We start from the raw sequence: 64,297 nt of genomic DNA, 5'->3' as shown, positions 1-64,297 counted from the left end.
AAATATCCTGTTTTTTGTTGTTTTTTGAAGCACACTGTGTCACTTATAGTCATGCATACATTTCCTAGCAGGGCAAGGGGGTGTGTTTTGCATTTTAACGACCCAACCTTTGCTTACAGATGTCTTCAATGGCCCTTTTTTCCTCCTTTTCTATTCACTTATTCCCACATTCTCATTCCCAGCAATGCAAAGCATAAAAGCTCTATCATAAAATATCACACAACAAAAACATTTCAGTGGATGCCAGCTCTGTATGGTGTCTAAAAATACATTTTTCCCACGTGCACTGTGCCATATCAAATATTTATAGTGGGCTTTAGTTGGCTAAGAATGGCATGGATGCTGAAGCTCAAAAGGCGGGGAGGGGATGGCGGGGGGTGGCCTGCCAAAGCTGACTGAAGCCTCCATCCCAGTGCCAGCGCTTACATAAGCGCTAAGTGCAGCTTGACACACTGCAACTGCAGTAAACACACACTCAACCCAATAGCAGCCAGGCCTCAGTGTTGTGTTCTCAGTATGTATTTTGTTTTACCAAAACTGCAGAGGTGGACCCCCCCAGAACGCTGCCCGTTTGCGTCCCACGGCCTCTCCGACCACCACCAAACATTAATTTGCATTCAAACACCAATGTGGGCAGCACTGGAGGCAAGGTGGATGAAGTGTCTTGCTCAGGGACACGACTACAGTGACTGGGTGGAGGGAGCAAGGAACGAACCCCCAACCTTCCGGTTTCTGGATGCCTTCACCGTAAAGCACAGTGGAGTGGACTAGGGCTGGACTACTGTAATCTCACCTGGGCACACTAAATGAGCATCCAGAATGCTGCTGCTCGAGTCCTGACTAGAACCAGGAAGAATGAGCAAGTTAGTCCAGTACTCAGGTCTCTGCACTGGCTTCCTGTCGCTCATAGAATAGACTTTAAAACAGCTCTGCTTGTGCACACATCTTTTCATGGTCTTGCGTCAAAGTGCATCTCTGACATGTTCGAGCCGCATGAACCATCTCGGGCTCCGAGAACCTCGGCTAGTGGTCTCCTGCGGCTGCCCAGAGTTAAGACTAAACACGGCAAGGCTGCGTTTCAGTTTTACGCTGCCAAAATCTGGAACAGTCTTCCAGGAGATGTGCGACAATCCTCAACTTTGGCAATGTTCAAATCCATGCTGAAAACACTTCTATTCAACTGCGCATTTCACAGCTGAATCTATTTTATCTGTACTTGTCTTTTTTTTTGGGGGGGGGGGGGGGGGGGGGGGGGGGTTTACGGAATGACTTATGGAATTTTATGGAATGATTTTATGAAGTGATGTGACCCTTCTTTTCCCTAAAGCACTTTCAATTATCTTGTGTATGAATTGTGCTCTATAAATAAACTTGCCTCGGCTTGCCTACGGACCTTTAATGGACGCATTTTGTCTCCACGGATCAGGAAGTGTTTGTGCGTGAGATTTTGATGCATGTGTGTGTGTCAGTGTGACAAATCTCCTGTGTGTGTGTGTGTGTGTGTGTGTGTGTGTGTGTGTGTGTGTGTGTGTTAGAAAGAGGAAATATTACAGGAACAAATCCTATCTTATCTAATAATATTAATATTATTCAGACAAAGATGAGCTAATCCTGCCAGTTTTGCGGCCTTATGTCAAAGTCTCTTCCTGTTTTGATTTATTGAATGCTCCCTATTATCCGTTTGAGTTTTGCCACAATAATCTGATGACAAACGTTGCCAAATGATGAATAAGTCAAATGCAATACAAGGTATTATATGACAAAGTCGAATTGGGAAAGGAAAGTTAAATGTATTTAATTGAAAACGTGCAATTTCACTGTGGAATGGCCAGGGTGTCCCAATACTTTAGGCCATATACAGTAGCTCATATAGTAATAGTAGTGTCAATATATACATGCATATAACAATATATTAAAAACAAACAACATATCATTTAATATAAAATAATGCAAAAGACAACAAAATAATGAAACTACAATTTAACAAAATAAAATAAAATATGTCAAAATAATAAATAAATGAAGAAAATGGAAAACTGCAGTAGCCAAGGAAATGATTTTGTTGTAAAATGAAAACAAATGGAATAACAATACATCTGTACCCTAAGCTGAGGCCCCCTTTAGAGAACAGGACTAATTAAAAAGTGAATGCTTTTGGTCATTCATGAAGTGAACTCTTATCTGCACGACTATTTTTTTTTCTTACTGTATTGACTTGTATTTTGCTGCGTTTCACCTCCAGGCGTCCATGCAGTGTTGCAACGTGTTCTCATCAATATTTCGCTCACTAACTCACTGATCCATACGCTGCTTGGGCTGTCCTGCACTAATGAGCAGTGAGGAACATCATCAGCAACACAAAAACAAGGAGTGCTTGGGGGATCCATTAATTGGGATGCAAGCATGTGTGTGTGTGTGTGTGTGTGTGTTTATAAAGGTGGCAGCGTGTCATTTGGTACTTGCAAATTTGTGCACCGCAGCAGAATTGTGTTAGAACCTGCTGATCATGTGCTGACTGAGGATAGAATTGTATTTATTTTGGTGATGGTGGTGGTAGGGGGTGTACTTTGTAAACCTTTGCACACACTGTGAAATGTGACGTGTACACCAACTTGTAAGCACCCTTATAGACAAATGATGAGTATGCTGCTATTGTCACAAATCTTGAATCAGGTGATATGAATCCACTCTCCTATCACTTTATCACACAAACCAGGGTGTAACACGATGTCATATCATATTGCTTATATTTTATTTGTATTTAAATCATTTTAATAATGACCAGATGCCTAAGCCACCTCATCTGGCTCCTCTCAATGCGGAGGAGCAGCGGTTCTACTCTGATTTTCTCCCGGATGATGGTGCTTCTCACCTTATCTCTCAGGGAGAGAATCCAGCCACCCTACGGAGAAAAGTAATGTCGGCCGCTTGTACCCGCCATCTTGTCCTTCGGTCACTACCCAAAGCTCATGACAACAGGTGAGGGCTGAAACGTAGACTGACTGATAAATTGAAGCTCAGCTCCCTCTTCACCACAGCGGACCAATCGCGTTCCATCCTTCCCTCACTCGTGAACAAGACCCCGAGGTCTATAAATAAAGGTCTAAAAAAAATGTATAAATTATATTTTATATGAATCAAATTTAAAGACATTTTACGCTTGAATCCCGGAGTTGACGATCGACTCAAGACCCATTTTCACCAAGTACAGTTCCACTATTAAAAATGCAAAAGTTACCAGGTAAAAAATAGTAACAAATAATTAAAATGACTTTAGTTTACGTTCGTTACTTTAGTAATTTTTGGGTGCCAACTAGGGTGGAATGGTACCTTCAGGGCATGGTGATTGACAGCTGAGTTCAGCACGCATGTTTTGTCACCATTGTCAAAAACGGTGAAGGGTACCAAAGTAACGTAGTGGGGTATTTTTTTTTCGGTACCCCCTCCATTACCCTCCAATCAAATAACAGATCGGAGATAAGCATCAAAAACTGTGAAGGTGAGTCAAATGAAACAAATCGAAACTGCAGCACTTCTTGGCACCTGCCATTGTTGGTACATCTCAAAAGACACAATGCAGTCTAACAAAAGAATAATACAAAAAGTGGCTTTCATCAAAGAAACAAAACTAAACTAAAAAAAAATCATAAATTAGTCCATACATTCCATAATAAACATGAAATAAACATGCAAAACTACCTCAGTGTTTTATGGTCTATTCTTTTGTACTCACGTGAATCCAGGTGGTCGACTGGGGGGAAGCGTAGGCAGATAAAAGCACCCCGGTAGATGAGGAACATTCGAGAAGTCTTGATTGAAAGTGGGACAACACAGGGGCCAGACAGCGGACACTGTTGCCTGAAACGAGTTTTAAATGTGCGCTGGCTGGTGCACATTACCAACAAGCAAGCAAAAAAGCCACAATCCAATCACTTTGAATATGCTGTAACTTTTATTGCACATTCTTGTTTGGTCTTGCAACGGACCCCTCTTACCTCCACTTCTTTTTTTTTTTGTGGACCAAACACTCAAGTCAGGAGGAGGAGGGTAGAGTGGAATTGCCCGCAGTAACTGATCTCAGGTCAGATGTGCACATGCCCATTATGATGAATGAGATGTGAAGCACTGCAGGGAGGTCAGACTGATCCTACAGGGAAAACTATCCATATTGTCGTGTTAATTGCACAAATCCTAATCACTGCAGAACCACTGGGGGAAGGTGTGACTTCATGAAGGGTGTTCAAGGGAAAACTCCCTTTAAAGTGTTGAGGCTTTGCAACTTCTCTCGTCCTCCAAATAAAGATCATTCTTAGTAGCTTTTTTTTTTTCTTCCTTTCTTGTGGCAATACCTGCGTCATGCTTCAAATCTTCATTTTGGCAAAACACAAATAAATTAAAACACATTCATAGACAATATGACTTTTGAGAACGTGTAAAAAGAAAAGCACATACAGTACAGAAGACCCCCACATGCCCTCTTGCCCCCCCCAAAAAAAGCAAACAAAAAAACATGAGAAGCGTTTGCATTTTTGTTTTTCCTCCATGTTTTTCTTGCTTTTCTTGAAAAAAAAAAAGATATACAGTAGCTAGCTACCAATCACAGTTGACATGCAAATATAATACAACCTAACCAGCTCAGTTAGTGTCTGCAAACTACCAGTCTAAAACTATACATCACAAAATGATCGGCTTGAACCCAGCAAACACTCAGCTTGGAGATATTTTGTGGTATAATATGAATTTACAGTATTTCTGCACTGGAGAGGACTATACAATCAACCCTGAAATGACTTTTTGTTACATGTTGTCTTTTGTGGTCACGATGTGCCAAACACACATTTTTCCACGCACACACACACACACACACATCCTCCCAGCCTTGTCTTCTGCCCTTCACTCCTAAAACAACACAGCAGGCAACATGGACCAAATGTCAGCGCTTTGACATCCTCCATCCTTCTGCTCTCACCGCTATCACGGCGCTTGGCGGAAATGTCAGAGCAATTAGCAGCTTTGCTTCTGACATTTAACTGGCACATAGAAGTTACACGCACGCAGACGGGCTGGACATGTCTGACGTAAGACTGTGGACTAAAGTATTGGGACGCACCTCTGAATTGAGACAACTTGCGGGACACATCTCTTAATTCAGACAAGTTCACAATTTCTCTTGATTTTTCTCAAGCTGCCGCATGCCCCACGAGTCTTAGTTGTGCATCGACTTACGGAGGTGTTCTGGGACAGTTCTGCGCTTCAAATTTTGTGGGAGCCGTCGAGGGAAGGCTCATAAAGGTAAGGTCCATGACAGCATCCTTGGATGAGTTTGGTGTGGAAACGGGATGAACTTGAACAAAGACCTCACAAATCTGGAGAAATGGACTCAAAAACCTGTAGTCACATTCGAAAGTCCTCCCAACGGCTGTTAAGAGCAGCAAAAAGGGGCGGGACTTGCGTGCTTTCACACCATGAAACACTTATCATACTTATCAAAATAACTTCAGAGGTCTACAGATTTAAATACAGACTTCTCACAAAGGGAATCAGAGCTTTTCATCTTGTCACTCACACACACCAATGACCCAGGGACACAAGAGACCCGTCGAGGAAAAAAAAAAAACATCTCCAATTTTCTAATTTTACGACAATGTTGGTCAGTGAAGCCGCCAGCAGTTGTTTCACTGTCGTTGAAAACAGTTGCTTTTGGAAATACTTCTCCAAAAAGTGGTCTTGAGGATGAGGGGTTGTCGTTACTCAGGGCCAACACTGACTTCATACAGCGACAATCGCTTCCAACACAACAGGGGTGGGAGAAGTGTGACATTCACAACCACTGCCTCAGTTTTCCAAGCGTTCCTTTTCACACAGGCACCATTCCGCCTCTGATACTTCAGAAGGTGGAATATTCTGCATCGTTTACTTTTACGCAAAATGGGTCGTGCAAAATGAACTTTGTAGCGACCTGGTGTCCCAATACTTTTGTCTAAACAGTGCTTTTTAGTCTAAGAGTGTAAACTGTCCTCGCTACAAAGAAATCCACCATTTCTTGCCCTTGTGTGTTTTGTCCCGTGCATCCATTCAGAAGCCAATGTGGGTTCCTGCCATTTCACGCCGATAGCTGACATTTCCAAGAACCCCCCCGCCCGCTGTGTCTCTCTTCCTGGGCAATCATGTGGTGCTCTGGAGCGTACATTCATTTGAAAATGGCGTGCTCCCGTCAAGCCATGCAGGTACAGAAGGTGTGCGCACGAGCACAGCGGAATTTTTCTGCTGGACTTTGGTTCTTTTACACACGCTTTCCCTTTAAGAACACACACTGGTGTTTACAGTAACTCCTTTAGGCCTTTGTGTCATTCACAGTTAATCATATTTTTCTGTTTTAAAGGGTTGTGGCCCTTTTCGCGAATACAAACACACACACACACACTCACACACAGACTTGGCCTTCATCTAAATCTACAGTCTTCCTCTCACACACACACACACAAAAAGATGATTCTACATATGATACAAAGTCTCTGCATAATGCAACACGTGACGGCTTTTTTCATCATTAGAAATCATACCCATCTACGCTCTAAATATAGCCACGGGAGACGAAAGAGAGACAGCGTGAGCGAGCGAGCTCCATGTACAATACAATCTTCATGTTGCATCCAAGTGTGAGCACAGGAAAAAAAAAGAAAAGGGGAAAATGGCGGCGTGAAGAAGTCGTTGCGTTGCCCATCTATTAAACATTAACAGCTTCATTTATATGCAAATGACCCCACAGCCACACAGACGATGAAGGCAGGAAAGCATGGAGATGGTGGGGAAACAGGAGTGAGTCTTTCACATGGCTGCACACTGTGTCCAACTGCTTTGGGAGGGGGACGAAAAAAAAGCAACAAATGCATTCCCAAATGCACACACTTCTCCCTCTCAGGCATGTCCCAAAACGGGGCAAAGAACTTCCCTGGGTGAGAGCGAGGACAACAAAAAGTCTCTTCCTGGCAGAGGAGCCATGATGATGATGACTTGTCTGCGTATTTAAAAAAAAAACAACTAAATAACACTCACACACGTACAAAAGAAAGCTACAGCAAAAAAAAAGGTGAGCGTGACAAGATTGTTGAGTTAGCGTGGTGTGTCATTTTGCGTGCCGAGGCTAGCCCCGGATGGCCAGCACTAGGGGTGAAGGGTCGTCGAGTCAGAGCTCAGCCGTCCGACACGGGCGGAGACACCCAGCCGTACTTCTCGTGGGTCTTCACCAAAGACTTGAAGGTGGCCTCGGCTTCTTTACGGCTGAAGGCCTTCTTGGACTTGCCGGCTTTCCGGCATATACGCCCCTGCACGAAGGACACAAGGACAAGGTCGTCATTGCCAGATAAAACACGAATGATAGGAAGTGAAATTAGAATTGGAAGAAGTCATTTAGATTCAGGCGTCATCTTATTAATGCATTTCCCTTCCTTTAGATTGAAAACCACAGTCACGTATCACATTTTTGCGACTTATCTGTTCCCGAAAAATGCTTGTCAACTTCACTTTAAGAATGGGTAAGATGGTACAGCACAGGAAGTCAACAAACTATTTGTAACTGCTGTGACACGGAGAAGGGTTAGGGTCAAATCAGCTCTGCTTCTTCCTACGTGTTGAATTGTAAACACGTGATGTACTTGAATGCAACCCATTACCGATACCGATACCACAGTGAAATGAAATTAAAAGTACAAAAGGCATTAAAACAGCAGGCAGTGACGATATTTACAATAACTAAATACAAATTGCGTGAAATCAGTTGAAAATGCTAATTAAACCTTGGAATATTTTAGAAATGTGTTTTTTTTGTTCTTCTTTTGTTATGTTATTATGCTATGCTATGCTATGTTATGTTATGCCAACTGGCGTGTCACGAGACACTCGATATGATACACCAGATTGGGTCTACGAGAAGAAGCTGAGACGGGACTTAGTATTACCTTTTTTAGAAAAGCACAATGAAAAAATATTAAAACTGTACAACAAAATATTGCAATCTTCTAATTTAATTTCAACTACGTTACCTTGCATTACCCCTCACGAGGCTACACTCGTATGCAGTGTGTGTACGCTATCGGCTCCTGTATGACTGACGAAAGGGCTCACTCCGTTCATGCCGTTGTTCTATGGAACAAACGCGACAAGGTCCCGAAACCAACACGCAGAGTGAAGTCTCTTCCTGCCTGTTTGGGGGCGGGACATGAGGAAAACAGACACGCATGCACATGGCAATATATCGAGGCCGGCAAAATAATCCAGTTCATTTTTGTATCTTGCGTGATTAATTGATTTATTTATTATCGTCCCAGGCCTAGTGTCCACGAGACAGTTTTTTTCTTTGTGAACAAGAAGTCTTGTCACGCTTTAACCTTGCGGGATCTTGTCACACAATATCTTGTGAGATACAGTATATCCACATTGCTGTTATTTTGTTTGGTTATGTTCTGTTATGGGTCGGGCCCCACGGTGGTCTAGTGGTTAGCCTGTTGGCCACACAGTCACAGTCAGGAGATCGGGGAGACCTGGGTTCAAATGTCCGTTGGGCATTTCTGTGTGGAGTTTGCATGTTCTCCCCGTGCGTGCGTGGGTGGGGTTTCTCCTCCCACATTCCAAAAAGTGTTAGGTTAACTGGCGACTCTAAATTGTCTAAGCATTGTCCATTGTTTGTGAATGTTTGTTTGTCTATATGTGCCCTGCAATTGGCTGGCGACCAGTCCAGGGTGTACCCCGCCTGTGGCCCGAAGTCAGCTGGGGTAGGCTCCAGCATACCCGCAACCCTTGTGAGGATAAGCGGCATAGAAGATGGATGTTATGGGTCATTATGTAACTAGCGGACATTGTATATCAGCAGGCTACAATATTACTCATTTTTTTCAAGTGTTAATTACCACAGCAGAGCTATGCAAGCAGAAAATAAGACAATAATTCAATGCAACAGAGTTTTGTTGTCCGACCTTGTCAAGAATTGTTAATATGCTGTTGAGTCGTAGCAGAAGAAAAACATTTTACGTGACACTATATTCTTGTAAATGTGCCAATGATGCGTGCTGCTCCCGTAGAAGGGAGGGTTAGAGGACGGACTGAAATGGACTGTCGCAGATCATCACACAGCGTTGGCTAGGCTGTGCCTGCTTGCGGCTAATAAGATCTACTACGTGTTTAACAGTCACAGTGAAATGTTTGTTTTTTTTAACACTGCACCAATTTCACTCAGCATATTATTTCCGCTGCAAGTAATAAAACTCTTTTTCCACGGGCACATGGCTCACATAAATACTCCAGTGTTATTACTATGCAACGTTCGTCTGCTCCTTCATCCTGCACTTGTGCGTCCTGATTTCCACTAAGAACACACAGCATCAATGAGCCATTATGGCCAGAGGGGATGACATTTGTTATCTGATTATTGAGGTATATTTGCTTAGCCTGTTTGGTAGCAGAGTAGAGGAGCATGTTTGCTGAGCGAACAGACCAGCTTTTGTCACTGAATGTATGGAAATACGGTGCAAATACTAATTATTATCCAGCAAATGATTATTACAATAATAATGTGTAGTTGTGGGTTTAGTACATTTTGGGCATTTTACAACAGTTCCTGAGGTTCTATTTGTCTTTAGAATTGCATGACAGACCAGATCAAATGCTGTTGCGGGCCATATTTGGCCGATGTGCCGCAGGTTGCCAACCCCTGCACAAAAACATCAAAGAAAATAACAGAACAGGGAAGGTAAAACTGATTATCCAACATTTTTTAGCCAAACAGTCTCCAGATAGGTACCGGAACCAGAGATGTTCCTGATCCAAAATGACGATATATAAATACAAGATCTGGAAAGATTAAAATGTGACAAGATTTCTCGTTCAGAAAAAAATGTCTGGTGGGCAGACGGCCTGGGACAATAATAAATGAATTAACCACACGATAAATGAAAATGAACGAGATCATTTTGCCGGCCTTAATATATTGCCATGTGCATGCGTGTCCGTTTTCTCCATCTCCCGCCTCCAAACAGGCAGGAAGAGGGTTCACTCTGTGCATTGGTTTCAGTACCTTGGCGTGTTTGTTCCATAGAACAACGGCATGAACAGAGTATGTCAGTCTCTTTGTCTCGGTGGGTGGAGGTGGGGCTGGTAGCATACACACAGAGTGCAGAAGAGTAACGTTGTAGAAATTGAATTAGTAGATTGCAATATATTGTCAGATTTTTTCATTGAACTTCACTTAAAGTAACGTTAAGGTCTTGTCTCGTATATCGCCTCGTCTCGTGAACGGAGTGTCTCGTGACATGTAGAGATTCAATATAAATACGCACCAAACCAAAAGCTCCGTGCTGATTTCCCACTTGGTACACGTTTCAAGTGAGAGACAGGAAGTGTACATCTGGTGTTGCACAAGCCCAGGTAGTGTGACTATAAGTGGACTACATTTTGGACTATATTTCTATTTGTAATAATTAAAACACAAATGCTAAGCAGTTTTATGTTTTGTTCTCTTACTGTGGAGGTACGGAACAAACCGGGAGGATGCTGTACGGTTCCACGCCTACTAAATACTACTATTAGATGAACAAAAATAACATCACATCTGTAAGGATTGCAACTTTTCTACAAGATTTCGGGGTGTTATCTTTGTCTAGAATGAGCAGCTGTGAGGTCAGAAGTCATTGATGTTGTTCCATAGTTCAGCTCTTACACACTAAAGTCATACAAGCATGCCTCTATGAACCTTGTTTTTGTGCACTGTAGCTAGAGCTGAAACAATTCATCAATTGTTGATTAATGGATTATCCAATTAATCAGTGTTTTGGCATTTGATTAATCATTTTTGGATTTTAAAATGTAAAAATCCTCTTATTTCAGCCTCTCAGATGTACATTTTATTAGTTTCCTAAGACAGCAGACCTATTATCTCTGTGTTTTAGGCAAAACAAGATATTCACACACATCAGCTTTGACTCTGGAAAACAGCGGCGGACATTTTTGCCTCTTTACTGATATGTTGATATGTTGTATGACCAAAGCACTAACTGTGTTTGGCTCATGTTGATTTGGTTCGTCTAGGCCAGGGGTGTCCAAAGTTTGGCCCGGAGGCCATTTGTGGCCCACGACTTGTTTATTATTGGCCCTCAGCATGTCATAGAAATAAAATTAAACACTAAAAAACAGAGAAAAATGCAAAAAAGAGCAAAGAGGCACAATGTAAAAATAGAAGATGAAATTTGATAATAATAACACAAAACATTGGCTTTAAATATATGCAAACAAGTTTTTTTTAAGCCTTTTTATAAAATTAAAAAAATATATACAGTAAATGGCCCTCGCATCCTTTGATTTTTCTGTATGCAGCACTTGGTGGAAAAGGTCTGGACACCTCTGGTCTAGGACCTAAGCAATGACTTGATTAATCGAAACAAGCTTCAGATTAATCGACGATTAATCGAAAGAATAATCATTAGTTGCAGCCCTAACTGCGGCCTTCCCTCAATTTTTCCCACAAAGTTCTACACATAGAATCTTGTCTTGAATTGATAATCAGGTGGGAATCAAGGGGTTTAGTCCAACAGTCTTTCAATACTGAGGTCCATATGGATACATGTTATACTACAGGGTTCCGCTTTCCATGCAGGCTACTCTATTTGAACCATTTCCAGGAGGTTTTGTCCTCCTCTTTCCAGTTAATGTGAAATCAATCGCTCACAACCACTGTCCACCGTGCCCGCCATTCAAACTCGTATTGAGTTTTTGCACCAGTCGCTCGTAAGAGGACAATGATCCAATTGGCCTGTTATGTCACCGTGTTGCCGAATGGCTCGCTAGCTCGGCTCCCCGTCACATTGCCTCTTATTAGCCATGCATATCTTCCACACCACATACGGTTGCTCTCGACGCCTCAAAATGGCGCCTGCTTGCCAGGCAGCCTGCTGCCTTGTTATTATCAGCTATTGTTAAAGACTTTGCTGCCATGGCGATCACCATGGTCAAGGAACATACCTCTTTCGTGGCCCCTCACTTTTTTGCGTATCAGTGGTTATGTGTGTGTGCAAAACACTACAGAGAATAAACAGCTTGACAACCCTGAACTTATCAAAGCCAGCCTGAAAAGCGTAAATTAAGCATGAATTTGTCTTGCCCCAATGTTGATAGATGGATGCAAAGCAAAAGAAATAAAATGTGAAAGAGTAGTCTTCCTCAGTAAGCGCCACAGGCTTATTCAGTCCCATGTCTGCCTTTAACTGTTTTACTTGCACAGAGTGGCTGCTGGTTAATTGCATGAATGGGAATCTGTCAATGGACAGAACAGGACAAGGAAGTGAAGGCAGGGCTGTGGTGCATGCTGGGAATCTGCTCTAGGGACCAAAGTGTGTGTGTGTGTGTGTGTGTGTGTGTGTTGCATAACACATGTGCTTCAGGAGTTTGGGATAAACAAACATGAGATCGATGGCAGCAGATCACCGAGCCCCTCTGGGACTGACAGCAGGGTCATCAAAGGGTAAAACATGATTTTTGGTAAGTTAGCAATCATGATCACAATTGCAATCACCGCAAAAATTTGCCTCCACGCCACAGTAAGCATAAAAAGGGACAATTCATCACTCAAACACAAAATGAATATCAGCAGCCTGGTCTGGAATCTGTCTGCCATTAAAAAAAAGGGACTTGATGCATTATGGGAAATAAATGGCACAGATTCTGACATAGTAAGAAGCAAAAAGCTTGACGTATATCTAAAAAGGTCAGACTGAACGAGACTTATGAACTGAATCGAACTGCATCATATCAGCATGTTGGTTTAAAGAAACAATGTGGGATAGTGGTCATGTGTGGAGCTATTTGGGAGCTATTTGTTTAGTTTTGCTGATGGCCAGACAATATTTGAAAAGAACCCTAAACCGATGGCGCATCTAGAATAAGATGGCAGAGGGTTCTAAACAAAGAACTGTACCATCTAACATTTTTTTTGCTTGTGTTCATGTCAACGCAATTTGAGACAATCAATTTTGCAAGAGTGGCGAGTGGAATACTGCTTGTTTTCCTTAATACCCAGGCACATTACTTAGGGTACATCATTTCCACAGCAAATAACGGACAGGGAGAGCTGGCAGGAATGGAAAGTCGGACTCATGGAAACACATTTAATTACTCTCCAAGAAATTTTGCCTAGCAACAAGTGACGGTGGAACCGTGTGACACACACAAGTGATTGATTCTGCTGATCGACTGTTAGCTGACTATGACGTTTATTTCAAAGTGGGAGCTTAAAGTACAAACTGCAAAGTTAACTTCAGTTCCAGGCAAAATAAAATGATTTTTAGTCACAATGTTGCGAGAGTAAACGGATTCTGGGGAGTACGGGAGGAACAACGCTTATTTTCTTAGGTTTTACATGCAACATAGCAGCGATCCAAGTGCAAAACGGATGCATATAAATAGACTTAGTGTTTCTGTGTCTGCCTTGCCTGTCTTTTCTATGCCATGTGATGCAAGGAAACAACAGAGTGAGCATTCGTCGTGCAAATAATTGTACTCAACCAATCCTGCCTAGCAACAGGATGTGCGTACGCGTAACGAGACCAGGAAAACGAACACAAGCCAGTCTGTTGATCGATGCTGCTGCGCCTGCTAGGTGACAGTAACATGCGTTTGTCTTTAGGTTTAAGAATGGACCATATAAGCGGCCATTTGCCGATTACTCGATTAATCACAACAAGCTTCAGATTAATCGACTAAGAAAATAATCGTTAGTTGCAGCCCTAACCTTAATCTTCATTGAATTGATTTGACTTGTGATTTATAACAATGCTATTAGAGGAGAGATTGTTGTAGTTTTCCCTGTTTCTGTAGTTTTACACTATTTATTTTCACTTTAAACCATCACATGTGACGATCAAACCTGTGACCTACATACTGTATACGCCCGTCTCTGCAGGTAACGTCTGCTGACTTTCATCTCAGCACATGTATCCCACCTCACACTAAAAATAGAGCTTCTAAACAAGGCACATCACTACACGGCTGTCACAGAACGCCATCCAACCAAGGATGCGTGAATACATTGTGTGTGTCTGGGATTTGGGACGCAAACACACACACACACGCACTGTACATCCACTCTAATCAATACTGTTTCCATTAGAAAAAATGAGAAAACACTGCACCATAATTAGCAGTGCAGTTGTCAATCTGCAGAACGCATCTCCTGTAGTAACATCACTGCAATTTGGGGTTATATGTGGGTCACATTTTGATCAAATCTATCATCCTGCTGACGTCAGAGGGTATTTTTAACCTGAAGCATCCCCCCCTCTTCCTCTCTCTCCAGATTATATCCTGGAGTGCATTTGAGGATGCATCCATTTCCATCGGAGGCTGGGATTTGACAGGATTACATAATCCAGTCGATCTAAATCACAGAGGTCTGCAATAGTGGCTCCCCGCTGCTGATTTTTCACCCCCTGATGGTCTAATTATGATGACTTTCCAAATCTGTGAGGGGGGGAAAACTACACACAGCATACTGTGAAGCCTGCATGACTTTCCACTGTTGGCTAAGGATGCTGAGTGATGACAGGCAATAAAAGGAGACAAACTGCAGAGTGGCATTAAGGAGGGAAGGAGTGTTGCGTCAAATGGCTGCCGTAAAGAAACAAAGATTAATAAAATTGCCAGAGGGGGTGGGGTTGGAGATGTATACCTCACAGCACGACAGATGCATGCAGATTAATGCGTAAATGAGCGTGCGTAATGGATGTGGGTGATGACGTTCCCATCTGGAAAATCCCCGCCTCCGCCTCACCTGTCCTTTTACGAGGCTTGCCGCAAACTGCCTCATGACCGCCTCCACCGTGTAGGCGCTGGACCATCCGCGGGGGGTCAGCAGCTCCATGCAAATGGCGCCGCCGTCCAGCACGTAGCCGTTCTCCAAGCGGGGGGTCAGAACCCGCATGAAAGGTGGTGAGAAGGGGAAATTGTCGGGGAAGGTAACGTTGAGCAGTATGAACTCGGTGCTCGTCTCCTTCATGTCCTGCCACAGCGCCGAGTCCTTGTCCACTTGGTGCAGCTTGACGTTCCAGTCGTACAGGTTGTCCTCCACCAGCTCCACCGTGATGAAGTTGTCCCCTAACCTCCGGATCTCCTGCAGCTCCTTCATCAGCCTCCGCGTCCGCACTTGGGTGCAGTGTTGCCGGTGGGGCGCCAGTGGGGGTATGGAGGAGGCTCCGGTGCTTTTATTTCCTCCTCCCCCGGTCTGCTGCTGCTGCTTCTCCTTGCTCGCATCCTTGCTCGGCTTCTCCTTCCCGGGCGTTTTGTCCTTGGCGTTCTGGTCCAGCTTCTTCGCTTTAATCTCCGGGGTGCTGAGGATGTTGGTTTCGTTGGCCGTCTGACAGTGTTTGTTGTTTTTCTGGTTCCCTTTGGTGCCCTTTAAAGAGCCTTGATGGTGTTTGGGGTCCTCGGTGTCTCGGTCGTGCAGACGGATTAGACCGATCTTCCGCAGTAAAGTGGCCATAATTTAGTTTGCAGCTCTATTTTTTTCTCTCTCTCCACCGATCCCCCCACGTAGAGGGTCGAGATTTTTCGCCCTTTCAAAATGGGTTTCCCTGATGATGCTGATTCGTGTTGCTGCACCACAATCTCTCCCTTCACTGCAGTTTTGCGGGATGATCACAGCCCACGATGCTGTGCGCCTTTTTCCTCACTGCATCGTCCCAGAACGCTGTCACTACGCGAGAAAACAGCAAATTAAACAACATTTCAGACAAACCATTTCAATGTTGTCACACACAAGGTAATAGTTGTTGGAAAAACGTGCACTGTACGCCATTACATCGAAATGCCTTGCAAATTCGTGAAGAATGTCACGAAATTTTTATAATGACATCATCAACGTTCATGTCATAAAATCTGAAGAGGTCACATTTTCCACCTGCATTATTTTCTCTTGCAAAGAACACAAGTGATACGAAAAACAAAAGCAACACTTACCAAATGCGCAAAATCCAGCGTGTTATCTTCTAATAGCGATCCCGAATGCGTAAAAATAAGGACACAATCCAGCAGATCCAGGAGAGCCACCACCGACCTGAGCTGCAGGAGCGCTTTAATGTGTGTGCGTGTCTTTGTGTGTGTGTGTGTGTACGTGTGTGTGCAGCTGCAGCAGCTCTAGTATTAATGCAGGGGAGGACCAGCAAGCAGCCCCAGTTAAAGGCTCAGCCAGTCCTACACCAACCAGACGAACGCTGCAGGTATTTCAAAGTAAAGGTCTTGGCATTGAGCGATAGTTTTTTTTTTTTTTTTGCAGCGTAGCAAAAGCAGGCCATGCCATTTCAAGGAGACAATGACTTAAAGAAAAAAAATGCATTAAATGGCCGAGCAAGCGTGCCAATAAATAACACACATGGGATATAAAAAATAGAGATCGCACAAACGAGTAAAGTAGCTTAAAATTAAAACCGCAAACATTGTAGTGGCACGTTAGTGTTGCATGTCAAATGCAACTCATCGTTGTGACGTACAATGTGTAGTACAACGATGCTTTTATTGCGAAATGAAAGTGGTGTCATGTCCTGTTCGTTCACAAAATGACTGACAATGGGGAATTACTTTCACTTCCTTACATATCTAGGAAAAGTGTTTTTGTCCTTACAGAAAGGTGTTTAGTGAAAATAGTGTCTAAATTGCCAAGTAGGCGACGTTGTGATGCTTACCGGTTTAGAGAGTGTATTTATGGCGATTATGACACTGAAATAATTTCTTATTCTTACAGGCATTTGTTTTAGAATTAATTTGAATGACACATTTGACCTTATTGACTTAACTATTTGTATTATTCACAGTAAAAATGCGTAAACAGTGTCATAAGTGGTATTTTGGTGACATTGTGATACATTTTGGAACTTGTATAATGATGATGATGATACTTAAATACATATACCGATTATTAGGGACCTTTTGTAAATTCTGGCAAATGACTAATAATCAAAAGAGCTATTATGCAATTGTACGCCTTTGGCTTTAAATTGGCCGCTTGCAAAGAAACAATTTTCTTTTCGACAGAACGACATTTTATGGCATTATACGACCGGAAACGGCACCCTCCGGTTGGGCATCACCATGGTAACAGCCCTAAAACAGCAGCGATTGGCTGGTTCGTTGCCGTAAAGCACCACTACACTTTAGCTGTCGTAGCATCGGTGGCTAAAGCCGACCCGGCGACTATTGTGACATTCTGGATCACTTGAAGTCATTCAGCACTTCGGGATAACATTAAACTGAAATGGCGGAGAAAAATGAAAACCTAGAGGAACATTTGGAGAAGTTTGTGGAAAATATACGACAGCTCGGGATTATTGTCAGCGACTTCCAGTCGAGTAGCCAGGCGGGACTTAACCAAAAGCTGTGAGTCATGTTTGATTTTACACTTCGAAGACACACTCGCTGACCAACAATGAATGTTAAAACAATATGGCTTGTTGGTTTGCAGAAATTTAATGATAACCGGTCTGCAAGACATCGAGAAGTGCCGTCAACAGCTGCATGAGATCAACGTGCCTCTGGAGGTCTTCGAGTGAGTCTGGACAACGATCAACGTCTTGTGACACGTCTTGTGTCTTTTATAGCCCCATATTTACATCTGTTTACCTTGTTATGTTTATTCTTATTATATTTTAAGCACAGCTATACATATATCAGACCTCATTGTGAAGTACATGTAATCAAACCGGATCATACTTTAGTTTGTGGTAATATACTGTACTTTTCTAGCATTAGCAAAACAGTGTTTACCGTTTGTATACAAAGCACAACAAAGGATGCAATACTAGGCATGCTTTTTGCTTACATTATTTGCGTCAAGTCTATTTGCGTCATATTTGTGCTGCAGCTGATACTATTTATGCATTGCATATTTTTTGCAGATATATCGACCAGGGCAAAAACCCTCAGCTGTACACGAAGGAATGTTTGGAGAGAGCCTTGGCAAGGAACGAGCAGGTTAAAGGAAAGATCGACACCCTGACGGTAAGAAATGATGCTGTGGGTCTTTCATAAAGACGCGATGATGCCAAGTATTTATACGTTTGTCAATCCATGACAGAAATTCAAGAGTCTTCTCATCTCTGAGCTCGGTAAAGTCTTTCCAGAGGAGATGGCGAAATACAAGGCCATACATGGCGATGAAGCCCCTTCTTAGTGACTCCTGACCGTTGGAAACCTGTGACCTTTACAGTTTTAAGCCTTGCTTAATGTGGTTGGACCAAGGAGGATCCACTGTGGTTGCAACCCAACTGAGCCAACATCCTTCTTCTTTCTCCTACAAGTTTTATTTAAATGGCTGGGCAAAGGTATGCCCATAATTGTCGGAGTTGCATGGACGTGTATTAGCAGCAGGTCTTTCCTGATTTGCCATGAAGCGGTTGTATTTATTTATATCTTTTGTAACAATTCATACACCTTTTACAGTACATTTTTGCTCAGGTTTGTGACAGCCATGATAACCCTATGAATGCAGGCGTCCTTTGTTCTGGCCCGTGCTCTGCATTTGTATCCTGTTTGTATTAAAAGTTTTGTAAGTAAACAATCATTGTTGGGCTAATATTGCATTTTTCAAAAGTGCCATTACAGTACTATAAGTATAGAAAAAAAATAAAATAGAGCAAAAACGCAAAATGTAAAGGAAAAAGCTGACGTGTTGGTACTGTTGGCTTAAGTATATGTAAATACAGCGTATCCCAAAAGGTGCGTACATCCTTTAGCAGCTGATAACTCTTACGTTTTTTCTTTGCAGATAAAACCCACTGAAATGAATGATGAGTAGCCGGACTTAACTAAAGTGTGAATGCACACAAAGACAAAAGGGAATTGTTTCACGATGTCTGGGATTCCATTGCTTCGTGTTGTCAGCAGCGTCTGGACCAGAACGAATGCCAGTTTGAGAACAGGCGGTGACAAAACAATAAAAGGATTGTAGATTCTATTTTGAACATTTGATGAATTAAAATAAACACCTAGTTTAGAATTATTTACATTTTTTTTGGGACACCCTGTATGAATGTGAGTGTGAACGGTTGTTTGGCTATTCGTATGTGCCCTGCGATTGGCTGGCAGCCAGTCCAGGTTGTACACCCCCGTGACCCTAGTGAGGCGAAGCGAAGCGACAGAAAATGAATGAATAAAATAAAAAGGCTAAAAAATAACATGAATGTGAACCCCCGCATCATTTCATTTTTCTGCGGCCCTTGGTGTAAAAAGTTTGGACACCCCTGATATATAGTTTTTCAAACTGTAAGCTCGTTGACACTGAATCAACAGCACCTCTGCTGGTTGCAGCCTTGTATTGCACACCAATCTGAACATTCCAGGAATTGATTATGCCTTTCGGTAATCTATTGTGTTGTGCAGCTCCATAATGTCATCCTGAGAGTATTTAGCTGTACAGAAGGAGCACCCTTAGTCAAATAAGAACTAAAGACAGCAACATGAGTACATGTGTTAGTAGGACACCTGCATGGGTCACATTGGATCATCCAGCTCCAGTGTCGCACGACTTGGACTTGGACGGTAACCAAACCCCACCTGATGTGATAATTGGGGACTGTGATGCTGTGGGGGGAACTGCCCTCATTATGACAACACCTGGCATGGCTCCTCCTGCTGAGGGTTCACCGCCATATCTCGCCTGCCCCTCCGCTGGTGGATCATCCTGTGGGGAAGGAGACAGGCTTTTTATTGGTTTGTCATTATGCAGGCTGGTAATCAAGGCAGCCTTTTGATGACCCCTGGACACACCTCATTTGGCTCCGGCAGGCCAAGTGACGACATTTCATGTCCAAGGTAAAACAAAGACAAAATTGAAAATTGTGTAGAAGGCTGCCTTTATTTCCACTCTTACTGCGATACACTATTTATAGCAACAAACACACTTTTTAAGCATCCAGAATAAAAAATCTATGTACAGTAGGTTGTGTGATACTTGAGTTTGTGGCGAGATACAACTAGCGCTGGCGCGCCATCAATCCCAAGCAGCAGTGATCCACAGTGTCTCCTGTCACATCAAGACCGCTCACAGCGATCCTGGCTCTTTCCTGCATGAGAGCTAGAAGAGAGTGAATAAAATGTGCTTTTTTGCCTACAGTAGCTTCTTGTAAAGTGATACCAGTGTACCTAATGTTGTGGGCAGCAACCCCAACGACACAACCAAAATCACTATCATATCTGGACATGCGTGTTCTTATTGCTTTCATTTTTAGACTGAAATAAACACTTGTATTACATTGGGTGTACCTAATAAGGTGTCCTTTGAAAGTTCTACTTCTCCCCACTCCATTTTGAGCCTCAAATAGGTCTAATTATGTATTATTTCCTTTTTCCAAGTCTATTGTGGAATTGATTGTGCTGTTTTCTGTATACATTCTATTGTTTAATATTTCTACAGTACGCTATTTGCTCAAAATAAATAAATGAAAATGAATGAGTGCATGTAATACATCAACGTGTAGATGTTTCATATATTAGGAACATTTATGTCACAGCGCCATTAATAGTCCTGCCTTTTCTCATAAGCCCATGAAGGCACCATAAATCAGACACGCCATCAGCCCTTCTCTATTCGCTCTCTGACCCCGAGAGTCCTTCCGGAGAAGACGAGCATTCGCACTTTGGCGAATGACGCGGGCGACGGCGGTCAAGGACGCTTTTTTTTTTCTTTTCTTTTCTCCAATCCAATAAGAGCGAGCGATGCAAAATTGAATTAGCTGCTGTTTGTGTCCACTTTGTGTGGATGCGTGATGTCGCCAGTCATGTGTTAAGGGCGTCTTTCTGTCCTCCACTCATTCATACCTGTTCTTCTTCTGCATCTTTTTGTCCACGCTGTACGTGACGTCTCATTGGAATGATTGGTGTGCAGGTGCCTCTGCGTCCACACGCTTGAAGGGTGCTTGAACACACAGAAGGACACAAGTTTACACAACAAGCCCTACGTGCTCTTCTTCTCTTCTCCCGCGTCTAATTCCCCCTAAAGTAGCCACTTTTGGGAAACAGATGCAACACTGAGTTTGAAGAGTATGGTGCAGCATCAGGTCATGATAACCACGATTTGAATCCCTCCCTCGCGGCCTTCGTGTGCCCTTGGGTTGCTACCAGGGACACAAAAGCAGCCTTTAGCTGCCTTTGATGTGATTAGCATAATGTCTTTTGGATGCTAATGCTAAGTGGCTGAGAGTAGTCGCTGAAACCCACGCGATTTGTTTGCACGGGTGCAGGTCGCCTTCTTCCCCCCCCCCCTTGTCTTTTCTTTGCATTGTGACCAGCGCCTGTCTCGCTTCGGCTCCGTGGCCGTCATTCACCGTCTCTGTGAGGGTCAGGAGGCGGGACCCCGTCTTCCTTCGGTTGCATTTGTCACCACGGCAACAGCCCGCCCTATTCTACGTAGCTCTTTGAGAGCAGGGCCCGTTGGTGCGACACACGGACATAAAACAATACAAATGAAATTGCTGATAACGATGAGTTACACCACCCAGATATGCCGCTTTTTTCACATGATTGCTCGTTCATTGACCAAGATGGAAGCCAGAAGGTCAATGCGCCAAACTATGATGCAACTGGAGGGTCAGTTTGCGAGAAGTAGTTATGTATGTTTAATTGGTTAGGTACTTCACAGGTTCACCCAGAAGCAAAGTAATCAATTACCAGTAAACTTTGTAGACGTTTCCCCCCCCATTTTTCATAATTTTTGTCCACTTGCAGCGGGTTCACAGCTGACAGTTGGGCACCCACTTCATAATGAGCATTACCGCCACCTACAGGACTGGAGTGGTTTGGTAAAAAATCGAACACATCAAGCAAACATGCTGAGGCTTTAGGACTTAGCGGAAGTCAACAGGCTAAAGCGTTACCTCCTCCTTACCTCCTTGTTTTTGTCACCATCACTGGGCTATGCAAAAACCACAGTGGATTTTTAGGAAGATTGTGAAGAATGCATTACAGGAACAGTTTTTCTCACCTCAGAATCAAAAACGGTAAGGCCTATCATCTTATGCCATCGCCCGTAAACCAGGAAGTGACCTCATTGTCCACAAACCATGAAGTAGCCTACTAATTAACAAACGGATGGGAAAAAAACACAAATATGGCACTCCACTTTTATTAAAGGGATATTTTTTGCTGTTTGCTTTTTCAGTCATATTGAAACAGTTTCCTTCTCCCAAGCATAAAAAAATGGTACCTTCCTATCGCCCTACGTCATCCTCTATGAACAGGGAAGTAGCCTGCTAACATGCCCACGAGCTTGCTGGCATATAAATGCACAAACAAACTTGACGACTGACTACTATTCTGGTTTTCTACATGTAATTCGTTATTCATCGTCATTGCTGAGAAATAGCTGTAGCTTGTCCTTGACGCACACTTCACGCTCCATCTTTACAATCCATCTGCCCGCAATCATCTCCAAAAAAAAAAAATCACACTCGAGTGTCTTCCTGCGTCACATTTTGAAGTAGTGAGCCGCTGACCCGACGTCAGCAATCGATGCAACGGGAGTAAGAACAGATTGGGTGCGTGAGGGTGCCGATAATGGGACGATAAAGGCGTTAAATGAAAACCATAAATCAGAGCGCCGACATATGCCGCCTGATGTTTGCTCGCACCTGTCCCCCGCTAAGGACCCCGTCGATAGCGCCGATTGAATGACGGCGTTTAAAAAGCACCACAGATGGGCATTCATAGGTGGAAAATAACAGTTTGCGTTCATGCTTTTGTTGCTCATCTGCATCACTGAATGTGTAATTTGCATTAAAAACAGATTTTAATTTCCCTTTGCTTTTAATTAAGTCTGCATGTTCCGTGCCTCAAGTGGTGCAATGTTAAAAGGTGACATTCTGAGCCCTTAGCATGACATTTCCGACAAAGCCTAGCGACTGATGTCAACTCACTGTCAAGTTGAACCCTCGTTGCTCTTTACTCAACCCTAGAAGATCCAAAAAGCCAATTAGCCGCCATATTAATGGCTGTAATACATTATGGTGAAACGTCGAAGACAGCCATGGCGTCCGTTTAAAAGGTGCATGGGAAGAACATCAGTGGATCCTCTCACAGTGCGGTCATTGTGATATTGCGGTTTTTGCCAGGGGGGGTTTTTGCTCGAGGCGTTTTGAAAGGGGGTCGCTGGGAAATTAGTATTAGAGCTGAGCGGGGGAACTTAATTAAAGCACCATTCCCACAGCAAACAAGTACAATATTAAACAAATGATTTAGATGACCACAGATGCAACCAATTATGTTGTCTTGTATTAGAAGAGGCTGTCAAAGGCGGTGCCAATTTTTACAAACCTGCTTTTCCAGACATAATAATGCTTAGTTGTGATGAACACCCTGAGAGAAGTGGTATTATAGTGTAAGGCACAAAAGTGAATATTTATTTGGTGAATGGGTATCGTGTGGCTGGAAATGACACAAGAAAATGGCATAGATATACTAATGTCAGCTCTTAATTGACATGTTTGCCATTTTGCATCTTGAAAATGGTTTATATGCCTGAGGAGATTCTCTTCCACCATTCTAAAGGGGAAATCCTCGCATGATCTTCCGAATTCTAATCAACGATACATTTGGAATATGAGATACGCATGTTATGAATGATAGGAGAATGCAAGAAATTAAGAAAATGATGACAATATGTTTAATTGATGTTGATAAATCCGAACATCAGGTCGTTTCCAGCTAAAAGATACCAGCAAATAAAAATCCACTCTGGCCAAGATATGACTAATAAATATTCCCAAATTGTGCATGGTGGGGGATCATAAAGGTCCAGAATGTTCCCCCACGTGCCCTCAAAACACAAAATATAATTGAGGATGGATTTGAAATCCCAATTAAATAAGACTGTGTGGCATTATTAGGTGATGTCCCAAGTGGTGGAGTCAAATGTTAATTTGCTTCTTGAATATTTTAGCCTATAGTCAGCTGCTACCCATAACCCCCATTGTCACACAAGATGTCTTATATCCCAGTGGACACACACACACACTATAAAACTCCCCACCACGCCTTGTCTTTGTTTCACCATTTGGCTTTAACTTCTGCTTTCCAATGTGACCCCCTGCAGAGGTCAACACATAAATGCCAAGCCGACACCCCCTCCCTACCCCCCTCTTCATTCTTCGACCCCCTTTAAGTGCTGCTCATACCCCTTCACATACATGGTGACCTGGCCTGCATGCAAGCCAACATGATAAAAACACTCCTTTTGATGCTCAAGCTAAAAAATAAAACATAAATTGGGCGATTTTGGAGGTTGTTATGGATCATGGGGGCTGATGGACTCATAATGGGCTAAAGGGTGCCGGGCGGTGCTTGGGGCCAAACATAAGATGGAAGAGCGTGTTTAGATGCAGTGGTCACTGTATATAATCGAGCATGCAGCATACTGCTTGTGGCTCGTGCTGACGTGGTCGCCCATGGAAGCAGATGCAGAGCTGCACGGCAACAACAACAAGAAAAGCTCATTAATCACCGTCGAGGAGGATGTGTGTGTTTACGTGTGTGTGCAATACGGTCTGCCAGGTGGTTTTGCGTCAATGCATTTCGTCGTTTGTCTGATTCTCCTTGTGTTATGTACAGTATGCATGAATGCTTTGTACTCATGCATATTAATCACAGACAAATATGCACATTCATCATAGAAACATTCCTAGAAAGTAACAACATCATAAACTTAAATGCTAAATGAACTGTAGGATTACCGGAATGACAACAGTGGTTGTCGAACGGTGTGGCTGCAGGATCCACCATCACCCCTCAATGACAAGTGGTGACGCAAATTGCGGGAATTTTTCAACTCAAACTTCTCATGTATCTCATATTTTCAGGGACTGTTTTCAACACAACATGAGCTGCAGTGCTGGGACGCTGTCTCTTTAGGGCGCGCTCTCCCTAGCGGATATTTGCAACTGTGTGTCGGACGGACGACACGTTAAGTCTCCACTCGATGTCCTTCCTCTCCCACTCAAGCTTGACAGTCATGCAGAAACACGGCATGCACGTCGCAACGGCGTAGCAAGCGAATAGTGCAGACAAGATCGTGAGGTGCATTCACAGATATTGGGTCATTACGAGGGACGGCCGATAATATCGGCATAAAAATTTTATATCCGTCAGTATTGGCTCTTTAAGCGCCACGAGCAACACCGCTGTCATCATAACAGTCAGCACACAGCAATAACTTAAGCCGATGCTTAACCGTGTTCGGGGTGGCAGGACGCCGTAAGTTGTCAAAACGCCACTAATGGTGAGCGGGGGGGCTCATAGACATATATATGTAGACGTCGCATCGAGCGCTGAGCTGTACGTCAACATCTCCACCATATTGGATGTTGCAAGAGTCGAAGCAGAGAAGATGCCTCATTGATGATGCCTCGTGTGCTGCAAACCAAATCCCAGGGAATAACATTTCACAGGTAAGACTTAATAATGACCTTTGATGGCCATTATAACATTGTTTTGAGAGCATAATTTGCCAACGTTGTGGAAAACACTGTATTCCTGTTCGCAAGTCATTCATTCATATGTCTATGGGAATGTAAAACCCCCCGCAGAAATAGTGGCAGACAGACACGGTAGTTTGCTTACACGAGATGTTGTTTACAGCCACATCCAGAAGGTAATCGCTGATGCTGTATCCAACAGGTATGTATTAATTCCACACCAGGAAGTATGTGATGTTACACATATCGGTATCGGTTGATATTGGAATCGGAAACTGAGAGTTGGACAATATCGGATATTGGCAAAAAAGCCAATATCGGACATCCCTGGTCATTACATTATTATTATTTTTTCTCAGGCAAACACCCGCAACCCACTGAAAACAGCTGAAAACGGTCCCGAAACAGTTGAGGACCACTCAACAAACACATGAGTATGCCCCCTTGTGGCATGATGACATCATAGCACTCCGATTGGACGTTTGGTAAATGCTATGATTTTCTGGTTTTCCTGTCTTGCAGGAAAAGTCTAATATGTGACATCCATCTTGGAAAAAACTATTACGCTTATGAAAAAATGAGCTGAATAACAGCTCTCAGTACCCACCGTACAGCCGTAGAAGCTATTCAATCCAGTCAAACGCAGTGTGTGCGTGTGTGTAGGAGTCTGGTGAAGTCTCCCCCACCCCCACCCCCACCCCCACCCCCACCCCCACCCCCACCACACAAACACACACACACACACTCAAGGGTGACTCAACCCAACCTACACTAGCCTTCTCAAAAGTAGTAAATCGACAAATGTAGCATTGAATCATCCTCCCTCCCCCCCTTGGTGCCCACCCGTCCTGCACACAGCTTGTGTGTTCATCTGCAGGAAGAGTTGAGTTTGTCCTATTGAGAAAATGTGAAGGTGTGGGAGGCACACAAAACCGTGTTTGCCCACAGTTTGCCTAATGACTCGGAGGAGGTCTTCGTGATCGGCCTCGACTCGCTGACATTCATCTCTGCAGTGAAAGTGAGGATAATATAATGGTAGTATTACAAAGCAATGAGAACTTGCACAAATGCAAGTACACCAATCGTTTTATTACAGTGCATCTTCCCAAGGGACAATACTACAGAAATAAATGTTGGATATATTGTAGAGTAGTCAGTTTACAGCTTGTATCGCAGTATCGATTTACAGTCCACTGAAAATGACGCAACACAGCCATTATTCTTGAAATAAATGGCAACACAATGGAATTGCGCAATACTAGATTTTTTGGTATTTAAAAAAAACTTTTTGGTCATTTTTATCCCAATAAAACACATGACAAATACTTGCCATTTACCACATTTTTCATAACATATTAGTCAAAACAAGTTCCAATACTATATTTTTACATAATGTAACCTAAATACAGTGTGTCCCACGCTCTGGGAGTTAGCATGTTTTTTGGTTAATGTTGATGATTTTGCCTCGGTTTGCATACACTTTCAGTTAGCGTACAATATGGCACGTGTTTTTTCATGCTGTTAATTCATTCAGTGCCTGCCATTTTTTCAAAAAACAACCCCTTCAGTACCGACCATTTCGGACAATTTTGACTGATCTTCCAAGGCACACAGAATATTGTTGCTAGTACATGGAAAAAGGAACCGGAAGTCAGGTCAGTCGCCGTCTATGATGTCATCAGCGGTTGACTCTGTAGTTCTTTGCTAACTAACACAGTTACACCACAAGTCTCCGATGTTCTTGTTGACCACGGCTACAAAATAACCCACAATGGAGCCAAAGAAAGTTAAAAAAAAGGTAAGAAACGCTATTGAATTCAATAAATAATTCAGAAGGATTCAAGTCCGAGTGGGTCTTGCTTACACATCACTGTCTTTGTCAACAATCACATCTTTAATGAAGGTAAAGGTGATGTTAAATGTTCCTTTTATTCATACGCAGAGCGCTGCGGTTCACGATGATAACTCCCACAATGATATTTTGTTTCGAGAAGGCCTTGTTTTGTTCTCCAGTGCACAAAGAAAGCTCCATACAGAGACCTGAAAAATTGTCGGCCAGGTCCTCACAAATGCTCTTCTGCATGAATGAGCAATCATAAATGGAACTCAAAATCTTGTAAAAAGTCTCACTAGAAAAGTAGAAGCTGCACAGAGAGGCCAACTCTGTATTAAATATTAAATTTAAGTGTCACTGTCTGCTTTTACAATGCCCTTTCTCCAAAAGGATGCTTCTTATTCTCTGTAATCTTAGCTGCTCCATAAACATACAGCGGAGTCATCCCTCACACAGTGCAATGTATCTGTCAAATGTAGAGCGAGTTAACTTGAGTTCACAGTCTGAGCAGCTTAGCCATCAGTGACCATCACGGGCAACACTGGCTTACAGGTTACGTAACACTACGTCATGGAACGGTGAACGGAGAAGCGGCTTCATGAGCATCTTTTTCAGAGATGATATGAGAATGTTCGGCCAGCGATGCTGTCCTCAAGGAACCCCTCTGGGCACTCACTGGTTGTGGTGACTCACCAGTGAAGTCATTCCAGCTGAGAAGACGCGACAACAATAAAAGGTCATGGAATATTTAGACTTTTTTCGCATGTGAGCTCGACTATTTTCCCCTTCCAAGTGCAAGAACGCACTCAAGTCATCCTTATAAATAAGTTCTCTTTTGTCACTTAGAGATGCTTAAGTGGATTGTTGTTGTAAAGGTACAGGTATGGCACGTACAACAACAACAAAAAATGCAAAAAAATATAAAAAAATGTTGAGACGGCAATTTATTGCAAGCAAGCATTAAGTGAAATAGGCTGGTCATCAGCTGATCAAAAGTTTAAGACCTTTAAAAGTTAAAATCTTGGCAAAAATGTGGATTCAATGTCATTTTCTGTCAGGTATTCACACTGTCATGATCTCTTGATGGCAAAGGCAAAAAAGCTTTCTCTCTTTCAACACAATTGGGCTGTTGCGTTGTGTAAGCAAGGCCTCTCGCAGAGTGAAACCCCTTCAAAGATCCTGAGGGTTATGGAACAAAAATAATCACATGGTAGATAAAAAAAAAGTCACCTGCTAAGAGTCGGAGGAGCTGATTGGCTGTCCGTCAAGACACGGGACGAACGATGTAGGTTTTCTGCAAAAAACAACCTTCGATTCTTGCTCAATATTCCGGTTTCTGAAACATTCGGAATAACCCGTTTACATGCGCGACGTGAAAAAAAAACCCTGCACGGACAACGTCTCGACGCACAGAAAACGTCATGACACAATGCCTGTCATTTTCACTTCTTCTTCCTGTTTCCAAAAACAACAACACCGGCACGGCGGATAATGAACGCCTTTGTTTGCGTTTTGGTGCTGGTACTGACCCACCACCAGTACTTGACACTATTCTGTCTCACTTTCTTCATTCACGGAAGGCGAGAACGAAACGAAATAGGAAATGGAGCCGGAGCTGTGCCATCCACATCCATGCTATATCCCCAGAGATCCCCGGACACTTTTAAAGATGCGTTCGTACAAACCCTGCTTGGCGTAACAGCTTGCTCACCTTCTGATAGATTTCGCTATTGCGGTACTTTCTACAGTCAATAAAAGCATGTAATGTTCCGGTCTTTCACCACACTAACGAGGCGGCTTGTTTCCCCCTCGCTCCAAAAGTGTGGGGTTTTGCATGTTGTCATGTTTACAAGTAGTTCCTGCCAAACACACAAGATTCCTTTCGAATAGAACATGCGCAGAACACAAATTAATGTTCCTTTTGATCGGGATATCCCAATAGGCGTATACATGACCCGATTTTCGGGTTAGAAAAGGAGTAACCCAGGGGTAATATTTGTTTTTTTTAAAAAACGGAATATAAGCATATTCCGGTTTTTCAAAAGGGTTATTGGTGTTTACATGGCCGTGCACAACAGGATTATTGCTAATATTGTGGTTATGATAGGGTTATTTGACTGCACGTACAGTAAATGTAGTCACTGTCGTTGTGTCCCTGGGCAAGACACTTCACCCACCTTGCCTCCAGTGGTGCCCACACTGGTGTATGAATGCCAATGAACGTTTGGTGGTGTTTGGAGAGGCCGTCGGCGTGAATTGGCAGCCACGTTTCCGTCAGACGACCCCAGAGCAGCTGTGGTTACAGATATAGATAACCACGACCAGTGTGTGACTGAAGAGTGAATAATTTGGGTGCCTTGAAAAGCGTTAAAAAAATGGAATCCCTTATTATTATTAATACTTTTAGATAAATCAAAACATGAAAAGTTAAACAAAAATCCACAAATGTTGAATTGCAAATATCTCTTTGGTGTTTGGAGTGAGGATGATTAACTTGTTTTTACACTTGCATGACAGTTAAGAATGCCAACATGCTACTTAACTCATTGCCTGTACTGTACAGTAAAAAAAAAAAAAGATTTATTGAAGGCTTATGTTTGTCCTCTGGAACAGATTATTTCTATCTCCATTATTTCCTTTGGGGAAAAAGGCTTTAAAGCTGATTTCTGTGTCACCGAGAGTTCGCTCTGTATATCGGAAAAGACCATTTACTGACAATACTGACTGTAGAAATACACAGAGCATTGGAGAGTATTTGCTACAGGTATAAGCAAAAGCCATCAGGTCCTTTTACAGCGCTTGGTGACATCCGAGTAAAGCAAATTAGGTCACAGTCAGTCACAAATACACAAGACAGCAGTACAGGGAAACAGCATCCGCCGTAGGAACTACATAATCCCTTCTCAAAGACTGCAGCAGCAGCTTTGCATTTTATCTTTCACCCCCTCCCGACTTATTTCTCATTGATTTTTTTACATGAACCCACTTTCACCCTCTGCCTGCCTTCACACAAGGAAGCGCTAAACATGAGTGCACCTGGAACCATGTTTGGTTCCCATCAGATGATTTCTTTCCAGCTAATCAAGAGTGTTAAATGGTACATTCCGTATGGGTCACCACTATCATCCACCTCCCCTGAAAACAACTTCAGACAAGTGCTGCTAAGACGAAGTGGCTATTAGAGCGTAGGCGTCTATGTAAAGACTTGCCAAAGGTTCCGCGTCTATATTTAGAAGCGGAGGTCACCCTCACTCCTTTGCACCGTCGCGTTCACCTGACAAGAGGAGGGCGGGATAAAGATGGATTAGATGAGTGATGTCATGAATCTACACGGGAGGGAAATGTCAACCTGTGCTGAGGTGTGCGTCACGGCAGCTTCAGGGCAAACTGGAATGAAAGTAAAGAGGAATTACACCTCAGTTTCCTCCTTGGGTGAAGAAAATTGGACTAAACGAAATTTAATGAAACTGCATCTGGCATTTTCTCAGTTCAAGACCAGCACTATTGGCGCAGACAGCAGCTAAATAAGTACTGCTGTGTTGTTGTTGTTGTTGTTGTTGTTGTTGGAAATGAGATTCCTTTGCCAAGGATAGACAACCCTCCAGAGAGGAATACTCATATTTACTGTCAGGCTCTCATTTGCAGCTCCGTATCGCTATTGCGTCATTCCACTATTCATTTTCCCCCTTCACTTTCGCAAAGTGTACCTGGGGAGTTTATACAACGATTTCCTGCCTCCTTTTTTCCTGCAGGCTACTGATGCAACTTCCCATTTATGTGGCACCTCCATGCATAAGGAATGATGACAGCATGATTAGACTGGGAAAGGACGCTGCAGCGCAAAATAGCATTCACAATGTCCTGTACGGTACAGTCGTACATCAGTTTCCGTTATCAATTAGTTACAAGAGGTCAGATGAAAACTGAAACGAACTAACACCGAAGCAATTTTTCCCATTAGAAATAATTTAAGTTAATCCAATTAATCCACTCCAGACACTCAAAAATACATTTTATAGAAAATAGAATTGTTTTGCTTCAGAAAACAACGCAAAATAATGATAAATAACGAATTAAATGGATACATTAACAATTAATATCATTTTTTCCTCGATTGAAGACTTGCTGGGAAGAGAGGAGAGAATCCACACTGCAGCGAACTAACAACAGCTTCTCAACATCGTCAATCGTTTGTGATCTCTGTTTCATGAACAACTTGACCTCTTTTACAACATTTGCATCCTGCCTTTCTCTTGCTTTGGATAGAACTTGATGTGGACCTCCCATACATCCTGGCGAGTCTGGCCGTGCGGACGCCAAAGAGTTTCTCACTTTCTTTATCAAATTGCTGTCACTCACAACTTAATATGAAATCTACAATCAGTAAGTCAGAAAGGCGTAGGGGCACCCAGTTCCACGGAATGATACAGTACAGGGCAAACTTGTACAATAACCAAGACAGTGTACGAAAACAGGCAAAATTTGGGTGTAAATTTTCATAGAAAACCGAATCATACAAAAACTGGGATTAACTGTACATCATTTTAGATAGCCCAAACTACCATTTGACTCAAATATAAGACAAACCTGAATATAACAGCATTTTCCAAAAAATGTTTTTCAACGTTGTTGCATGTGTACAGATCAGTCCAGGGTGTACCCCGCCTCTCGCCTGAAGTCAGCTGGGATAGGCTCCAGCATTACCCCACGACCCTAATTAGAATAAGTGGCATAGAAAATGAATGGATGGAGGCATGTGTACATCTCTGACTACACAATGACCTGTCTTTTTCAGTGTGAAAATTCATGTCAGTACGATAATAGCTTCTCGATGTACGCACCTACAATACGATGTAACCTACACAGTCCCAACAACCATCCATCCACCCAACTTCTATGTCGCTTATCCTCGCTAGGGTCTCGGTTATGCTGGAGCCTATCCCAGCTGACTTTGGGCAAGAGGCGGGGTACATCCTGGACTGGCTGCCAGCCAATTGCAGTGCACATTTAGACAAACAACACGTAGCTCCTATAAATAACTTCAATTGAACTTTAATCACGATCCAGAGTGCATGAAAAAGCAAGAGTAAGGCAAGTGTAATGAGATCCACGCACGGGAGGCGACAAACGACCTGGACTGGTGATATTTATCATCAACGCGCAGCAAACCCTCACATCCAGAGCGAGGTATGAGTCTTGCTCGGTTTTCATTGGCTGTCAAATTTGGAGGAAATTCTGGGGTATCAAAGTAGTCCAGAGGAGAAAGAGTGACCGGTGTTGATCGAGTAGTCTTGCTAGTAACGGATCTTGCTGGTATTAAGGATTAGGTTCCCATGCTGCTTTTTGGTTTATGTCTCTATTATTTTTAGAAATGTCATGGCAGGTATTACTTTGTCCTTCGTGTCTACCTGTGAGAGAGTACCGAATAAGCATCCTGTCCGCTCATTGGCTGGTCAATGACACTCCCACTAATTGGTCCTCATCTCGGCGACAGCGATGAAAAGTTGACATGCACGAGAACAAAATTTAACATGTACGAATTTCGGGTGTCACTTGACTGGACGGAGACTCGCGATAATCACCCTGTCGTACTGGTTCCATTGACAATGAATGGACGAGAGGTGATGTCGCCCCCCACCGGTGGAGCCCATAAAATGTATGACCTTCACAACAACAGTTGAGTAGCACCACCGACATCTTAAAGCGCATGCAGAGGTAAATAAAGCCGCTGGATGCCGACCACTCACGACACTTTAAATGCAGCTACTGTCACCTTGCGGAGTTAGTTAACAAAACAATATCAGGAGGTTGCCTACAGCCACAGCTTAATGCCAATGTTTTTTTCAGTCCAGCGCTCATTAAAAACCCCGTTGGTAGAGACATCCATGTACATTTTCCAACATCCTTCAATAATGGAACATTTAAATATTTCTAACGCAACCTGGAGTTGTCAATCAGAGCCTCACATTTCAGCTATTCATCAAAGTTCATACACATTTGTGCACGATTTTACTGTTGCTCGTAACAAAACTAACAGGAAAACAAGGTAGGGCATCACGAATAATGCAAAGCCATCCCCAAACAGTAGAAAAACAATGGTAATTAAATGTAGTCGCCAAAAAGACAGTTATTTTGCTTACTTCTTAATAACTTACCAGAATTTTACACTAAGCTGAGGACGGTGGTGTTGATTGAATGAAAGCTACTTTATGTAGCCTACCACTAAGCGTGAGGTGCCATACCAAATACCTGGACCGCATACAGACAGCTCGTCGCAAACATTAAAGCAGCATTCTGCAGTCAACCCCTGACTCTCTGAAGAAACAAGTAAATATATAAATAAGTATATGATAAAACGGACCACCAGCTTGGGAGGTCGTGACTGGACTCAGGACCGGGTTTGTGGATCAAGTCACTGCTGGTGTGTTGGTGTATGAACCCACCACCAGGATTTGGCTCCTTAAAAGGAGGTAAAAAGAATTAGCCCGCTGGGAGCAAGATGATATATGCTATATATGCGGTGGTGGTGGTGGTGCTATAAATCCCCCGTTCCCTCAAGGAAATGTGACATCGGGGGGCCATTTGTGTGCTGATTGGCAAGCATGCTCGACTTGATAATTATTCCATGTTGACTTCACACTTCATATGCACAAGAGGCCGACATGTGAAGCCTTTACTATCGGATAATGATCACCTAATGAGCAGGTATGCATGGTGTGTGTGACGTGTGTGTGAGGTCATGATGACACGTACGCACACACACACACACACACACACAAAGTAAGTCATCTCCTTAAGCCCATGTAAGCACCTGTGCAGTACAGTAGGCGCAGACAGGAATAGAGCTAATAAGGGGCTTACCCACACATTTTCAATGGAGCTAAGCTTGAATGAACGGTTCAGGATTTAGTACCATCATGTTGTGTCCAAGTAATCCAAATGCAATAAAACAGCTTGAGCGCGTTTTCACACAATTTAATTCTATTACAAAAAAATCACGGTGTTGTTGGCGGTGGATAAGAGACTTAATTGTTGCATGACCCGTCTCGGCCAGGACAGCGCTTACATAAGGGGACATTATCAGGCCACATGAGCTGCTCGGTGACTCGGCTATTTGGGGAAAAAAGAGGCTGAGCATGACTCAGCAGAAGCGGGCCCTGGCATGTCACTGCCGTGGTTATTTTAGAATGACATCCTCACTTCGTACTCTCGTCAGACGTTAGCGCGTATGTGTTGATTAGCTTGTATTCACAGGTACAACCAGTGCTTGTTTATATACTTATTATAGCATGATATCATTTCAAGGTCGGCTACTATGCAAAATGGACTTTTTAATGATGTTCTAACAGTAATATGTGTCCCTAGACCACGGGTGTCCGAAGTGTGGCCAGGGGGCCATTAACGGCCCGTGGATGTTTTTTTCTTGGCCCTCGGCACATTTTCAAAATACCAGAAAATTAAAAAAAAAAAAAACTACAGAAAAAAAGCAGTAATTTTACAAGAATAAAGCCATAATATTCGGGAAAAAAATGCCTAAAGTTGAATTATTAAAGACAAAAAATGTCATATTATGAAAAACAAACAAAGCAAAGAATAAAGTTACAATTTTAGGAAATTTAGGTTGGAGGTAAAATTTATAATGATAATAAGGTCAAAATATTATTAGAAAAAAAGACATAATATTAAGGAAAAAATGTACAAAAAGAAAGTTGAAAAACAAAACAAAATAAAAACAGCAAAAATGAGAAAAAAAATGTAAAGTGCGGAGAAAAAGTTCATTCATACAAATAATATGCTTGGCAAGGATTCAAGGCATGTTTAGATGAGTTTGTGGTGGAATAATTTTACAGTCCTGACCTCAACCTACTTTGGGATGACCTACAACAGAGATACAACAGGCCCTCCTTTACAGTGACCTTCGACCTCGCTTCCTCTTGACTGAATAAAGGTCGAACGTCCCAGTACTCAATAATGTATTCTCTTTTCACATGCAGACCCGTAGAGGACAATTACCTTTGTTTTAATGCACAATCTTGAGCGCACCACACACACACCTCAACAGTGCTGAGGTAAGCAGAAAAGAAAGGTGAAAATGCCGGCGTCCGGGGTGTGAGATTGTGTCGAACGCTATCAAATTACCATGCGACACATATCTTGAATTAGCATGCATCAGATCCAACAGCCAGACTCCTGAGTGGTTATGCGTCCAGACGCATGTTCACTTTCAAGCCTGTTTCACTCCTCATTAGCATAGCATTACCATAGGCCTGCTCCTAGCCACATGCAACGTAGTCAGTTTAGTCGATGCTGCACTCGGGGGAGTCTTGCGAGAAATCGGTCTCTTTCTCCATGGATGAACCTAAAAGATGTAAGCTGTAGAGCAGTGGTTCCCAAACTTTTCAGAGTCACGTACCCCTTCAGACAGTGTACCCCCCTACTCCTGCACACTTAAAAAACATTTTCATGAACTGGAAATATGGAACATGATTAATTAACATAATTCATTTTATAGTAAGTACAGTAAGTAGTTCTGGTTCAAAAATGTGTATTTTGCATGGACAAATTTTGACAAAAGTTTTCCATGAGCACTGCTAAATAGATATCTTTTATCTCAGCCGGGTGTTGGGATCCTTCCGTTTGAATGGGTTGAGCTTGAGCTTCACTGTTGTCCACTATGAAGTCTGCATATTAATTTGATACCAAACTGAAAGGGAGAGTTTAACAAACGATAAAGCAGTGTCCAAATTACAAAAATATATACAACCAGCGATAAAGTCATTTTCGGAGGCGTTCAGGTGCACTTGTGATTGTGAGTGTTGGCACTAATTGTTTCATTTTTATTTACGTACCCCCATGACAATTAGTGTACAGTGTTTCATCGTTTATCGCCGGGGATAGGTTCCCAAAGTAGCCCGCAATTAGTGAAATCCGCAAAGTAGCTAACTTCATTTTTTATTTTTTTTTTTACAATTATGATATGCATATGTTTTAAGCCTGTAAAACCCCTCGCCATACACTTTATACAGTTTCTCAGACAGGTAATAACATTTTCTCACATTCCTCTCTTGTTTAAACACTCTCCAAAAAGTTCCAACCTTGGTTTGAACTTTGGTCGGACACAAGAAATGATTACGTTATTCCCACATATTGCAGTCCTGTGACCGTGCCTTTTTGACCTGGCGTCGTTCCGCTGTACTGTAGCGTTTTTGTATCCTTGTTAAAACATATTGCTGCAGTCCTCCTCCTTCGAAACAATGATTCATTTACATGCTCACAAGCAAGCGAGCTAGCGATGACACAGGAGACATGGCACGGCGACGCAAAAGAGATGGCCTATGTCCAATCAGGACGCACAAAACAATGGGCGTTGCAGGCAGATGAGCGAGGTAAGAGAGAGACACTCAACGTCCCACAATGCAATTCTTCTTAAAGGGCCGGGCTCAGCCTGTAACAGCGTTCATACGCTGTAATAAAAAAAAAAAAATCCGCAAAAGGTGAACCGCGATAGATCGAGGGAAAACTGTACCCCACTTTGGGAACCCAAGCTGTAGAGCACAGGCTGCTAATAAAAATGGTGAAGCATATAGTAAGTACTTCCACTCCAGTCCTGTAGGTGGCGGGATTGTGCATTTAAAAATGGCTTACCAACTGAAGACATGTGAAGAAGACCTGTCTTTTTTTTTTCTATTAAAATATTAGCGTTATGTTCTCTGAAGGGAGGCTCATTATGTCACATTTTGAACAAAAAACAATTAGTTGCTATCCTGCCACACTAAAGGTCATATAGCTCAGTCATAACAAACATCTCAGTCTGACCACGAGGAACAAATGCATGCCGCTCTCCGCTCATTCAATTTTAATCACACATGCATGCACACCCCGGTCTCAAACAAAGCGGCAAATAAATGCACGTCTCGGTGCTAAAGCGGTGACGTAACAAGAATACTGACTCATTCATTACTCATCTGCTGCACATGCACGTGGAACAAGTGAGCCGGGGAGGTGCTTAGTTCTGTCTTCTTTAGTACTGCACTTTAGAAGGACATAGAATATCAGATCATTGCTTATAAAAAGTAAACATGAATGACTAGTACTGTAATTGGTCTGTTCTCTCTGGTTTTGTGGGTTCCCGTCGCTGGTGCATGGATCCAAAACAAATGCTCCATTTGGCAACATTTTTAAGAAGATCTCCATCTTACTACACTCAAAGGGTTTTCTTCATCAATTAATTAAAAAGGAAGTGGCTTTCAGGTTTTCTGGCAGCTTTTCCTTGGGTCTGCCGGTGGATCTTGGCAGCGTGGAGCGGTGTCGCTAGGTGCTATGTCACCGGCGAGTTTCGTGGAGCTGGACTGCTGCGTGCCGGGGAGGACAGCACGGCCTTGGGGGCTGATTTGCCTCGGGTCCGGGGTGACGCTGGTAGCGACAACGAAAGACACCGGCGGCGTGTGTGCGGAGGGAATTGTGGGGCTGTTCGGTTCCAGTACTTGAAGAGGATGACTTTAGTGGTTTTAGCTCCTAGGAGGAGGATGAGGACAGCGATGAATGGCTTGTGCGGGGGGCTACTGTTGAACTAGCCATATTACATGCACTGTGCGGCACTGTTTGAAAAAAAACATTTATTTAATTAAAAGTGTAAAAAAAGTCTTTCTGTATATCATATTTCTGTGTTTGAAATATCCCAATTTACAATGTGGACACCTGCGGTTTATAGACTGGTGCGGCCTATACAGTATTTTTTTCTCTTTACACTTAGTGGCTGCGGCTTATATACCGGTGTGCTCTATAGTCTGGAAATGAAGGTAAGTTTTTAATTAATTTACAATCCATAACCACGAAACACCAAAACTCAGAACGCCGTAACCTGAGGACTACCTGTATCGTTATTATATGACCTTTCTCCACCTGTTGTGGCATCCAGCAGTGTTCCACTCAAACATATAAGTAATTCTTTTGATATCAGGGTTTATATTTCATAGCCTGCACTGGAAACTGCCCCGAGTTTATTTCCTAGCGTGAGTCAAACCTCTGTGGAAATCAAGCGAGAGTGTAGCAACAAATGACATCCGCCCTCGCCGCACTCTGTGATGGATTCACACAACGAAAGCGCACTGAAAACATATCGACAATTTAAGATGTTTTGCTGCAGCGCCCGCGACTACATCCCCTTTCAGTTTCTTTCCAATGACACTGACCTTGGAAAGACACGGCTGTAGTGCCCATTCGTTGTGCAGACGTAACTAAGGGAAGATGAAATGCATCAATTTGTTGTACTCAGCAGCACCACTCTGCTGACCTCCAAGCAAAACTAAACAACTCTTCTCATCTGCGTTGTTTGTTCTCATTTTCCCACTGAGGTACACTCTGAGCAGTACAGCAAAGAAAGGAAAGGTTAATAAAAGATCTCTATCTAGCCAAGTTGTTGACATCGCAGATGACCTTTTGGGATAAGCGTGCCGTGAAATGAAATGATTATTGTACTTTTACAAGCAAGTCTAAAGCAAAAATATGACTTTTTACTTTGTACACGCAGTCTGACTGACGGTAAAACACAACCTTAGCCAACACAACACAATTTCAACAAGGTGCACCAACAGCTTTCTTTCACACATTCTGACCAATCCATAACCAATTGTGAGGCTGCGCCTTTTCACAGTATGCTTCCTTCTAATTCGGACCAAATTGCATTGTGTTTGACTCAGAATGTTCTCCGAAAAAAGACAGAAACAGAATTCATGTCATAGCTGAGTGATCGTACAAATCTATGGCAACTCAATTAGCCCCATAAAACCTTCTTCTCTAATGGAGATTTAATCACATTGCACGTATTGCATTGGTAACTGAAAGACCCTTTTTTGGCCCAGTGGGTGATACCTGAGCATGATAACTAAAACATTTGCAAATGGGGTGTCCCATACAACCATGCCTTTATGCGATGCATTTGAGGAGGCTGGGAAATAGAAAACTTGGCGCTTATCAGAGCATTTTGGGCAAAAACAGTCACCATAAGCGCATTTCTTTGTCAATTTGTTGTTTTTTTTTTAACGTAATGCTTAATAAATAGTGAGAGTTAGTCCAATGAGTGCACCTTATCACAATTCACATTATTATAACATTAATGACAGCTACGGTATCTCACAAAAGTCACCCCTCGCATTTCAGCAGGCATTTTTAACTTCTATAGGAGTACTATCCACTTAAAATGACCATTATTGTCTGAATACCTGGCAACACAAGTGAGCAGCAAGATAAGTGTGATTTGTCTACAGTCAAGCATGGTGGTGGTGGTAGCTTCATGGTCATGGGGCGCATGAGTGCTGCCCACACTGGGGAGCTGCGGTTCATTAAGGGAAACTGGCCTGCATGGCCGTTTTCCAACGTGAAGAGAAGCCTAAACACACCTCCAAGATGACAAATAGCTCGCTGAGGAAGAGAAAAACCTGAACCCAACTGAGCACTGACTTTTGGCGGCATTCTCCGGGACACCTCCATCACCGTGGGATACAGAGGAGCCACCACACCATATGTTCCATTGCACACGCTACACCCTGGGATTCTCTCAGCATCCAGATAAGCATTCTGCTGTTGCCATGACGACCCAGCCTGGTGATAAGGCAGCAAAAGAGTATGTGGGGGGAGGAAGAGTAATGAGGTGTCAGGATAGCGTTACGGCTTACCGCTGACTTCTGACCACCAGGGCCAGTGAGGACACGGCTAGTGAGTGTAATCAGGACTCTATGGATAGTCTCACGACTTGGTTGTTTAAACCTCACTAAGGAGCCAACATAGTGGAAGGTGTGAGACTTGCAGGAGTGTGTTAGCACTTAGCACCACAGCTTCTAAATGCATACTGCGTTGCCTAACTACATCATCAAAGGCAGACAAGGGCAATATTAATGCAGCTAATTATGAAACCATGCTGATTCTTCAACTCGCTTTTGCGTGGCCCCTCCCGCTATACTTGGGTATCTGGGTCAGGCTGAGAGGCAGACAGTGAAAGAGGAGCGTGACTCACAAGTGTTTTTGCTGTTTGAACATGGACAGAATTGGTTAGAGCTGCGCGTATAAATCCTTCAGATGTCAGGTGTAAGATACTGTATATACTGTAGATCTATACAATACAAACCAGGGGCGCCCATTACCTCAATGAGTCGATTGCATGTGTCGCCCACGTCATAAACGTCACTTTGTAGACGTCATATGACGTCAGTCAGCTGACAATAAGCTCCCCTCCTGAGTCAGCGGCAAAGTAAGTGGCGATCAGAAAAGCCACACACGGAAAAGCATCTTTCATCTTTATTATGCCGATCGGTCTTTGGGACTTGGTCATTTTAAAAGTAGCTAAGAATGTGTGAGCACCGCTGATATACAAGTAGATCAACGCACAAGAGTTGCCATTTCTCTTGCTTAAAGGGATAGTTCGGGTTTTTTGACATGAAGTTGTGTGACATCCCCAACAGGATTGTAGTCCAATAACAGCGACTTACCCCCCACTTGGTCCCCTGGGGATGTCATACAACTTCATGTCAAAAAATCCGAAGTATCCCTTTTAGGAGTAAAGTACCGTATGTAGGGTGCGTTCACACTTGCCATGTTAGGTTCAGTTAAAACCAACCCTGGTGGATTTACTCTGCTAATACGATTTTCTGGCCAAGTATGAACCGACGGGTGTAAGATAGGACTCGCTCTGCTTGCAAGCAGACTCCGATGGGGTTCAGTTGCCTTGAACTCAAACGCAAACGCTTCGCGGACCGGTTCCACGGTTGTAATTATAACGCAATTACAACCAGTTCCATGGTTGTAATTGTTCCATTATTGAGGTATAGTGATGAGGAAATGAACCTTGGGTAGAATTTGGTCTTTTCTTGATTTAATCCTGGATATTGGGAAATAAGGACACATAACCTGACATTAATATCATGGTTTTATTGACTGTCTCTGATATTAAGTGTAATCGCATCCTGTGAAATGATTTGCAGTGCCATTATTGATGTGTTGTTTGCAAAATACGCACACAATTTGTGCTACACAGATAATATTGACAAAGTGCAGGAACTTTGGAAATCCAATAATGATTGTGACCTTTCATGTCTGCTGTTGTCACGCGTTAATTAGCATGGGAAACGCCTTGAACGCCTTCTGTTTTGCTTCAAACACACACCAGCTCCAAGGCAAGAAGCTAGGGGCCAAATTACTCAGCATGAATAAAACATTATGAAGTTAATTATGTACCGATATCTAAAAATCGTGTGGTGTCCAATCATCACGATTGTTATCGCTGCCATACATGTTTTGTCAGCGGAAAGTTTCATTTGCAACTGTTTCTCACGTCTTTTTCCATGTTTTTTCTGATGAGGCAGTGATTGAACACTGCAAAAAAAGAAATAGGAAAGTAAGCAAGCAATTTTAACTCCCTTGTCAGGTTTTTGGTCCACACGTTTGCAAAACGTGTCATATAAGAAAAAAAGTGCACCTGAAGTGCTGTCTTTCTGCTTTGCTTTCTCCTTGTGTGTGTGCGTGTGCGCGTGTGTGTGTGTGAGAGAGAGAGATTTGTGCACTTTAAAGGTATATTTGAGAAGCTTTTTGTGAAATCTAAGATGGCATTTTGGCTTGGAAAATTTGAATGTCATGTAATGCGTCACGAAAGCTGCCCAATCAAGTCCTTGCTTTATGAGTAGCCTGTATTCACTGCACAGGCTTTAGTCACGGGACAAAAATACCTTTTTTTTGGTCTGGAGCAGAGTACCGAATTATCAGTTTAAATGCAGCCTTAATGTTCGATAGGGAACTAGCTGCGTACACTAAATGTCACGACATTAGGTACACCTGCTCATTTCCACAATGCATCATACTGAAATCTGGTCACAAGCGAGGTGATGCAGTGCAGTTTTACGCCACACAACAACAAACATATTTAATCGTAATGATCATTGTAAAGTGGAATTGTGCACGTGTGCTTAATGAACTGTGTGACTAGTGTATACGTTGCCGATGAAGAAAGAAAAAGGACATTTTATAAGCCTGTAAAGTATGCATTTCTCTTTGTGTTTCATTACATGGCCACACAAGAGACTCTCTTCTGTCTGCTCTCTCCTCTCGTGTTTGATCTCGCCCTCCTTTTGCGTCCCACCGCTCGCTCCACTGTATCCCTGTGAGTCATCCGAATCAAAGACCATTCTCCGTGCAAACCCCCCTCACTACTGCCTCCCTCCTTGTTGCATTATTGATCAGAGCAGTCAAAGCAGACTCGACCTTGTGACGACAGCACGCACGCACACACACACATGCACACACACAAAGTGGCTCCATCAACCACCCTCCTCTTCTTCCCAGTGGTGATTTCTGTTAGATAAGACCATTAGGCGAGCTCGGGAAGAAGGGGAGGCGCAGTAAAAGGGCTGTCATGCAATGTGAGGTCATCCCATCATTCCACATGTATGCGGGTGGATGTATTTGAGTGGCCTTTACGGTTTGGAAGTCAACATCAGTCCTTGAGTTCTGAGTGAGAGTAACAATACATTCCTGCTCCTCTGCCGTCATAAAATGCTAAACGTTGTAAGGAAGGGCCTACCTGGCAACATCATGAGGTACGCCTGCATACTGAATGAGAACCATTACACATTTTACAAAAGCAAAGACAATCCCATCTTTTTTATGTGTCTAAATAAAATGACCAAAATATCAGCTCTAAACACGGCTGTGTTTCAGTTTTATGCTGCCAAAATCTGGAACAGTCTTCCAGAAGATGTGCGACAATCCCCAACTTTGGCAAAGTTATTTATCTTCAAATTTAAAGTAATCTGTGACAAATCAGGGCTACGCTGAATTTAAATCTGGAACAAGAGGACTTGACTTCTCTTCCACATCACTACACTGTCATTTAATTCACAGTTATTTATTACAGGCATGTCTCCTCCATGTGTTCTACACTGGTGGCGTTCAAATGATCCTACAAGCTAAATATCACATGATTATTGCTCTGTGGTTAGTCTGTGGGCATCTTTTTACATGTGAGTGCCCTTAAAAGACCCAAACTTTGCTTAGTGATTCAAAAAAGGAGGGTAAACCTCACTAGTGTCTGGTTTTGTAATGAATTTTTTAGTGCTTTAACACAGTAAAATAACACAGATGAGAAGGGTGTCATCTTCAAGAAGCTTGGCTATTTATGCCCCATCTTCTCACATCACCTCCCCCTTCGGTTCTTTTTCATCTCTCCCCTTATGCCTAAATTCTGTTTTCAGCTTTTTTCCACTCCAGGCCTTGATTATCAGCATCACTCCACGCCCCCGCCACCATTTTCATCCCTCCTTGCATCTCCAGGTGCATCAAAAGTGAAGTGTAGGACAAAGAAAAGCCCCTCACCCACCTTTCATTTTCTCTTGCTTCTCTGTGGGCTGCTGAAGGCTACCAGTCTGGAAAGCTGCAGATCACACACACACATACAGTATATATGTTAGAACACACACCCACACATCTCCCCAGGGGACGGTGAGGCATCAGACTGTCCCACTGTGGAAGCGATCTGCTCACCAAGGTGAGGGGGCTTCTGTCTGTATCTCATCACGCTGCCCACTCATCTGAAAGGGGGAGAAATAGTGGTTACTGTGGGCTGGTTTGCCATTTTTGTTAGTGTAGTGATCCCCCCACCTCTTTTGTCTTAATTAATAATTAACATGCATTCTCATCTGAAATCGGTCCAACAGGAAACAAGCCTGGGTGATGTATTAAAGGCTTGAGTGTGTCTTATAACGGCAGATGTGACGCATTCTGATCCAAACAGGAATGATTATGAGGTTCTCATTCCCTTCAGGCACCTTGGAGGCTGTTTCGATGCTCAAAGACTAATTGTGCGGAATTTACAGGGTTAGTTTTTCTCATTTCTTAAAGTTCTATGAGAATATCTTCTTATTTGGCTACAATCTTTACACTTGAGACTGATTTGGTCCCACTGACTCCCATTTAACCCCATATTTAGGACGATTTATTGTAATCCGGACATATAACGGTTTCCTCATTGATACCTCATTTTTGTTGACCTAATATTGCTTATTTTGTGTGTCAGGTGTCCCTCTGACAGGGGCCGAGGACTGCATACTGAAAATCAAAGGATGCGGAGCCCACTTTTGATATTTTAAATGTTTATGTGTTTTGTAAAATGGCTACAAAACACCTTCATATACTGTATATCCAAAGTTTTGTTTCATTATTAATATTAGTACCAACATTTCAGCTTCTTCTCTTTACATTTGACCTTTTAGCTCTATTTTTCCCATTTTTGCGTTTTGTTATTTGGTTTAATGTTATCTTTACAGCGTGCCCATGAAAAACAAGCTACGTGCCCGCGGGCACCACGTTGGTGACCCCTGCAATAAACAATGTAAAGACGATACACAATAAACAATAAAAGACAAAAATAAACACAAACCATTGTGTTCCTTTTACTGACAGCACTGTTTGTCCAAAAGCGGTACGTCTGTGTGGTACCTCACATTCCCCACGAGCTGTGGCCCGAGTGCCCGTCCCGCTCATGACCTTCAGTTTAATAAAATCCTTCAAAGGGGTGTAGCTCAAGCCCATGCAAAAACCCCCCCAAAACTTAAAAAAAAAGACATGCATTTTATGATGAAGAAAACCCAGGGAACTCTATTATTAATGCCAATAATAATATATCTATCATTAATGCCAATAATAATATACATCCAGTGGTTTTATTTATTCATCATTCGAACAGGCAGCTAGCAGAGGACCACCAGTTTTTGCAACTAATACATATGACACGTTTCATACACCCATCTATATTTATATTTAATATAATTCAATATTTATGCCTTAATTGTGACAATAATTGTTACGCGTGGAGTCACTTTCAGTGGATAGTAAATCTATAAAATATAAAAGCCGTACGCTTACTACTCTCAAGTATATCCACGTTTCACTTCTAGCGTAGTGCCCCTTGAGAAGATAAACCGTATCTTCCGGACTAGGGGTGTACTCACTTGTGTTAGAGACTGCACAACTGACAATGAAATCATTCAAACAATACACCTGCTTTGGTGATTCTTAGTGACGGCACACAAGCTGCTTCCAATCCCAGCACCACCCCCAGCCGTACAATTAGCGTCCTGAAGGAGTTTGAGCTGTTTTGTGGAGCGCTCCCAATCACAGCCTCATTAACGTCGACTGATGGCCACTTTCTTATTTTCTGCAATATAATACCTCCTTAATGATAGAGGAACATCAATCACAGGGCCTGAACGAAGTGCACAATACAAAAACGGTCTATTGTTTTTTCTCCCTTCGTTCTCAAATCAACATGTTTTCCCACCAGCTTTCACCGTCATTATGGTGGTTTTGTTCAAGCCCCACTTACAATGTAGCTGGCTGATTACAACCTCTCTGTTTCCATAGTGATGCTAAGAAATCTATTACGGCTCATAAATGGAGCAAAAGAGGGATGAGAGCGAGTACGGCACTCCAGTTGTAAGCTGCCCTCTTCTCCTAAATGCTCACTCCAGCCCTCATCAACGGAACACTCCACAATCCTTGGCTTAATTACCATAACCTTTTCCACAAGCTTACCAGACAAGTCTTCAAATGACATCTGTGTACTTTTCTACCCTACTTCTCATCCCATCAATGCAGGGATTCTCGGAATTGTTTCTGGTGTACGTTGATAGGTTATTCTATGCTGATTGCATTTGCTCCTACTGCTGTAAAAAATGCCACTAAATGTAAAAACAGGCACACATTAAGCAATGTGTGCCTGTTTTTACATTTAGTGGCATTTTTTTTGCAAACTCAGCTACTAAATCTCTGGTAGAATGACAATATTTGGATTTAATTTGATGTTTTTTTGCCTCATCTTGTGTTTTATACTATTTACTCTGGCAATCTCATTAAAACTCCTGGGGCTCTCATTATCCTGCAACAGTGTTGTAATAAGATGCAATAAGTGCTGTATAATGAGGGTTCTGTTGCAAAAATTGTTTCCAAATAATTAAAAGTGCTTCATTCATTAACTCCCATTTGCATGCACTTTATTATTCTAACGTAAAGGATGTGGAGCAGCGTACTTGGAGCCATGTTCTTGTCTAATGACTCCTGTTTGACAAATCGTGAACCCACATTTAGCTCTGCTTTGGCCTTTTGTTTGTGGTAGCAGCTCGTCAATGTCATTTACAGCTAAAAGAGTTAATGATGTCATTTTTAACCTATTATAAGCTTCCGTATTTACTCAAATAGTGGCCTCTGCTCTATCTGACACCGTGCCACAATAAATCACTGATTGTCTTCTTGGACAAATGTAGTACGAGGGAGGCATCTGTAAAGCTGAAGTTTTGAGGGGATCGGAAAAGACAAACAAAAAGAGAAGGCCAAAATATTGAGAATAAGCATTTTTAAATTAATTTATCGAGCTGTACCCCATCCCAGCTGACTTTGGGGGAGAGGCGGGGTAGAACCTGGACTGGTCGCCAGCCAATCGCAGGGCACATGTAGACAAACAACCATTCACAAACAAACAAACATCTATTTCAACAAATGGAGACTTTACTCTGAATAGACCCCGTACCTTATACCTTTTAGAAAGCAAGTCTGACTATAATATGTAGTTTTTCAATTCAATGTTAGCGTTTTATTTGTGGAGAAAAATCTACTAAACAAAAGTAAACATTATAAAAAAGAATTTCTACAAATAAAGGCCTTCCCTTAATACAGTGGTTGTCAATTGAAAATGAATGCGCTCAATAATGACTAAAATGAGTGAAACAGTGGACTGTATTTCTGGAGCTGTTTCTTCCCCTGGTAAAGACTAAGCATGACTAAACGGGCTGCTGAGTCACAACAGCATGACTTTTTTTATCTGTTTTTTTGGTGCCAGGGCTGCAGACAGGACATCCAGGCAACTGGGTCACTAATGAAGTCATGCCGTGTCAGGTTGCAGCGAGGAGATGATGTCACCACATTAGAGAACAGCTGGAAAAGGCTGAAATCATGAGTGGTGAAATGACTTGGGGCTGCTTTAGTACAGTGGCATGTTAATTATTGATGGTATCATTCCTATTAAAGGACATTATCAGGGATGGGTGAGGGTTTGGTTGACATATGGTGACGGGATCAATTTCTCAGCTGGACATTTTGAAGAGAGAGGAAAACCCGTGTGCACGTGTGCTCACGCGCCATGATAAAAACTTCCATCTGCACTGCACATTGTCATTGAAGGGGGGCACATAAAGGTCATACATTGTTTGTGTGTGTGCTTTATTTTGCATGGCTGAGCTTATCATCACACGCCTTCAGGTAGGGAACTGCTGCTGAAGCAGACTGGAGCAAAATAAAGCTTGAGAAATGTCTTTGCTTTGTGGCAATAGTAGAGAAATAATATAAAAAACAAAGGAAAAGAGGAGGAGGAATAAAACAAAAGGCATACTAAATGGGACTCTACCTTTTGCACCTGCCAAGAGGCAGATCAAACCCGCTCTGAAACAAAACAACATATCCACTTACTCGCCTCTGCGCTTCTGTTTTTGTTTTTCGGCAGGTTGTGATGAGCCGCCTCTCCCTCGGCGCCTGTGTCGTCCTCTAGTGATTAATTCTGACACGCAGCAGTCTGTGGCCCAGATGGATGAGCAGCACTCCCTTTTTTTTTTATGAACCCCCCCTACGGTGGTCTTTTTTGCACGTCTGTTGTTGTGTGTGTGGGCGGCCGAGCATCTGTGCATTTCATATTTACACTAGGTGGCCAAAAGTATTGGGACACCTCAGCATTACACGTATAGGAAAAGAAACCGATTGTCTTTTTGGATTGAATCTATGTTGAAGTCAATCCCAATGTTGTTTCATGAGGTTGAGGTCAACACTCCAAGGTTCTTCTACACCAAACACATCCAGCTACATTTTTTTCCTCATTCTCTCGTTATTAACTAGTCCCAAAATGCATTTTTGTGCACGGTTCATGGGCTTTATGGACTATTTCATATGACAACCAGTCACTTCTATGGTTAATTCCAGAAGACAAACCCAGTAATCCCTTGTTTAATGCTCTTCATTGGTTCCATACCCAACCGTGATAAGTGAATTTTCATAAAGTAGGATTATAAATTGAATATTTTTGTAGTTAGAGTGCAAAAAACCTGTTTAGGACCCTCTAAATACAGTTTTAAACATTATTAGATCCCTCTAGACATGAAATAACATCCCTATAGTCAGCTTTAAACTTGTATTACCCTATATAGTAGACATTTTTGTGTGTGTTGCTGTAAATGTGTTTTGTTGCTAAATTGGAGGCAGGCAGGAAGTGACGTCGGCGGTTCAGAGTTGAGTTTTAGCTTGGCGTGGGTTCTGGCCGCAACAGTAGCCCGATTATTGTTCCTGTTGTCAGATCATTCAAGCCTGCAATAAAAGCCTGTTGTTCTGGCGATCGCCAAACATTACAGTAAAATTACTGACACGTTGTGACCAGTGTAGAATACAACAAATCATCACAGTGTCTTCTGACTGCCTTATATTTGTATTTTAGTTCATTTAGCCATTTTTATGCTTGAAAATGCTTAATTTAGGCAAAAAATACATACAATTTGCATAAATATGCATTGTTTTTGACTAATAATAGGCTTTATTGTGCTCTGCGATTGGCTGGCGACCAGTCCAGGGTGAACCACGCCTGTCGCCCAAAGTCAGCTGGGATAGGCTCCAGCATGCCCCCGCGACCCTAATGAGGAGAAGCGGTATAGAAAATGGATGGATGGAATAGGCTGTATCCTACCACAAAACAGCATGAACAAACAGCATAATAATTAATAGATTTTCGAGAAACCTTGATAGAGTGAAGCTGAAGTGAAATGACATTTATGGCGCCCCCTACAGGTGTTGCTGAAAACTCTTTGGAAGACATGCTAGTATAGATGTAATAGAGATGCTTCCATCATTTTATCATCATTAGATCAATGGTCAATGACTTATCGGCCCGCCTGTGCCCCTGCAAAGACGTTTTGCTCGATGGCGGCCATTTTTTTCCAACCAATCTCGCTCGCATTTCACAGACATGTGCTTGCTTTCACCCTTTTGTATGCAGCGTTTCAGGAGTAGAAGAGTCAGCTTTCACAAACAAATACAGTCACGTCAAAAAAAAAATTAGGACACGCCATGGGGGCCTGATTGTCAAGGATGTGCACGTATTCACTGCACTGACTGTTTCTTGTCCTGCATGTAAAAACGCATGAAAGTGCATTAGCTGCTCTAAAACAAACCATCAGGAGGTCTTAATGCAGCGTGAATATTGTCATTCTTTGCCTTTTTTGTGTGCTTTTTAACAGCTAATGTTTATTAGCTGTGTTTATTATTGTGGTTGCGTATCACCACTGCACAGCAACACACAGAGCTGTTTTTAAAAACACTTTTCCTTTGCAGGTAAGGACAACTACGTATTGTAAATGCCTCTGTAATGAATACATCAAAATGAATTACCTCTCTGCCAGCATCAATCAAAACTGAGCGATGGTAATCACCAAAGTTTTTGTTTATGCATCATGCCTGACCCTCCAAATTAGGCTGTATTTTCAGTGCTGTGGCTCCTGTGTGTTTACGTCTTTTTAGCTTCATTAAACAGGAAGTCGGCTTCATAATTAATTTCCTGTCTTAACGTCTGGAAGATGGATGAGGATGATTAGGAGGGAGAGAAACAAAACATTTTTTTTTGGAGAATCACTTGCATCAACTGATAAAAGTATTTTCCATATGAAATGAATTAGGTAACAGGGAGCATTTCACATTGAAAGACAGACACGTCATTTTAGCATTTACTGAATGAGGCACCATTTGCTGCCTTATTTGCATTCATTTATATATCATAATGTGTCTCCTTATAGAGAGTCAGCACCTTTTCATTTGCCATCCATCTATCCATCTCCACAGGACATCTGGAGCTGAGCTGGCCCTCCTGCGGCTCTCAGCCTGCAGGATGCAACATTTGCTCAGGTTGACTTCCCATTATTGATTATCTGTCAAAGTGTGCGTATTTATTCTGCATACATTATCAATTAGTGTTCTTTGCTTCATCTCCTACAGATCACACATGTTTAAAGTAGATTCTGAACACCTTTCCTTACGTTCTTATGGCATATATGTTCAAACAACAAGTCTGTGTGCAGGCCACTAGTCATAAAATGAGGTACAGTGTTGGGTGGGTATCCTGTGCTGTGGCAGTTTCAGCTATGGCTCACAGGGGGCGCCGCAGGAACGAGGGGGAGAAAAATATTCAACTATTTTAAAAATATTCTCTTAATATTTTGACTTTATTCTTGTAAAATGACTGCTAATTTTTTTTCAATTTTGCGGTTGTTTTTTTTTCTTGTGAATGTGCCACGGGCCAGTAAAAAAAAAAAAAAACAGCCGTGGGCCGTAAATGGCTCCCAGGCCGAACTTTGGACACCACTGGGCTAGAGACAACAGTTGACAAATAATGAGCGGTAGGCTGCAAATGCATCCACAAAGAGGCACTGTTGTGTGCATAAATAAGGAGTTCCTCAAGCTTCGCAGGGTTGTCGTGGCAACGGAAAAGCCACATATTGCTTGCAATGACGACACACAGGGTTGTCATATATAAAAAAAGAGAGAAGGATCACATGGATGTTGTGAGTTGAAGGGGTCAGGGACCGTAGGAAAAAGACACTTCCGCTGTCAGCCTTGTAAAGAGCAAATAGGCCAGGTGGGGGTGCAGGGGAGGAAGGTTGGAGGAGAGAAGAAGACAGCGGGAAGCTCCTCCATCCGTCTTCCAGCATTTGACAGTGAATCAATAGTCAAAGCAGCATGGCAAAGCGGCCACATCTCTTTCTCTCATGCTCGCGCTCTATCTCCATCCTCCATCCTCCCTCCAATCTTCCTCATCTCCCTTGACTCGCTCCCTTTGACCCCTCTCACATCCCTCCAAAGAGATGGCAGGGCTGTTATCTGTCATCTAACATGGCTCTCTGCAGGCTGTGCGCCTCATCTTTGTATTGTAGCTTCTATCCTGCTGGTACTCAGATGGCTCTACTCGACTGGATCAGGGTTTGAACACAAATACGTATATTGCTCCTAAACAGCATGTGATGAAAAAATAGGGCCAGTACACCCCCAAAACCAGTGGGAGGTCCAGCTACAGAACTTTCTTTGGCAAATAAACATTTGACAACAAGTACCACCTCAAATCACCACCGTTTTCTGTTGTTTACCACTACATGTAGCGAACAATCAAAAATTGATTACTTAATGAAACATGAAAGGGAAAATGTGATTAGCATGTGTGACAAAGCCCAGTGGAATACAATTATTTCAACACAGCCCGTCCCTGCACACGCAAGTTATTTAATATCAGGTAATCATTTAACAGTAAGCTTCCTGGAAGTCGATGAATCTATGCTGTGACTCAACCAGAATGAAGTGAATGTGTCATCTGCATTACTGGACCTTTGTACTCAACATATTAAAGACATTCATTTGGACATTTGCCGCAGAAATTACATGCAATGGCCGTAACATTAGGTACACTTCAAGAAGCCAATGCAAACGCTGTATTTGGAGTGGTCTCTAAAAAGGCATCATTGTACGGGAGGTCTTGTATTGGAGAGCATTAGAGGGCATCACAGGAGGGATGCGGGGCCGTGACTAGACTGGGTGTATAGGGTGAGTGTTCGGTGACAGGGTGGGGGCCAAAGAGCAGTGTCACAATGTTACTGCGACCTTAACACAAAGTCTGATGGATGCTGTAGAAAGCATGATGAATGACTGCGGTGCCATAAATCAAGTTAAAATGTTAAAATCCATTTTGCATTTGCATGTCTAGCAAAATAAATGTAAAAAAAAAAACAAAAGGAAAAAAATGCTAATAACGAAAATGTTACAATTATATGCATAATAATAATAATAATAATAATAATAATAATAATAATAACAATAATAATATTAGCGGAAATTATCTCTACAACAAAAACTAAAAAAATAAATACATTTAACTTGACACATTTTGGATTATTTTACATAGACCATGAGGGACATACTGCACATTCATTTTTAAATAAATACAGGATTCTTGCCAGTTCATTCATACGCCTCATATCACTTTTAAGTTACAAAGTACAAACATACTGCCTAAAGCACAAACACACACACACACACACACACACACACACACACACACACACACACCACAACGCGTGTATGTACTGTATGCAAACGCCTCTTGCTTGTATGATACCTTCATTTACTGAATAATGCATGAGCTGTCTGTTGCTGGTGTGTTTCTGTGACAGATGCTCTCGTCTGTCTCTCATCCAAAACACACACACACACACACACACACACACACACACACACACACACACACATACACCCACATATCCAGAGGTCACAGAAGGGTATGGTTACAACAATATGGCTGCTCGACTAATCAAAAGATGCACTTTTCAGGCTTCTCAGTCAGCTGAGGCCTGTTTAAAGACAAAAGAATAAGCACTTTTGGTTTCGCTTTTAAGTGAACATCAGCGACACTAATCAGAGCGCTGAGATGAGAGATGAGAGGCTTTCAGAAATAAAATATCTGCAGGCAGTGCAGCCACAGCCGTGTCATTTCCTTTATGGGCCGTGCTTATCAGCGCCATTGATCTACCATGTCTACGGGATCAACACTGTCTGTGGCGTCTCTGGGAGAAGGAGCCGAAGGGAGGAGGGAGGATGAGACGAAGGAAAGGAAGAAACAATGTTGAAGAACAAATGTGATGACGATTGGCTAAAATGTGCAGGAAATTGGATTGGACAACGTTGCGAGGCCGCACATTATTTGCAGGGGTTGTTTGAATTTGCGTGAATAGGTGCAATCAAACCGTGAAATCCTGGAGGGTCTGCCTTTTAGATACATCCATCTTCTTCCGCTTATCCAGGTCTGAGTCGTGGGGGCGGCAGTCTCAGTAGGGAAGTCCTGACTTCCCGGTCTCCGGCCACCTCTTCCAGTTCCACCAGGAGGAAGGCGTTCCCGAACTGTGTGACATGATCCCTCCAGTGTGTGCTAGGTCTTCCCTGGGGCCTCCTCCCGGCTGGGCATGCCCGGAACACCTCACCAATGAGGCGTCCAGGAAGCATTCGGACTAGATGCCTGAGCCACCTAAACTCTTGAAGTGAAGGATCAGTAGCTCTACTCTGAGTTTCTCCTGGATGAACGAGCTCCTCACCCTGTTTCCTAGGGTGAATCCAGTCACCCTATGGAGGAAACGCATTTCGGCCGCTTGTATCTGCAATCTCTTTCTTTAAATCACGACCCAAAGCTCATGACCATAGGTGAGGGTGGGAACATAGCTCGGCTCAGCTCTCTGTTCACCACAACGGCCCAACTCGAAGGGTGCAATCCACCCTTTTCCCACGGACATTACAAACATTAAAAATATTTTTTTCCAGCTTTGTTTTATTAAGTTTTAATAGAGTTGGCTACATTTTTCACTTTTCATTGCCCACTGGTGGCCAAATAGGGGACAACTCTTGTCTAAATGAAGAAATACATATTGGAAAGAGTACATTAACAAACTTCTTTCATCACAATGCCATCTGCTGGATGCATCCCACTTGCACCTAAATGTAAAAATCACCACTAGGGCGGATCACAACTGTACCAAGAATTAAACAATAGAACAGTAATAAGTAGGAAAGATACCTGCATGTTTCACCTTAGTACTCTTCCCAACCTTGATGACTGCCCCCGCGGCAAGCACATAATGAAGGTTAGCCTGATCTCTGTGGACCATAATGCATTGCAGGCCCATTTATTAATAGTGAGCCCAAGGGCGCGAGGATTGCAAGCCACTTTGAGGTAAAGGCTCGGCATGAATCACGGTCTTAGAGTCTCAGCTGATGTTCTCTGGTCCACAATACACTCTGAAGGCTTGAACACATTAACTCATTTGCCCTCTGCCATTGCCACGGTGTGACATATTAGCTGTATTAGCAGAGGAAGACATCCAACATAACCTTTGGCTATTTTAACAGGGCTCTTGCTTTGACAGAGAAATAACACTTGAACCCAGGTGCGGCTACAAATATTAAAATATGTATACATAAAGCAGCAGGCTGGTGTCTAATCAGTGATGCCCCAGTGGGTGTTTTGACTTTGACAGGTGATGGACAACCCCCCTTTGTGACATCCTTGATTAGGATGGGGAAACTTTGCCTACGCTGCATGATTGTGTGAATATTTGGAATGAAGCGTGTGCTAATGTGGACATCATTCATCATTCAGGAATTGACTTGCACCACCATTATCGGGCATGCCATTTTCATCCGTGTTATGAGGACGCCAGGTCCACGCCGGCATGCTAATCCATGAGGATGAGTGTGGAGAATCACTGTGATAGGTTGTTATTAGAAGTAAATAGCCTATTTGTCGGGCCTTTGTGCACATATGTAAACAAAGGAAGTCTTCTCTGCATGTGTACACTCTGTGGTGCTGTTTGCATAGCGAAATCAAACCAACAATTGAGTCCCAGAGGTCACATTTACTCGAGAGTGGACAAGGATTTTATCTGTCTTATGAGGGGCCAGAAAAAATAGATGTGTCTCATCTGTGGTCTTTTCTATTTGCTTGGAAGAGACAATACTTGAACGGTCCTAGAGTACCTTTATGCCCTTGAGAATGAACTCCAATTCAGTTCAAATGTATAACATGTGCGCCCTCTTCTGGTTGTACTCTCAACTTACACTTACAAGAGGTATTTCATTTGAATTTGAGTACTATTCAAGGTAATTTTCTAAAAATGTGAATGTCACACTCACTTAATGCTTTATAGTGATGTGCAAATAAAAAAAGAGCAATACGTTTGTCTCACGCTACAAAAATCTATGTCTTCATGTCATCCCGTAGGACATCACCACTGAAATACAAATATTCCACTCTGTTATAGAGTGAAAAATCATTACATAAGCCAGAGCTGGCTGGCCCATCAGGCAAGATAGGCAGAATCCCCCCAAATTTGGAAAAATTCACCTTTAATACAATTCTCTTATGATTGTTTGTCTATGTGTGCCATGCGATTGGCTGGCGACCAGTCCAGGGTGTACCCCGCCTCTCTGCTAAAGTCAGCTGGGATAGGCTCCAGCATACCCCCGCGACCCTACTGAGGACAAGCGGCATAAAAAATGAATGAATTAATGATACATTTCTATTAAACAATGCTTAACATGGAAAAGCTTGATTCAAAAGTAAAGCATTGAACAATTTATCTGACTGTACTACAAATGATAACAAATAAGTCTCTTCCTTTTTGTACAGGTTTACATATACTCCAGTATTTTATGTAGTATTTGTTTTATTTATTGTTGTGTACATAGTAATTGCATAGTGCAAATGTAGCTTATGCGTATAGTTATTGTATGCAAACTGTGTGGGCATTTATATTATATTTCAGATCTTTCTGTATTTATTTGTAATTTGTAAACCATGTAAATTGCGTGACACGTAATTTTACGAATTGGTTTGAAAACAAAGAAGTAAATGCATAAGTGCATTATAATACGGAACCACTGGTATGCTCATTTTCATGTGAAAAATACTGTGAAATAACAGTTCTATTATATTATATATTTTTTAAAATCCTAAAACATTCATCGCAAACTGTGGTACACTGGCTCTATCTAGTGATACACTTTTTTTTTTAATGAAATCAAATAAAAATGAATTAATGGGACAATCACAAATTACTGAACAAAAATTCACTAAAATTGAATTGAAATAATGATTATCTTTGCTGAAAAATGACACATTCGAAGCTAAATGGGGATGGCAACATATTTTTGAAGTGGTGGTGTGAAAGGTTTGACAACCCCATCCTAAAATGCTGATAAAGCCTTTATCACGTTGTGCGTCTAATATTGTGGCCATCCTCGCTCCAGCACTGCCACCTACAGGCTGTATAGTCTAATAACAATCATGAGCTGTCATTTTCCACCACAGCCTGTAGGTGACAGCAAAGACCAAAAATCTGCTAATTTTGGATCCCGTTTGGGACCCACCCTGCTCTTTAGCTTTATGGAAATAATTGCTGTAATTATTCATTCAGTATTCGTCAGCTATGGATGCTGGCTATTATTTGCACATCAGTAAGAGAGAGTATGATGTTATGCTCATAAATGAGGCTAAAAGGTTGATGAATTTGCAAATAATGAGGCATAATTGGGGGAATGTTTACACACACACCAGCCTGGGGTGATTTGGTAGCCTTAAATGAGATTATAAACGGTGATAGGGGATTAATAAGCATCCTTACTGCATCCTGCACATAATTAATGGTCCCTGATTGCTATTGTGCGTAACATTAGACTATAGGACTTTTAAGTAATAGGTACTTTGTGCCAAATATATTCAAAGGATATGCACTTAACATACAGTTGTGCAAAACTATACTGTACAAAAACTGTACCTAAAAATCCACCCCATTCTAACATATTGCTGCATCAAATGCGCTCAACAGCCAATCCAAATCAAAAACCATGCACCATACTCTCCTCCCTGCCTCGCCATCACCATCTCATCACCACCGCCACCGCCATCAGATAGCATCCTTTAAGCCCGGATAGTGCACTGTTTGAAGTAGCCCCGCCCCCCACTTCCTGCACCAGTCTACAAGAACTGAGCAGGGTGACCGGGTCAGGGTGACCGGGTCCTCGCCATCTCCATATGGGCTGTAGGCTACAGCTGCTCCTGTGAGATTGGAGCTCAAACACATGGGCCCCGGCCTTAGATGTCCCGACATGTGCGTGTGTGTGTGTGTGTGTGTGTGTGTGTGTGTGTGTAAATATATATATGGATGTGATAAGGGGCATCTTTAAGTGGGAAGATGATGCCATCACCAATAAAAAAGGGATGGTCAGACAGTTAACCAGCATGCTGCTTTCCAACAGACGTAAACACTTGCCCATTTCCTATCCTCTCGTGCAGAATGACAAACCATCATGCATCTTTTCCCAGGCATACTCGGCAAACAAAGTGTATACTTGGCGTATTTTTACCGCTTTGAGTCAAACCTGCACAGCCCACATTCCAGATCCACCATTAAACTCTTCATGTGATTTGTAGACAAACAACAGCTCATCATACAAATGATGTTACCCTTTAACGGTCTTAAAGCTTTTCATCCACATCTAATAGGACACTACACTACACACAAAGCAGCTTACACTAGTTCTAAAGATCTATTTTTCTATGAAGTACCTGTGTGATAAAGGACAAGGATGCTTTAAAATGCTTTAAAACATAAATTAAATTCTCAAAAGATGCAGCTCTAGAACAGAGCAATCGTAAAACTATATATATATATATATATATTAGGGGTGTCACAAGATTAAAACGTGAAATAATTTCTCATTCAGAAAAACAATGTGTCGTGGGCCCTCAGTATATCGCCATGTGCATGCGTGTCTGTTTTCCTCGTCTCTCGCAGTCCAAACGGGCAGGAAGAGAGTTCACTCTGTGCATTGGTTTCAGCACCTTGCCGCGTTTGTTCCACAGAACAACGACATGAACGGAGTGAGCCCTTTTGTCACTCATACAGTTTCTTTGTGTCGGTGGGTGGAGGCAGGGCAGCTAGCACACACACACACACACACACACACACAAAGCAGAAGAGTGTAACGTAGTAGAAAATATATTTATTCATTGTATTTTCTTAAAAGAAATGTTAAAATATCGTCTTGTCGTCGTAGGTCCAATCTCGTGTATTGTCTCGTGAGCTGATATACAGGTATATATATATATATATATATATATATATATATATATATATATATATATATATATGTATATATATACTGTATGGTGATTCAGATGTGTTTTTAACGGGAAAAAAACAGACCATTTTTGGACCAAAACATTAAAATAAAAATATATGTTTTTGATCCCGAAAAATTCCACTTTATATGAATATATTTTTAATTAAAATACACTTATTGGAAATACTGAATATACTGTACATGACATTTTAATGAAATAATTGTGCAAAACCAATTTTTATTAACCATAAATGAACTCTCATGCACCACAAGGCACAAGTTTTGAAGATAAAGCGTCGCCAAATCGGTGGTACTTGCAAAGCTCAGTATATTGAGGTGTTGAAGAAGCACAGATTTAAAAAGATGCTAAAAAAAAAAAGTCTTAATTCGGATTTGAAATGAAACACAATATGATGTTAATTTGTCACCACCATTGCCACAGTTAGCAGGGACATCTACTGTACTGCATGTCAGTGTGTCTATCAGCACATGTCCAATATTTACCCTGACCCCATCACTATTCAGCTCTCTGGATTTGTATTGTGTGTCATGCTAAGCAAACACGTGGCCATGAGCAAAAGAATGCATATGCTAAAGAATGCCATACACTCAGTAACATGGCATTATTTAATGTCATTACTGCATGGGGGTCAACTTTGTTTCCTCTGCATTTTATTCACATATACGTGTGTGTGTGTGTGTGTGTGTGTGTGTGTGTGTGTGTGTGTGTCTGTGTGAGAGAGAGGCTATATACAGTCATAGAAAAAATTATTCAACCAGTTTCTCATTCATTTTACTGTCTGATACAACTAAAGGTACCTTTGTTTGGACAAATATAACATTGACAACAAAAGCATCTCATAAAAGTTACATTTTTTGGCAGTACAATGCTATAGCTATTCATGTACGACCTTAAGTGATTTTGGTTATCGTCAAGAAAACCATGGAAGTTGCTAGATATGAGCTCTTCAATGAAACGCTTATGAGCTATATTTGTTATCATCACTATATTTGTCCAAACAGATGCACCTTTAGTCGCACCAGGCATTAAAATGGATCTATAAACTGAGGAAACAAGGGTGGTCTCATCATTTTTTCCTTGACTGTATAATAATGTAGGTATGGTGCACTAATAGGTCTGCTGTTTCCACCTCCAGCGCTGCAGATTGCCATTTAAAGTCGATTAATAATTGAGGAGTAACATTTGCACCAGCCAACCTGGTGTGAGTGTGTGTGATTGAAAGATTATAGGAGCTTGTCTCACTACACACATCTACTGTATATATACAAATAATATATATACTGTATAAATATGGCCGCACAGTGGCTGAGGAGGATCAGGAACATCTGGGTTCGAATCTCTGCTTGGGCATCTCTGTGTGGAGTTTGCATGTTCTCTTGTGCGTGCGTGGGTTTTCTCCGGGTACTTCGGTTTCCCCCCACATTCCAAAGACATGCATGTTAGGTTAATTGGTGACTAAGTTGCCCATAGGTATGAATGTGAGCGTGAATGGTTGTTTGTGTGTGTGCTTGTTTGTCAGTATGTGCCCTGCGATTGACTGGCGACCAGTCCAGGGTGTACCCCGCCTTTTGCCTGATAAACCAGTATATCCAAAGCCTAAGAATGACAACTACTGCTTATAATAATCGGTATAAAGAATGAATAAAGGACGGTGTACATTTACCAGACATTTCATTAGGGACACATTAGAAATGACAAAACAATGCAAAAAATCTGCTCACAGATTCATCAATTCACTAATGTAATTTGAATTAATGTACACCTGCAATGCATCATACTGTTATCTGTTGTTTAATATTTTTTACACTGTAAAAACCGAACCCAAAGCAAGATTAAACATCTAAAATTAAGGTCAAAAGTAAAAATATATTTCCTGAGCAGGCGCTTTCTACAGTATGTTAGACCACTTGACTTTTCTTTATTGTACTAAAATGTGACATTTACTTGAAATAGGCAAAACAATCTGTCACCAGACATCAATTTTGCTTAACTGTTAAGAAACAATTCAGATTTGAGTACATACTATTTAATATATGTAAGATGGTGTAATATTCATTGGTCTAAAATGATAAAAACGTATATTCAAACTTGATTTAAGCTCATATTTCAGTTTATGCAGTGCATGAAGATGCAGTGCAATGTAAAGTACAATAATAAACATATTGCTACATGGATACCTCTCTGTTGGAGGCATTTGTTCACCATTATTATAAGACACAATATACTGTAAGATACATCAGAATTCACGTTATGTCAGATTTCGTATCTAAATTGTCCAATTAGAAAAAGCTTATATTATATCAATTTGGAAACACGAGAGAGGGACGACTGAATCCAAAAGCCTCTCTGTTCGCGAGTCTGTCAATGTGTGCCTCCATCTTCCCCCCCCGACCTTCCTTAGTAGTTCATAACCCTCACCTCTGAACCGCAGAGCGCCTCGGAGGTAAGTGAGGCCACGTCGAAGATTAATCCCCAAAATGGCTGCCCCATTGAGCTGTTTATATACCAGCCAAACCTGAATGAATACTGTTTCAATGGCAAACACAGACAGAGCCAATTAATCAAAGCCTCGTGTTCACATACTGTGTGTGTGGTGTGTGTGTCACACGCCTCACAATGTGTTTTCACATTGAACGCTGTTGCTTTAACCTCTCCCAGACTTCTCCTCCTGGCCTCCCCGGGAAAAGAATCACAACAGACTTCGGTTACACATGTCCAACAGGGTGTGTGGGTATTGCAATACCTCCCAAATTTAACAAGGATTAGCTCCATATTTTCCTTTCATCAGCTTGGAGAGCGATCCCCTCAAATATGTCCAAAATCAAATTGGGACAAGCGGCGCCCTGTGCGGATGTTTGGCCGCTAAAGCCCCCCGTCTACCTGGAGCTGTTGAACCTTCACTCAACAAGGCCCACACACACACACACACACACACACACACACACGTTCAAGTCATTACAATAATCTCCCTCGGCAAAAAAGGAGACTCTTGGAACTTTCAATTAAACCAGTCTCCAAATGAGGTTCCCAACAGAACATTTGTCTTAAAGTGATGAATACCAGAAGATATACAACCACCTTCATAGTGCTTCATCTTGCAATGCTCTTTCTGTCAAGGCAAAAAAGCCAAACAGTGAGCGTGCATAATGTTGTTTCCATACATGTCAGTGTATGTTGATGATGCGCACACACACGCACACGCACACACACAGAGCCCGGGGAAGTGGTGCCACAATAAACGGCTTGTATCTCGTCCATTCTAATCAATTTGTTTGCATTTTGCAGCCAAAGGGGAGCAAATCCAACTGTTTGGCCTCGACTACATTAGTCGGCGAGTGAGGTTGGGAAGTGATAATGACTTCCCCTGCTGCTCTCCCTCGATACACCGCCAAGAACCACCTCCCGCCATCTTTGCTTGCCTGTGTGACTCAGTTGGGGGATTTTTGAAATGTTTTCTGACTGGCACTTGTTTGATTGAAGCCTCAGAAACCAAAACTCTTAAGTCAAAGTGCAGCTGCCACTCTTTTTAGCATAGCGCATGTTCATCCTCTTATTCGGCAGCAAAAGTCATATTTTAACATAAAATTTGCATAATCAAAACAGGGCGTGTTAAAACATGCTATACAGTGAATTCTATAAAAAGATTAAATAACTCAAATAAAGGTAGAAAATACTTATTGTTGACCAATTTCCTTATCTTACGTAATATGTGCTAAAAGCTAAGCTCGTAAAGTAAAGGTAATCTGCAACTGTTGTGTTTTTTGTGTTCAAACTGGGTGACATAGTCAAAACAATTAGGTATACATACATAATAAAACATAATCTTGTTATCCCAAAATAAGTACTACAAGTGTTGTAATGATAGGCATCAGGGGCATTATTTCCTAAATTTGAAAACTCACAACATGTAACAACTTATTTTTCCAACTTTAAAATGATTTGGAGTGCATGAGAAAGGGGAAAGGAAAACGCAGCTGTCTTTGACCACATGTTTGTTTATGAACAATTATACAGCAATCCCTCGTGTATCGTGGTTAATTGGCTCCAGACCAGACCCGTGATACATGAATTTCCGCTAAGTAGGATTCCTTATTCATAAATCCAAAATTTTTGTAGTTAGAGTATAGAAAACCTGTTTACAACCTTCTAAATACAGGTTTTAAGATTATTAAAGCCCTCTAGAACTGAAATAACACCCCTATAGTCACCTTTACACTCATATTACCCAATATAGTAGACATAATAAGAGAAAATAAGATATTTAAGACAACAATAAGACATAATATAGACTCACACATTAGCAATGGGAGAGTTCCTTGTTGTTCTTTTTTTAAACTTCCGGTTTCTGTACAGCATAATTCCGGCGGTGGCTAGTGTCCCATCAATGTAACATTACTGACACCCAGTGACCAATGTAAAATACGACATATCACACCGTCTTTAAATGAGTCTTCTGAATGCCTTATATTTGTATTTTAGTTCATTTAGCCATTTTTATGCTTGAAAATGCTTGACTTAGGCCAAAAAATAAAAAACAAAAACAATGAGCAATCCGTTTTTAAGTAAAATGTTTTGGAAACCTGACAGTGACGAGAAGCAACAAAATTGGAAGCGCAAAGTGGTGACAGACGACTGCACTGCATTGCTTACTATATAACAGCAATGTTTTTTAACTTTAGTAATGATTTGGCGTGCATAAGAAAGTGGTCACGGTCATGTGTTAGCAAATATTATTACATGCTGCACATCACAGCAGCAACACAACCAATGTTGTAATAGCAGTATGGCGCCAGCAGCTGAGCAGCACAAGCACCATAAAGCGCATGCGGAGGTTGAAAAAAGCTGCTGGATGCTGACCACTCATGATACTTCAAATACAGCTACTGTCATCTTGTGGAGTAAATAAAAAAAACAACAAAATACAGAACACAAAGTTGCCTACAGCCACAGCTGTTAATGTCCAAAATTGACTCATTAGAGACCCTGGTGGTTATTTGCTGCCCATCAGAAGCAAACTGAAATGTACTGGGTGGGAACAAACCTGCAAATGAGAGCCCAGTCAGACAGCTAGAGAGAGATTTGCGACTAATTGCAGCAAATGTTAGCAGATTTCCACCAGTGGCATGTGTGACCAAAGCTCTGTCAAGCCTGAGGGTATCAACGTGACGTGGGCAAACTGTCATCCTCCCCCCGGCTATTAATATTACATTACTGTCACTTCTGACCAGTATTTCAGTGTGTGTGTGAATATAGAAGTCATGATGTAGGCCTTCATGCATGATTGAGTGTAGAGGTGCATCGTGACATCCTGCTTGGCGTGGTGAAGTCATGTCTGACTGAGAGAGAGCATCATGTGGTCAACATGTGGATCTGGTTTAGAATGGGATTACAGTCTGTCACAGCGCCCCGACACGGCGTTTGGACTTATTTCCTGATTGATCTAAAACTTATCCCTTCTAACCAAATAAGGAAAAGTGTTTTTCACCAACATTTTATGAAAATTGAAGCGTTTAGCTGCGGTCATGCATGAGAAAATTAACTTCAAATGTGTATTATGGGGATTTAATAGTAATAAAACTCTGGATCAGGGACACAATTTATATACATTTAAAGGGAAATGCACAATTTTCCTTAATGTTACATTTTTTTTAATGCCGCTTTTAAATTGAAGTTTAATTGTAGTTTATTTTTATTTTACAATATTAATTTATATAATATTATTTATATAATTATTTATATAATATATTTATTTATTGTTTTATTATTGTTACTATACATTTTGTATTGTAGTTTTATTACTTTTTTACTGTACTTTCTTTTCATTATTTGTACTTTACATATGGTAAGAATAACATCTGGGGCTGAAATCAAAGGCTCCAAATGAGCTTTAGCTCCAACACACTAAACATTAAAGTATAAATTAAATTAGGATTAGAAAATAAATTGTAAAGTTTGCAATCTCTGGACGAGGGACACAATTTTATGTATAACACAAAATTTTAATAAGGATGTGTTAAGATATGTGTTATTCCGGAACACCAAAAACCGTCAGACTTACAAAGAGCTGCTATTTTTAGCTTTACGGCAAAATTGCAAAGTGTTTGCTTTCCAATTAAAAGAATACTTTTTAAAAATTGAATTACAGGAAAAAGAGAGGGGCAAATTATG

The 64,297-nt window shown here is 42.0% G+C and overlaps 2 protein-coding genes and 1 long non-coding RNA gene across 3 annotated transcripts; 1 reads left to right on the top strand and 2 right to left on the bottom strand.

Moving 5' to 3' along the window:
• Nucleotides 1-3,933: 3,933 nt before the first annotated feature.
• Nucleotides 3,934-16,183, bottom strand: ube2ql1 (ubiquitin-conjugating enzyme E2Q family-like 1). Its single transcript, XM_054763233.1, has 3 exons — nt 15,997-16,183; nt 14,813-15,733; nt 3,934-7,325 (listed from the first exon to the last, which is right to left on the bottom strand). Exons 2-3 carry the CDS (start codon nt 15,518-15,520, stop codon nt 7,194-7,196), a joined length of 840 nt encoding a protein of 279 aa, XP_054619208.1. The 5' UTR covers nt 15,521-15,733; nt 15,997-16,183; the 3' UTR covers nt 3,934-7,193.
• Nucleotides 16,184-16,901: 718 nt separating this feature from the next.
• Nucleotides 16,902-18,592, top strand: med10 (mediator complex subunit 10). Its single transcript, XM_054763236.1, has 4 exons — nt 16,902-17,409; nt 17,495-17,578; nt 17,928-18,030; nt 18,107-18,592. The coding sequence occupies exons 1-4, from the start codon at nt 17,288-17,290 to the stop codon at nt 18,200-18,202; spliced, it is 405 nt and encodes a 134-aa protein (XP_054619211.1). The 5' UTR covers nt 16,902-17,287; the 3' UTR covers nt 18,203-18,592.
• Nucleotides 18,593-18,793: 201 nt separating this feature from the next.
• Nucleotides 18,794-43,905, bottom strand: LOC129172944 (uncharacterized). The gene is made up of 5 exons (XR_008567135.1): nt 43,855-43,905; nt 43,691-43,744; nt 20,848-20,944; nt 19,798-20,104; nt 18,794-19,711 (listed from the first exon to the last, which is right to left on the bottom strand). It is a non-coding gene; the product is annotated as an uncharacterized LOC129172944 (long non-coding RNA).
• Between the last annotated feature and the right edge of the window lie 20,392 nt (nt 43,906-64,297).

Source organism: Dunckerocampus dactyliophorus, chromosome 20 (genome assembly GCF_027744805.1).
Source record: "Dunckerocampus dactyliophorus isolate RoL2022-P2 chromosome 20, RoL_Ddac_1.1, whole genome shotgun sequence".
NCBI lineage: Eukaryota > Metazoa > Chordata > Actinopteri > Syngnathiformes > Syngnathidae > Dunckerocampus > Dunckerocampus dactyliophorus.
The sequence above is the reverse complement of the archived record's forward strand: the minus strand, read 5'-3'. Positions and strand labels throughout refer to the sequence as shown.

What these genes read in the sequence shown, in the direction of transcription:
- ube2ql1 (XM_054763233.1), bottom strand. Translation starts at nt 15,520, where the DNA reads ATGGCCACTTTACTGCGGAAGATCGGTCTAATCCGTCTGCACGACCGA. An exon ending in CAAGCCTCGTAAAAGGACAG is followed by an intron (nt 7,326 to 14,812) that starts GTGAGGCGGAGG and finishes TCCTTCGTGCAG; the next exon opens with GGGCGTATATGCCGGAAAGC.
- med10 (XM_054763236.1), top strand. Translation starts at nt 17,288, where the DNA reads ATGGCGGAGAAAAATGAAAACCTAGAGGAACATTTGGAGAAGTTTGTG. An exon ending in GCGGGACTTAACCAAAAGCT is followed by an intron (nt 17,410 to 17,494) that starts GTGAGTCATGTT and finishes GTTGGTTTGCAG; the next exon opens with AAATTTAATGATAACCGGTC. An exon ending in GAAAGATCGACACCCTGACG is followed by an intron (nt 18,031 to 18,106) that starts GTAAGAAATGAT and finishes AATCCATGACAG; the next exon opens with AAATTCAAGAGTCTTCTCAT.